The sequence below is a fragment of the Pseudophryne corroboree genome, chromosome 4 (assembly GCF_028390025.1).
Source record: "Pseudophryne corroboree isolate aPseCor3 chromosome 4, aPseCor3.hap2, whole genome shotgun sequence".
Classification (NCBI taxonomy): domain Eukaryota; kingdom Metazoa; phylum Chordata; class Amphibia; order Anura; family Myobatrachidae; genus Pseudophryne; species Pseudophryne corroboree.
The window spans coordinates 63,407,525-63,479,252 of NC_086447.1; the positions used below are offsets into that span (position 1 = coordinate 63,407,525).

The window sequence follows — 71,728 nt, forward strand, 5'->3', positions numbered from 1 at the left end:
CCTCGGCTCTTCTTGCAGTAGATTCAGAAGGTCCGCGTACCAAGCCCTTCTTGGCCAGTCTGAGGCAATGAAAATCTTGTTCTCCTTATGAGCTTTAGGATTCTTGGGATCAGTGGGAGAGGTGGAAACACGTACACTGACTGGAACACCCACGGAGACACCAGGGCATCCACTGCCACTGCCTGTGGGTCCCAAGACCTGGAACAATAACGCCAAAGCTTCTTGCTGAGACGAGAGGCCATCATGTCTATTTGGGGTAGGCCCCAAAGATCTGTTACCTCCTTGAACACCTCCGGATGAAGACCCCACTCTCCTGGATGGAGATCGTGTCTGCTGAGGAAGTCTGCTTCCCAGTTGTCTACTCCCGGAATGAAGATGGCTGACAGTGCCAGCGCGTGCCTTTCCATCCAGAGGAGTATTCTTGTGACCTCTGACAATACCGCTCTGCTCCTTGTTCCGCCCTATTGGTTTATGTAAGCCACAGTTGTTACGTTGTTATCCGACTGCACTTGAATGGCCCGTTTTTTTAGAAGATGGGCCGCCTGAAGAAGACCGTTGTAGACGGCTCTTAGTTCCAGCATGTTGATGGGCAGGCCGGCTTCCAGGCTTGACCTCCGTCCTTGGAAGGTCACCCCTTGAGTGACTGCTCCCCAGCCCCGGAGGCTCGCATCCGTTGTTAGCAGGACCCAGTCCTGAATCCCAAACCTGCGGCCTTCCAGGAGGTGAGGCAATTGGAGCCACCAGAGGAGTGAAATCCTTGCCCTTGGTGACAGACGAATTCTCTGATGCATGTGGAGGTGAGATCCCGACCACTTGTCCAGGAGGTCCAGTTGGAAGGTCCGAGCATAAAACCTCCCGTACTGGAGAGCCTCGTAAGAGGCCACCATCTTTCCCAATAGGCGAATGCATTGATGTACCGATACCCAGACTGGCTTCAAGACATCCCGGACCATGGATTGAATCACCAATGCCTTGTTCCGCGGAAGAAACACTCGCTGTACTTCCGTATCCAGGATCATTCCCAGAAATGACAATCTACGGATTGGTTTCAAATTTGTGAGAACAATGGACTGCCGCAGCTTCTCCCTGGACGATGCCTTTATCAGGAGATCGTCCACATAAGGAATGATGTTCACACCCTGCTTGCAGAGTAGCATCATCATTTCCGCCATCACCTTGGTAAACACCCTCCGTGCTGCTGAGAGGCCGAATGGCAGGGCCTGGAACAGAGAATGACAGTCCAGCAATGCGAAGCGGAGATAAGCCTGATGTGGCAGCCAGATCGGAATGTGAAGGTACGCATCCTTGATATCCAGTGATACCAGGAATTCCCCCTCTTCCAGACCTGATATCACCGCCCTGAGAGACTCCATCTTGAACTTGAACGCCTTTAGAAAGGGGTTCAATGATTTTAGGTTCAGAATGGGCCTGACCGAACCATCCGGTTTTGGTACCACGAAAAGGTTCGAATAATAACCCTTTGTCAGCATGTGCGGTGGTACCGGCACAATGACTTGTGCCTCCACCAGCTTTTGGACAGCGTCTTGAAGCACTGTGCTGTCCTCCAACAGAGGCGGTAAGCCCGACTTGAAAAAACGATGAGGAGGAAGACTTTGAAATTCCAGCCTGTATCCCTGAGATACAATATCAACCACCAAGGGATCCAGGCCAGACGATACCCAGACATGACTGAACTGTCTAAGTCTCGCTCCCACAGGCCCCACCTCCGGGCCCTCCTGTCCACCGTCATGCGGAGGACTTTGGGCTACCTGAAGCAGGCTTCTGTTCTTTGGAACCTGTGGCGGCAGGCTTCTTGGATTTAACCTTACCTCCCCTGAAGAAGGTACTTGATGATTTGGCCTTTATGGACTTGTTGGGCCGAAAGGACTGCTGCGTTGCTGAGGAGAAGGATCTCTTCGGAGCAGGTGCTGCTGAGGGAAGATACGGAGACTTACCCGCTGTAGCGGTAGATATCCACGCATCTAGGGCTTCCCCAAACAGTCCCCAACGAGCTGAAACAGACATGGAAGAAATTCCCGCAACCATGGAACCCAAGTCTTTCATGGATTCTACCATAAAACCTGCAGAATCATGAATGTTGCGCAAATACAGTGCAACGTCATCCCTATCCATCGTATCCAAATCCTCCATTAAGGTAGCCGACCACTTCACTATTGCCTTTGCAATCCATGCACTAGCAATAGTGGGACGCAATATGGCCCCTGAAGCAGTGTACACTGATTTCAGAGTATTATCAATTTTCCTATCTGCCAGCTCCTTTAAAGCGGTAGATCCCAGTACCGGTAAAACCACCTTCTTTGAGAGTCTGGATACAGATGCGTCAACAATCGGCGGGTTTTCCCACTTTTTCCTATCCTCCTCAGGGAAAGGAAAAGCCACCAGAATCCTCTTAGGGATCTGAAATTTATTTTCAGGATTCAACCAGGCCTTCTCAAATATAGCATTCAGCTCCTTTGACGCAGGGAAGGTTAGCAAGGCTTTCTTGTTTTCAGTGAAGAAAGCCTTCTCAACCTGCTCAGGTGTGGCATCATTAACATTTAACATATCCCTGATAGCCTCTATCAACCACTGCACCCCCCTTGCAAGAGATGCGGACCCCTGTAATACATCCCCATCACCATCTGTAGTGTCAGAATCGGTATATGTGATGTCTTTTGTTACCTGCACAAGCGCACGTTGGTGGGGGTATATAGAGGGGTGACCTGAGGTACCTGACAAAGGCCACACAGCCATAGAGGACTGCAATACCTGGGTTGCAGATTCATTACTGGCAACCCTGTCAAAAATCTAAGAAATCCAAGCCTTGATAGAGGAAAACCACTCTGGTTCCCTTGCTGGAATCTGTGCTAAACCAGTGCTAACCTGATTGCATGGAATGGGTTCATCCTGGGAGGATAAATCCTCTGCAGCATATGACACTGTATCCCTGGACATTGCTGCAGGTGACCACCAAACACACCACACACACACAGGATGGGGTAAGACAGAGTTTCCCCCCCAAGAATGGCAAGAGAGAGACAGAGATTGGAGCCAACCCACACCAGCGCTTTTGTACAATGAGAAACCCCTTATCTGCGCTGAGTTGTGCTCCTTAATAGGACACACAGTCAATATATCAGCCTCCCCTCCCTTCTACAACCCCCTGGTACCGTAATACAGTAATCTGGAGCTGCTGTGGAGGGACCAGAATCTTTCTTCAGCTACAGCAAGCAGGAAAATGGCACTGGAACGCTGCAGGTTCCGCTCTGAGTAGAAGCTCCGCCCCCTTCATGGCGCTGTCTTCCCGCTCTTCAGAAGTTTAAACTGGCCTGAGGATTGTGCTGGCTGGAATCCCTTGACCCCGACAGGCTTGCCAACCAGTGTGAGGGGTAGGCGCTTGCCCAGGGTGCCCCTCACAGCGCCGCACCGTGTGCCTCTGGTACCGTCCAGGAGCGCGGTTAATACCGCGCTCCATCCCCTGTTGCCGCCATCTTCACACCATCCCCCCGCTTGCTATGGGGGTCGGTGACTAACTCACCACATGCTTCAGCTCTGTAAGGGGTCGGCGGCATGCTGCTGGGGCGAGCGTTCCCCTGTGGCGGAGACCGATCTCAGTGTCCAGTCAGCGGAGATAGGGGCTCAGACCCCGCAGGGCGAACACTGCTCCCCCCCTTAGTCCCACGCTGCAGGGAGGCTGTTGCCAGCAGCCTCCCTGTAAAATAAAAAACTCTAAACTAAACTTCTTTAGGAAAGCTCAGGAGAGCTCCCCTAGCTGTGACCGGCTCCTCCGGGCACATTTTCTAAACTGAGTCTGGTAGGAGGGGCATAGAGGGAGGAGCCAGCCAACACTCTCAAACTCTTAAAGTGCCAATGGCTCCTGGTGGACCCGACTATACCCCACGGTACTAATGTGGACCCCAGCATCCTCTAGGACGTAAGAGAAATATAAATTACAGCATCTGTCTTGTTAAATGTTTGTACTGATTTCTGTTTGCCATTGCAATTTTTATGTTGTTGGGGTTTTTTGTGTAACAATCCTCTCTATGGGGGTCATTCCGAGTTGTTCGCTCGCAAGCTGCTTTTAGCAGCTTTGCACACGCTAAGCCGCCGCCTACTGGGAGTGAATCTTAGCTTATCAAAATTGCGAACAAAAGATTAGCAGAATTGCGAATAGACACTTCTTAGCAGTTTCTGAGTAGCTCCAGACTTACTCGGCATCTGCGATCAGTTCAGTCAGTGTCGTTCCTGGTTTGACGTCACAAACACACCCAGCGTTCGCCCAGACACTCCTCCGTTTCTCCAGCCACTCCCGCGTTTTTCCCAGAAACGGTAGCGTTTTTTCACACACACCCATAAAACGGCCTGTTTCCGCCCAGAAACACCCACTTCCTGTCAATCACATTACGATCACCAGAACGAAGAAAAAACCTTGTAATGCCGTGAGTAAAATACCTAACTGCATAGCAAATTTACTTGGCGCAGTCGCACTGCGGACATTGCGCATGCGCATTAGCGACTAATCGCTCCGTTGCGAGAAAAAAATAACGAGCGACCAACTCGGAATGACCCCCTATGGCTACTACCTTGATACAGAGATTTAAAAATAAAAATAGTGATAGGGATTTGGGGCGCCTGAAGCCAGGGTAAGCAATACACACTTCATGTGGTTAAAATTGTTTTAATTGTGACTGAGGACATTACACAAGAGGGAGTATGAGCTGCAGTTCTTTCACTTTAAGAAACAAAAACTGCAGGGACTGAGATGTGCCCCCCTCCTCAGCTGGAGCAGTCCCCTTCTCTGACCCACTGTCCTGCCCTCTCCGAACTGCAAATGGTTTATTCCGGGCCCGGGAACGCCTGCACTTACATAGAGTACACAGGTCAGTATGTCCTCCCCTGTATATTACAAATGGAATAGTCCTTCTCATGTAAAACGTTCAGAGAGGAGGCCAAGTGCTGAGTTGTATGGGGGTGTCCGGAGTTCTGACTTTCTGCACAAGAAGACATACACAGTGAGTTAGGATCTAATCTGTGTGGGGGAGGGAGGGCGTGTGTGTGTTATATAGAGGGACCTGTGTGTGTGTGGGGGGGTGTTATATGGAGGGACCTGTGTGTGTATGTTATATAGAGGGACCTGTGTCTGTGCAGGGGTGTGTGTGTTATATAGAGGGACCTGTGTGCAGGGGCTGTGTGTTATATAGAGGGACCTGTCTGTGTGTGTGTGTGTGTGTGTGTGTGTGTGTGTGTGTGTTATATAGAGGGACCTGTGTGTGTGTGTTACATAGAGGGACGTGTGTGTGTTATGCAAAGGGACCTGTGTGTGTTATATAGAGGGACCTGTGTGTGTGTGTGTGTGTGTGTGTGTGTGTGTGTGTGTTATATAGAGGGACGTGTGTGTGTTATATAGAGGGACCTGTGTGTGTGTGTGTGTGTGTGTGTGTGTGTGTTATATAGAGGGACGTGTTATATAGAGGGACGTGTGTGTGTTACATAGAGGGACGTGTGTGTGTTATGCAAAGGGACCTGTCTGTGTGTGTTATATAGAGGGACCTGTGTGTGTGTGTTTTACATAGAGGGACGTGTGTGTTATGCAAAGGGACCTGTCTGTGTGTGTGTTATATAGAGGGACCTGTCTCTCTGTCTGTGTGTGTGTGTGTGTGTGTGTGTGTGTGTGTTATATAGAGGGACGTGTTTATATAGAGGGACCTGTGTGTGTGTGTTATATAGAGGGAAGTGTGTGTGTGTGTGTGTGTGTGTGTGTGTGTGTGTGTGTGTGGGGAGTGTGTATTATATAGAGGGACTTGTCTGTGTGTTTATACAAAGTGACCTGTCTGTATGTGTGTAGGGGGGGGTGGTCTTCAGGTTGCCGACTGACGGGATCCCGGATCCCAGTATACCGGCGCTGGCATACCGTCCGATTTTCTCCCTCGTGGGGGTCCACGACCTCCCTGGAGGGAGAATAAATAGCGTGGCGCAAGGGGCTCATTTGCGCTTGCCACGCTGTCGGTATGCCGGCGGTCAGGCTCCCAGCGCCAGTATGCTGGTCGCTGGGAGCCCGGCTGCCGGCATACCATACTACACCCTGTAGGGGTTGTGTGTTCTATAGAGGGACCAGTCTCTGTGGGTGTTAGGGGTTGTGTGTTCTATAGAGGGACCAGTCTCTGTGGGTGGTAGGGGTTGTGTGTTCTATAGAGGGACCAGTCTCTGTGGGTGGTAGGGGTTGTGTGTTCTATAGAGGGACCAGTCTCTGTGGGTGGTAGGGGTTGTGTGTTCTATAGAGGGACCAGTCTCTGTGGGTGGTAGGGGTTGTGTGTTCTATAGAGGGACCAGTCTCTGTGGGTGGTAGGGGTTGTGTGCTCTATAGAGGGACCAGTCTCTGTGGGTGTTCTATAGAGGGACCAGTCTCTGTGGGTGGTAGGGGTTGTGTGCTCTATAGAGGGACCAGTCTCTGTGGGTGTTGGGGGTTGTGTGCTCTATAGAGGGACCAGTCTCTGTGGGTGTTGGGGGTTGTGTGCTCTATAGAGGGACCAGTCTCTGTGGGTGTTGGGGGTTGTGTGCTCTATAGAGGGACCAGTCTCTGTGGGTGTTGGGGGTTGTGTGCTCTATAGAGGGACCAGTCTCTGTGGGTGTTGGGGGTTGTGTGCTCTATAGAGGGACCAGTCTCTGTGGGTGTTGGGGGTTGTGTGCTCTATAGAGGGACCAGTCTCTGTGGGTGTTGGGGGTTGTGTGCTCTATAGAGGGACCAGTCTCTGTGGGTGTTCTATAGAGGGACCAGTCTCTGTGGGTGTTCTATAGAGGGACCAGTCTCTGTGGGTGTTAGGGGTTGTGTGTTCTATAGAGGGACCAGTCTCTGTGGGTGTTGGGGGTTGTGTGTTCTATAGAGGGACCAGTCTCTGTGGGTGTTAGGGGTTGTGTGTTCTATAGAGGGACCAGTCTCTGTGGGGGTTGTGTGTTCTATAGAGGGACCAGTCTCTGTGGGTGTTAGGGGTTGTGTGTTCTATAGAGGGACCAGTCTCTGTGGGTGTTAGGGGTTGTGTGTTCTATAGAGGGACCAGTCTCTGTGGGTGTTAGGGGTTGTGTGTTCTATAGAGGGACCAGTCTCTGTGGGTGTTAGGGGTTGTGTGTTCTATAGAGGGACCAGTCTCTGTGGGTGTTCTATAGAGGGACCAGTCTCTGTGGGTGTTAGGGGTTGTGTGTTCTATAGAAGGACCAGTCTCTGTGGGTGTTGGGGGTTGTGTGTTCTATAGAGGGACCAGTCTCTGTGGGTGTTCTATAGAGGGACCAGTCTCTGTGGGTGTTGGGGGTTGTGTGCTCTATAGAGGGACCAGTCTCTGTGGGTGTTGGGGGTTGTGTGCTCTATAGAGGGACCAGTCTCTGTGGGTGTTGGGGGTTGTGTGCTCTATAGAGGGACCAGTCTCTGTGGGTGTTGGGGGTTGTGTGTTCTATAGAGGGACCAGTCTCTGTGGGTGTTAGGGGTTGTGTGTTCTATAGAGGGACCAGTCTCTGTGGGTGTTAGGGGTTGTGTGTTCTATAGAGGGACCAGTCTCTGTGGGTGTTCTATAGAGGGACCAGTCTCTGTGGGTGTTAGGGGTTGTGTGTTCTATAGAAGGACCAGTCTCTGTGGGTGTTAGGGGTTGTGTGTTCTATAGAGGGACCAGTCTCTGTGGGTGTTCTATAGAGGGACCAGTCTCTCTGGGTGGTAGGGGTTGTGTGCTCTATAGAGGGACCAGTCTCTGTGGGTGTTAGGGGTTGTGTGTTCTATAGAGGGACCAGTCTCTGTGGGTGTTCTATAGAGGGACCAGTCTCTGTGGGTGTTAGGGGTTGTGTGTTCTATAGAAGGACCAGTCTCTGTGGGTGTTAGGGGTTGTGTGTTCTATAGAGGGACCAGTCTCTGTGGGTGTTCTATAGAGGGACCAGTCTCTGTGGGTGGTAGGGGTTGTGTGCTCTATAGAGGGACCAGTCTCTGTGGGTGTTAGGGGTTGTGTGTTCTATAGAGGGACCAGTCTCTGTGGGTGTTCTATAGAGGGACCAGTCTCTGTGGGTGGTAGGGGTTGTGTGCTCTATAGAGGGACCAGTCTCTGTGGGTGTTAGGGGTTGTGTGTTCTATAGAGGGACCAGTCTCTGTGGGTGTTCTATAGAGGGACCAGTCTCTGTGGGTGTTAGGGGTTGTGTGTTCTATAGAAGGACCAGTCTCTGGGTGTTAGGGGTTGTGTGTTCTATAGAGGGACCAGTCTCTGTGGGTGTTCTATAGAGGGACCAGTCTCTGTGGGTGGTAGGGGTTGTGTGCTCTATAGAGGGACCAGTCTCTGTGGGTGTTAGGGGTTGTGTGTTCTATAGAGGGACCAGTCTCTGTGGGTGTTCTATAGAGGGACCAGTCTCTGTGGGTGTTAGGGGTTGTGTGTTCTATAGAAGGACCAGTCTCTGTGGGTGTTAGGGCTTGTGTGTTCTATAGAGGGACCAGTCTCTGTGGGTGTTCTATAGAGGGACCAGTCTCTGTGGGTGGTAGGGGTTGTGTGCTCTATAGAGGGACCAGTCTCTGTGGGTGTTAGGGGTTGTGTGTTCTATAGAGGGACCAGTCTCTGTGGGTGTTCTATAGAGGGACCAGTCTCTGTGGGTGGTAGGGGTTGTGTGTTCTATAGAGGGACCAGTCTCTGTGGGTGGTAGGGGTTGTGTGCTCTATAGAGGGACCAGTCTCTGTGGGTGGTAGGGGTTGTGTGCTCTATAGAGGGACCAGTCTCTGTGGGTGTTGGGGGTTGTGTGTTCTATAGAGGGACCAGTCTCTGTGGGTGTTGGGGGTTGTGTGCTCTATAGAGGGACCAGTCTCTGTGGGTGTTGGGGGTTGTGTGCTCTATAGAGGGACCAGTCTCTGTGGGTGTTGGGGGTTGTGTGCTCTATAGAGGGACCAGTCTCTGTGGGTGTTGGGGGTTGTGTGTTCTATAGAAGGACCAGTCTCTGTGGGTGTTAGGGGTTGTGTGTTCTATAGAGGGACCAGTCTCTGTGGGTGTTCTATAGAGGGACCAGTCTCTGTGGGTGTTAGGGGTTGTGTGCTCTATAGAGGGACCAGTCTCTGTGGGTGTTAGGGGTTGTGTGCTCTATAGAGGGACCAGTCTCTGTGGGTGTTCTATAGAGGGACCAGTCTCTGTGGGTGTTAGGGGTTGTGTGCTCTATAGAGGGACCAGTCTCTGTGGGTGTTAGGGGTTGTGTGCTCTATAGAGGGACCAGTCTCTGTGGGTGTTAGGGGTTGTGTGCTCTATAGAGGGACCAGTCTCTGTGGGTGTTCTATAGAAGGACCAGTCTCTGTGGGTGTTAGGGGTTGTGTGTTCTATAGAGGGACCAGTCTCTGTGGGTGTTCTATAGAGGGACCAGTCTCTGTGGGTGTTAGGGGTTGTGTGTTCTATAGAGGGACCAGTCTCTGTGGGTGTTCTATAGAGGGACCAGTCTCTGTGGGTGTTAGGGGTTGTGTGTTCTATAGAGGGACCAGTCTCTGTGGGTGTTAGGGGTTGTGTGTTCTATAGAGGGACCAGTCTCTGTGGGTGTTCTATAGAGGGACCAGTCTCTGTGGGTGTTAGGGGTTGTGTGTTCTATAGAGGGACCAGTCTCTGTGGGTGTTAGGGGTTGTGTGTTCTATAGAGGGACCAGTCTCTGTGGGTGTTGGGGGTTGTGTGTTCTATAGAGGGACCAGTCTCTGTGGGTGTTAGGGGTTGTGTGTTCTATAGAGGGACCAGTCTCTGTGGGTGTTAGGGGTTGTGTGTTCTATAGAGGGACCAGTCTCTGTGGGTGTTAGGGGTTGTGTGTTCTACAGAGGGACCAGTCTCTGTGGGTGTTAGGGGTTGTGTGTTCTATAGAGGGACCAGTCTCTGTGGGTGTTATAGAACAGGAACTACATGTATGTGTAGGTGGTTTTTGTTCCATTCATGCAATGGGATACTCCCGGCTATAGAGAGACATCCCAGGAGAGCAGGTGATTCTCCCGCAGGGATGTTACCTGCCTGCAATGTGCTGGATGTCTCTTATCTGATTCCTGTTGTACTGCCCCAATGCTGATGTTAACGGACATTGGTGGTCATTCCGAGTTGATCGCTCGCTAGCAGTTTTTAGCAGCCGTGCAAACTCATTTCCCCCGCCCACTGGGGAGTGTATTTTCGCTTTGCAGAAGTGTGAACGCCTGTGCAGCAGAGCGCCTGCAAACACATTTTGTGCAAAACAGACCAGCCCTGGACTTACTCTTCGTGTGTGTTGATTCTAACATTAGAGGGTTGGCTTTTTGACGTCATACACTCCCTGAAAACAGTCAGTTGACACGCAGAAACGCCCCTTTCCTGTCAATTTTCTTGCGGCTGCCAGTGCGAATGAAAACGTCGCTAGAACCTGAGCACAACCACAAAAGCCTTTGTACCCGTATGTCGCGCGTGCGCATTGCGGTGTATACGCAGAAATTACGATTTTTAGCCTGACCGCTACGAACAACGGCAGCTAGCGATCAACTCGGAATGACCCCATTATTACACGGGCATGGACCTGCTCAGAAACATTCAGTGTTTAACTCTACACATTATTATAGAGTTAAGGGCCCCATAAAACTACAGCGACATGTCGGACCCTCGTGTCGCCTACGATTTCCCTTGACCCGCCCGGCAGCTTCCCGGGCGGAAGGATCGCATACGATACATCGTATGTGGTCCTTTTACATACGATGTATCATATGCGATCCCAGCCATGCCTGCGGGATCCGACATATCACGAGTGCAGCACTAACGACCTAGGGGCTCCGATCCGATGCTCAGGGGACCGCGCATCGGATTGGATCGGATGTAAAACACATCCGATTTGCCACTTTTCACCCGATTTATCGGATGAAATTGGGCATTATCATTCTAGTGTATGCGGCCCTTAATATTGGGAAAGATATTATGTCAGTGGTTCACCCTAGAGTATAATAATTTCTCTAGCATCCATAAGGGATACTGGGGTCTTAGTATGATGGGGTATAGATGGTGTCCAAAGGAGACGGTGCACTTTAAATTTCTTCAAGTGGGTGTGCCGGCTCCTCCCCTCCCACAGCCAGTTCCGAAAAATGTGCTTTCAGGAGGGGATGCACACTCTGGAGTTCCAGAGGATTTTTCTTCAGTTTATTTATTTTTTGGTATGCTGTTTGGGCAACATATACCTGCACCGTGAGTGTTGGGGGGGCGGTCACCGGCCTCTGTAAGGTGTCTTAGCGCACACACCCGCAGCACACCGCACACCCCTAACATAAGCCTGAAGATGAGAAGAGTGGTGAGTACAAACCAGGGTCCCCGCTAGGGGGGTCCCCCAGTTCTTGGTGCAGCGTGATCGCAGGGGCGGCATGTGGCCCATCCCCGTGAGGGTATCCCATAGCCCCCCTGCGTAGACTAGCCAGCGGTTTGGTGGAAACAGGTACTCATACTATGACACCACAGGAGACATTTGCCAGTATAAATAAGATGCATAGCTCCGGCGCCACTACAGGGGGCGGAGCTAACTCAAAGCGGGTCCAGCGGCTTCCTGGCGCCTTCCTCTGCTTCCAGCAGCAGCATGGCACACAGCTCCTCCAGGGACACTCCAGATACACAGGAAACTGGTACAGGGGTGTTAGTAAGGGGGAGAGCCGCTATTCTACATTATAATAGAGTCCTGAAAAGGACAAAACTCCGGTGTTACACCGAACTCACAGTGTAAAATACAGCCTGCAGTCTTACTGAGTCTGGTAGGCTTGGTGTGCTGGTCCTTTATCTCTGGGTCTCCTACTCGCATACCAGTCTGGGCAGGCTTGCTTGTACCGTGTCTCTGTGTTTGTGTGTGAGTGTTTTGTCTCCTATAAACGTGGTAAAACACCAATGATGCATGGTATGTAATACCAGATTCTCCCCCTCGGTGTCTGGTTCCCTCTCATGTAAACAGTGTAGCCAGTCCTCCCAGACTAGTGAGGCAGCTGGGAGGAGGGAGGCTCGAGCCATCCTGGTTAGTGGCTATAAAATAAATGATGACGGACATGTCCTCTCAGCTCTCTGCAAATAGAAGACACGGCAGCTGTAGCAGACCTGACTGCAAAGGCAGATGACACAGACCCCTCTCCCTAGCTCAGGGCCACATAAATGTGGGCTGCCTGACTTACTCTTGGATTCTGATGAAGAGGGACAGGAGGAGGGGGAGGAGCTGGAACCTATGACAGAGGATTCATCTCCGGCGCAGGGGATTGAACCCCTCATTCTTGCTATCAGGGATGTGTTCAAAATGCCAGCGGAAGGCGCTGCAGTACAGCAGTCGTTCTTCTCCTCACAGAAAAGGGTTAGCGTCACCTTCCCTGATTCTAAGGAACTAGATGAGATGTTTAAGTTAGCCTGGAAAAATCCTGATAAAAAGTTCCAGGTGACGAGACGCTTTCTAAGCACTTTCCCATTTACCCCAGATGGCAGGAAAAATTGGGAAGATCCCCCTGCTGTGGACGTATCAGTCTCACGCCTATCTCAAAAGGTGGTATTACCAGTCCCTGGCACCTCTGTCCTAAAGGATCCTGAGGACAGGAAAATAGAGACTACATTAAAGTCTCTTTACACAGCAGCTGGTGTATCACAAAGACCTGTGATAGGCGTTGCTGGATGACACATGCCATTCACACCTGGGCAGGCCAGATTCAAGAGGGCCTTGCGGGGGATATGTCTCTGGTGAATATGGTGACACTGATAAAAACACGTTCAGGATACTGCACGAGTCTTGTGTAATTTTATCAAGGAGATAGGTGCTATTAATGCAAGGTTTTCTGCCATGGCAGTGTCTGTGCGCAGCGCTTTGTGGCTGCGTCAGTGGATAGCGGACGCAGATTCTAAGCGCAGCGTGGAGTCTCTTCCTTTCTCAGGAGAGTGGCTATTCGGGGTTGAGTTGGATACGTGGATTTCGAAAGCTACAGCGGGGAAATCTACGTTTCTCCGCTCTGGGGCCCCACCAGCCAGACGCTCCTACCTGGGGCCGTCTTTACAGTCCTTTCGGACCGCTAGGTTTAGGTCAAGAGCCAGAGGCGCCTCAAATGCTGCAAGAGGCACCAGAGGCAAGACCAGAAAACCAGCTGCTGCAGGTTCTCAGGAACAAAGCACCAGCTCTGCTTCCACCAAGACCTTGGCATGATGGTCCCCCCCCCCCCCCACCCCGAGAGAATCTCAAGGTGGGAGCTCGGTTGCATCACTTCAGCAATATCTGGGAAAGCTCCTGCCAGGATGCCTGGGTAAAGGAGCTAATTTCTCAGGGCTACATGCTGCGTTTGACAGACACCAATTTTTCAAATCAAGCTTACTAGTTTTGGAGGATATGCGAGTTACACTGCAACAGGCCATCCTGAAGTTGGTCCAGTCCCAAGTCATTGTCCCAGTACCACTGCAAAAACAGGGAGAGGGTTATTACTGCAACCTGTTTGTGGTACCAAAACGGATGGTCTGGTAAGGCCCATTTTGAATCTAAAATCCTTGAACCCTTACCTAAAGGTCTTCAAGTTCAAGATGGAATCCTTGCGAGCAGGGATTTTGGGTCTGGAAGAACAGGAGTTCTTGGTTTCGCTGGATATAAAGGATGCTTATCTCCATATCCCGATTTGGCCACCTCACCAGGCTTACCTGCGGTTTGCCCTATTGAACTACCAGTTCCAGGCACTGCCCTTCGGCCTGTCCACGGCTCAGAGGGTCTTCACGAAGGTGATGGTGGAAATTATGTTTCAGCTCCGAGTCCAGGTGATCAACATCGTCCCTTACCTAGATGATCTCTTGATAAAGGCGAGATCCAGGGAGCTTCTATTGCTCAATATCAACCGCACTATTCAGCTTCTGTCACATCATGGGTGGATTCTAAATTTGCAGAAGTCTCACCAGGTGCCTACTCTACGGCTCCTGTTCCTGGGAATGATTCTGGGTACAGTGGCTCAGAAGGTATTCCTCCCAGAGGACAAGGCAAGGATGCTCCAAGAGGTGGTCCGAGCGGTTCTAAGGCAGAATCAGATATCCATCCATCTTTGCATACGATTTGTTGGGAAAGATGGTAGCCTCATACAAGGCAATCCAGTATGGAAGGTTCCATGCGAGGATATTTCAATTGGATCTCCTGAACAAGTGGTCCGGATCACCTTTTCAGATGCATCGGTTCATAAGTCTCTCACCTCGGGCCTGGATTTCCCTCCTGTGGTGGCTACAGTCCTTAAACCTGCTGGAAGGTCGAAGTTTTGGGATTCAGGATTGGATCCTCCTCACACCGGACGCTAGTCTGAGGGGCTCAGTTCCAGGGCAGGTGGTCAGCCCTCGAAGCCCTACTTCCGATCAACATTCTGGAACTTCAGGCGGTCTACAACGCTCTGCTTCAGGCCTCTTCTCTGCTCTGGGATCAGGCCATTCTAGTCTGACGCCGGTATTGTTTGAGAACCAGGGACCCTCAGGCGATAGCAGTGGATACACTGACAACGCCGTGGACTTACCGGTTGGTCTACTTGTTTCCTCCGATTCCGTTACTCCCGAGAGTGCTAAAGAGAATCAGGCATCAGAGTCCAGGCAATTCTGATTGCCCCATACTGACCTCGGATGGCATGGTACGCAGATCTTCTGGACATGTCCGTTGAAGAACCTTGGCCTCTGCCAATGAGAAAAGATCTTCAACAAGGACCGTTCACCTAACTGGACTTATGGAGGCTTCATTTGACGGCATGGCGGTTGAGCGGAACATCCTAGCTCGCAAAGGCCTTTCCAAAAAGGTTATTGCAAACATGGTTCAGGCCAGGAAACCTGTGACATCAAAGCACTACTATCATATCTGGAGGAGATATGTCTCTTGGTGTGAGGAGCGCAAGTATCCTCTGTGGATTTTCACTTGGGACGTTTCTTACGTTTCCTGCAGGCTGGAGTGGATATGGGCTTACGTCTGGGCTCTCTTAAGGTCCAGATTTCAGTCCTCTCTAATTTCTTCCAGAAGAAGTTGGCAGTGTTGCCAGGAGTTCAGACCTTCTTGCAAGGGATACTTTGCATACAGCCTCCCTTTGTACCACCAACGGCACCCTGGGATCTGAATGTGGTATTGGAATTTCTGCAGTCCTCCTGGTTTGAACCATTAATGACGGTAGAAGACAAGTACCTTACGTGGAAGACAGTAATGTTATTGGCCCTGGCTTCTGCTAGGCGTGTCTCAGAATGGGGGCCATACTTGGTCTTTTACGAAGATAGAGCAGAGCTCAGGACTAGGCAGCAGTTCCTGCCGAAGGCTGTCTCTGCATTCCACTTGAATCAACCTATTGTGGTTCCGTCAAGTTCTGGCACTTCTGCTCCTCCGGAGGCATTGGATACTGTGCGAGCCTTGAAGATCTATATCAAGAGGATGGCTCGAATCAGAAAGATGGATACCCTGTTTGTGCTCTGTGATGCGCAGAAAAAGGGTTGCCCTGCTTCTAAGCAGTCCATTGCTCATTGGCTTAGGCTTACTATCCAAAGGTCTATGTGTCTGCAGCCTTACCGGTTCCACAGTCTCTGAAGGCCCACTCTACTAGATCGGTGGGGTCTTCCTGGGCGGCTGTCCGTGGAGTCTCGGACTTGCAACTATGCCGAGCAGCTACCTGGTCAGGGAAGAACACCTTTGTGAAGTTCTACAGGTTTGATACCCTGGCCAAAGAGGATACCTAGTTTGGGCAGGCGGTGCTGCAGACGTCTCCGCACATTCCCGCCCGATCTGGAAGCTTTGGGACGTCCCCATCGTACTAATACCCCAGTATCCCTTATGGATGCTAGAGAAAATAGGACTTGAATTACCTACCGGTAAATCCTTTTCTCGTCCATAAGGGATACTGGGCGCCCCTTCAGTGCGTTGACTTTTCTGCAGGTTTTCTTATAAAACAGTTTACCTGTCAGTTGTTGTTGTTGTTGTTGTTACCAGCCGTTGCTGGTCGGTTTCTGTTGTGGTGTGCTGGTGTGTGAATCTGATCACTCGTTGTTTGTGTTCCTTCTCTCAAGTATGTCCATTTTCCTTCGGGCAGAATTTTTACCTAAATTTGAAAAAAGAGGCGATCTCCCAGCGATGCTATGTATACGTTCCAAATGGGTAGGACTCTTGTTCCTCAAACAAAAAACATATTATACAGCATGTTTGTTAGTTGTTCTAGATATGTCCACCAATGATATCCAAGGTCGTTACCCCCGGCAACTGACCTGTGTTAAATGCGATGCGTTCACATAAAGGTTTCTTTAGTACTTTAAACAATCCTCTAATCCACGACTTATCTACACCAGGCTTACCTTGAATATAAGCCCTATGTGCAATGAAAGGTATCTTTCTCCACTTCTGTTATGGGTCTACGGCCATTCCGTTCTCTCCACACAAAAAGTTTCCAATGACAGCAGATATGGTGCAAAAAAATGTCTTTTTTTATTCAAAAAGTTATCTCCCCAAACAATGGGGATAAAAACAGTTCTAAAAATGATAAAACAACAACAAAAGGGGTACCCTGTTTAAAAGAACAAAAGGCCACTTCCAATGGTACCGGTAGGATGGATAAGGTCACTTTCACCAATTCGGAAAAATTCCTAAGGGAAAAATTACCCACAAAGCAATGCCTACCACCATGGAAGATAGCTGTCCAGGGTCCCCCTTCCAATAAACCAACGCGTTTCGGATTTAAAATCCTTCCTCAGGGTATGCAGTGGAAGTGACCCCTTGGTCCTTTTATACCTGTCTGACTAAAACACATATTCACTACAGCCAATCAGGTTCCACTATTCCTAAAAACAATTATATTTTCCACATTTGGTTCTATAAATGGTATAAAATGTTTACATGTTTATATATCACCATATTCAGCTGTCTACTGTTCTTAAATACCTAACACAAATCCATTAAAAAAACGTTATTTCTTATAATTGGTTAAAAGGAAAATCTGATACAGATAACTGCAAACCTCTTTCATTATGGGGAAACAACCCTCTTCCCGGGTGAAAACAACCACAATTTCCAGAGAGTCTATGTGTCACATGACACCACGTGTGTCCGGCCGGAGACCCGTCTCCGTCTTATGTATGTTGGTTTCCTTGGCAACCACACGTCCCTTGTTCACGTCATCTGCAGCGGCCGGAAACCCTTCTCCGCCTTGTATGTGTTGGTTTCCTTAGAGACCGCACGTCCCATACTCCCGTCATCTGCAGCAACTATCAGCCGGAAGTGTCTCTCTCTCGTAGCGTCATACTTCCGGTTAATGGACCGCAAATGCGGAAATCCAGTGCTCTCCATTGAACCGCATAACCACGTCCATGTATAATAAAAACAAAGGCAAATATTAATATTATATATAGAGCCTCTTGTCTTATGTATCCAAACGAAATACATTATACCATACCGGAATTTAATAGGTATAATAAAATAAAATATAACCCCATATTCCTATTTCTACTAGTCATGTGCTTATTTATTTTTCCTATATGGGTATTACAATGATTTACCATAGGTGTCTTAATAGGATTTATTTTTATTATAAAAAATGATGATACTTTTTCAATTAATTATAGTAGTAGAGGTTAGTAATGTATTACAGATACTAGGACATTTTTTCAGACCCTAGAAAGATCTACAGAAACCATTTGGTCTCAAAATCTAAATTGAGACCCTTTGGATATAATGTTTTAAGTTCGTAGATCTTCCTCATTTCTGCTTTCGCTAGTCTTTCCTCATCGTCATTCTTGCGCCAATTGGAATGAATGCTCATAATGGCGCAGAAATTTGTAAGATGACTGATGTTGCAATTATGTACATTTTTAAAGTGTTGAGACACACTGTGCGTCTCAAGGCCTTTTTTAATATTGCGGACGTGCTCAGCCATCCTAACCTTTAACGCCCTGGTCGTACGTCCTACATACTGTGTGCCACAAACACACTCCAAAAGGTATACACAATTCTTAGTAGAACAAGTAAGGAATTGTCTAATGGGATAAGTCAAATTGGTCTGTGTGGACCTGTATTCCGTTATATTGACTTATCCCATTAGACAATTCCTTACTTGTTCTACTAAGAATTGTGTATACCTTTTGGAGTGTGTTTGTGGCACACAGTATGTAGGACGTACGACCAGGGCGTTAAAGGTTAGGATGGCTGAGCACGTCCGCAATATTAAAAAAGGCCTTGAGACGCACAGTGTGTCTCAACACTTTAAAAATGTACATAATTGCAACATCAGTCATCTTACAAATTTCTGCGCCATTATGAGCATTCATTCCAATTGGCGCAAGAATGACGATGAGGAAAGACTAGCGAAAGCAGAAATGAGGAAGATCTACGAACTTAAAACATTATATCCAAAGGGTCTCAATTTAGATTTTGAGACCAAATGGTTTCTGTAGATCTTTCTAGGGTCTGAAAAAATGTCCTAGTATCTGTAATACATTACTAACCTCTACTACTATAATTAATTGAAAAAGTATCATCATTTTTTATAATAAAAATAAATCCTATTAAGACACCTATGGTAAATCATTGTAATACCCATATAGGAAAAATAAATAAGCACATGACTAGTAGAAATAGGAATATGGGGTTATATTTTATTTTATTATACCTATTAAATTCCGGTATGGTATAATGTATTTCGTTTGGATACATAAGACAAGAGGCTCTATATATAATATTAATATTTGCCTTTGTTTTTATTATACATGGACGTGGTTATGCGGTTCAATGGAGAGCACTGGATTTCCGCATTTGCGGTCCATTAACCGGAAGTATGACGCTACGAGAGAGAGACACTTCCGGCTGATAGTTGCTGCAGATGACGGGAGTATGGGACGTGCGGTCTCTAAGGAAACCAACACATACAAGGCGGAGAAGGGTTTCCGGCCGCTGCAGATGACGTGAACAAGGGACGTGTGGTTGCCAAGGAAACCAACATACATAAGACGGAGACGGGTCTCCGGCCGGACACACGTGGTGTCATGTGACACATAGACTCTCTGGAAATTGTGGTTGTTTTCACCCGGGAAGAGGGTTGTTTCCCCATAATGAAAGATGTTTGCAGTTATCTGTATCAGATTTTCCTTTTAACCAATTATAAGAAATAACGTTTTTTAATGGATTTGTTAGGTATTTAAGAACAGTAGACAGCGGAATATGGTGATATATAAACATGTAAACATTTTATACCATTTATAGAACCAAATGTGGAAAATATAATTGTTTTTAGGAATAGTGGAACCTGATTGGCTGTAGTGAATATGTGTTTTAGTCAGACAGGTATAAAAGGACCAAGGGGTCACTTCCACTGCATACCCTGAGGAAGGATTTTAAATCCGAAACGCGTTGGTTTATTGGAAGGAGGACCCTGGACAGCTATCTTCCATGGTGGTAGGCATTGCTTTGTGGGTAATTTTTCCCTTAGGAATTTTTCCGAATTGGTGAAAGTGACCTTATCCATCCTACCGGTACCATTGGAAGTGGCCTTTTGTTCTTTTAAACAGGGTACCCCTTTTGTTGTTTTATCATTTTTAGAACTGTTTTTATCCCCATTGTTTGGGGAGATAACTTTTTGAATAAAAAAAGACATTTTTTTGCACCATATCTGCTGTCATTGGAAACTTTTTGTGTGGAGAGAACGGAATGGCCGTAGACCCATAACAGAAGTGGAGAAAGATACCTTTCATTGCACATAGGGCTTATATTCAAGGTAAGCCTGGTGTAGATAAGTCGTGGATTAGAGGATTGTTTAAAGTACTAAAGAAACCTTTATGTGAACGCATCGCATTTAACACAGGTCAGTTGCCGGGGGTAACGACCTTGGATATCATTGGTGGACATATCTAGAACAACTAACAAACATGCTGTATAATATGTTTTTTGTTTGAGGAACAAGAGTCCTACCCATTTGGAACGTATACATAGCATCGCTGGGAGATCGCCTCTTTTTTCAAATTTGTGTTTATTAAGGAGTTGTGTTCCTTTTTGGAGATCTGCCGAGTTGAAGCTAGGGCGCAAGTTACTTTTTATCTATTTAGAATTTTTACCTAGACTGGCTGTAGGAGGGGGCATAGAGGGGAGGAGCCAGCACACCCAGTTGAAGCAATTTAAAGTGCGCCAGCTCCTTTGGACTCCATCTATACCCCATTGTACTAAGTTCCCCAATATCCCTTATGGACTACGAGAAAAGGATTTACCGGTAGGTAATTAAAATCCTTTTTTTTTTTTTTTCTCTCTCGTGAACCCTAGGCTAGACTCTTCTTCTTCTCCTCCTTTTCTACTGACCTAAAAAATCCAGATTTTTGCACATGAACGCACATCAACCCGGGATATTTGTAAGTGGAAAAGAAACGACCCTGCTCTTTACCCGGGTCGGGCTGAGACCCGGTAATTTGCCAGGTAACAGACACACAATTTCCCGGGTCCTCTGTGGAAAAGGGTATTATTGAGAAATTCTGAAAAAACATTAAATTAAGAGAATTGTTTGTCCGCATATTGTATGATTGTAAACCAGAAGGACTGATTTGCCTATTACATTGACTGGAAATAATTTGAGTTGGTCCTGGACCACAACCCGAGGCACCCCAGCAAGTGCCCCAAGGCATCCCAGTTTGGTAACCGCTGTCTTATGTGATATATTTCTATTCCCAGTGTTCAGAGATGCCGGAAGGTCCCACTGTGAGGAGGTTCTGCTCTCTGGTCTCCCCATTTGTGGGCCAGGTGGTGGTGAAAGCCGGCGGCAGCACCAGGCAGATCACTCTTCAGGATCTGAAGGGACAAATGTTGCAGGACTGTCAGGTAACTGGGATCTGCGTAGGGGTGTTGTCCTTATCACCGAAAACATCAGCACTGGGTTCCACAGCGTCATGAACAACTAGAGCAGAAGCATTACGTTGCTGATCTGTAGAACCGTCCGTGCACACATTTTTGGATTATCTATAATAGGGGGAGCTAGTTATCTAAACATCGGGATACATTTCCGAGGTCGCAGTAAGTGGGGATGATTCAGAGCGGAACGCATGTCCGATATGCAGAGGATCTTGCATTATCTTTAACACTACCTGAAAGGATTCCTCCTCTTTCCTTTAACCCTCGATGTGATAGTCCCTTAGACGTCCGTGAGTGTAAACCTTATGCTACAGGTATCATGCAAAACACAAGCAGTAAAGATTCACACTGTTTATTGTTTGTTTAACAAAAGTATATAAAAGAAAGGATTTAGGGCGTGTATATCCCAAGTCAATAACTAATTGGACAGAACACAAAGGGGGCTAACATAACATGATTGGCTAGGAACTGCCGCAGTGGAAGGATATGCATATATGGGCAAGTTGGTACTCAAATAGGAAGGTTATTCACACGGTATGAAAAGATAACGGACAAGGGCAGTAGCAAAGAATGTGCTGGAACAAACAGTTCTGTAACACAAACAATTCTATGACATGTGAAGCAGAGACGAGCTTTAACCCTTTCATTCCCCTCTTAGAATCATTATTGTTATACTATATGATTCTTGCAAAGCTTACGTCTTTCTGCACGCCAATGGCGCAATTTTTAGCCTGAGCGGGAGTTGCAGTAATTGTTGGGCATTTTAAGAAGGGTTAATCGTTGAGTTAATGATGTTCCGTGTTTATCCTTTTCATCTAAGGCTTCAGCGGGCTTATAGCCCCATGGGGTACCTGTGTTCCAGGCAGCCGCGGACCATGAGCTGCAATCATTTCCCCAGTTATGGCCTGTAACGCAAATATAAGGTACCTCGGGGCTTAGGTTGTCTGTGGTGTCAGCGCGGATCTGGTAGTCAACAGACTTTTGGACAGCAGCTAGTTGGGGGAATTGGAAATAATCTAGTATGTAGGTTGCGGTGTATGTGGTGGAAGAGTTATACCATAGTGTCAGTTTCCCTTATTCTGAGTTATATCAACCTCAGTCATTGAGAGGGGAAAATGGGCCAGTAGGGCTATCAAGATAGTCCCCAGGGTAAAGATAGGGGGCATTTTCTTCATCCTCCTCTGGTCTTCTGTCTTCGCTAGGTGGGAGGTCAGGGCTGTCCGCCCCTGTTCGTACCTCACTGGAATCACCTGTTTCCTCCTAGGTCTGGTCTAGGAATTTTCTTTACTCGGGAAGCATGGATCCAGGTGGGACTCTCTTCTGTCAGGACTGCGGTTCGGGTTACAGCAACGACTTCCGCCTCTGGGCCATAGGTGAAGTCTCCTGGGCTCTTGCTGCGGGGGAGGATCTTCACCACTACTCTGTCTCCGACCTTAAAAGGGTGTGTTGGTTCCTGTGGATTCAGAGGGTTTTTTACAAGCGACATCATGTTCAATCTCATCAAGTTTGGTTATGAGGGCCCTGACATACTCTTCCCTTATAAGTTCTAGATCTCCTTCCTGTATCATCAACGGTTTCTTAGCCCAGGGTGTGGGGAAGGGTCTACCCATTAGTATTTCAAAGGGTGAGTATCCTAGAGTTTTCTGTGGGGTCATTCTGATTTCTGCTAGGATAATGGGAAGGACCTGCTTCCATTTGTGGAAGGTACCTCCTGTGGCCTTCCTTAGTTTGTCTTTGAGGGTCCTAGACCCCTGAACTCTGCAGGTGGTACGGGATGTGAAACTTCCACTCCACCTGCAGAGCTTTTACTAAGGCCTGTGTGATTTTGGCTGTAAAGGCTGAGCCTTTATCACTATTTATTTGCAGGGGGCACCCCCATCTAGGGATGATTTTCTGTGTTAGGATTCTTGCTACTATCTTGGCATCCTCTGACTTAGTTAGGAATACTTCTGGCCAGCGAGAGAACATATCTACAATGACCAGGGCATATTCTTGTTTACCTGTACCAGGGATATGGGTAAAATCAATTTGTAAGTGTGTAAAAGGGGTGGTGGGGTATTCAAGATGCTGGTGTTTCGCTTTATTAGGGTTGTTAGGGTTGTTCCTGAGGCAGGTGATGCATCTGCTAACATATTGGTTCACAAGTGTTTTGGCCTCAGTAACATAAAAATCATTGGTTAGTAGGAGGAGTGTTGTGGCTTTACTATGGTGACCAACACCATGGTAATGGGCAATGAGCAAAGGGGCACTGGACTGGGGTATACAGGGTTTCCCCTCTTTGCAGATTAATCCTGATTTAGGATTTTTCTGCAGAATTGGGTAAGTCCAGTCGGAGAGATCAGTATTAGTCGCAGCAGCTTGAATTTGAGTGAGCAGATGGACGTTGTCAAGGGAGGGACATGCTCTAGTGAGTGCAATGAGTTCTGCAGCTTGCGCGGACTGATAAGGTATTGGTAGGGTTTCCAACACAGTGTCAGGGAGGGTGACAATGGCATAGCCAGCCTGGTATGTATTGTCATTGGGCCTACTACAGGAGCCGTCAACAAAAACTATGTCTGCGCCTGGTATGGGAACGGGAGACATGTCAAGTCTGGGAGAAGTTTCAGCTTCAATGGAAGCAGCACAGCCATGTAGGTCGGGTGGTTCATCCTCGGGACCTTTCAAGCCTAAAAGGGCATTGAGAATGGGTGCAGGGCCAGAAGAACTAGCAGTGTACTTGATGGTAAGGGTAGGGTTACTCAAAAGGAGTACTTCATATCCACTAAGGCGTTGTGCTGACATGTGCTGTGTGTGTGTAAGCCTTTAAGTATTGCTAGGACATCATGTGTGGTGTGGAGTACTGTGGTGTGGCCTAAAGTGAGGGTAGTGGCCATTTCTGCAACCATTGCACAGGCTGCCAAAACCCTGAGGCAGGCAGGCATACCTTGCACAGACACTGGCATGACTTTGGAAAAAAAATGCCACGGGGCGCAACTTCCCTCCATGAAACTGTGTGAGCACCCCCGCCATGGTTTTACAATTGTCCCTTGCATATAGATGGAAAGGTAGTACATAATTGGGGAGGCCAAGTGCCGGACTTTTCATCAACATACATTTTAAACTTTCATATGCAGTTAACATTTCTTGTGACCATTGTACAGTTTTAGGTTTGTCCTTCAGTGTGGCTTGTCTCAAAATGTTATCATAATAAGAGCAATCAGAAATCCACTGTCTGCAGTAATTTACCATACCCAGGAAGGACAGTAGTTCCTTCTGGGTAGTTGGGGTGACCAGGCCCAATACAGACTGTATGCGTTGTGGACTGATTTTCCTCTCTCCCTGAGTGAGCACAAAACCTAAGTAATCAACATGCTTTTTACACCATTGCATTTTTGTTTTGGACACCTTGTGTCCACATTCACAAAGCCAGTTTAGTAATGAAACACCATCCTCTCGGCAGGCCTCCTCAGTTTGACTACAGAGCAGCAGATCATCTGCATACTGTAGCAGGACTGAACCATGGTGAGGTTGCCAGGGCCCCAATGTGGCCTGGAGACAACAGGTGCGTCAATAATCTGCACCAGGTAAGTTGTTTACCCTCAAAAGAAAAGGCAAAAAGTAATTGTGTCTGTGAATCTACAGGTATGCTGAAAAAGGCATTCTTCAAATCAATTACAGAGAAGAACGCAGCATCTGCAGGGATTGCAGAAATGAGTGAGTTTACATCTGGAACAATTGGTGCAATTGGGACAATTAACTGATCGCTCTGAGATCCTGTACAAATCTTATACTGCCATCAGCTTTGGCAACAGGGTTCACAGGAGTACAGTATGGTGATACAATATGTCTGAGAATACCCTGTTGTAAGAATTGCTGTATCATGGGGCGGAGACCTTCTATCTTTTCTGGTGAGAGGGGATACTGCTTTTGATAAACAGGTTGTGAGTCGGGTTTGAGATTGGCCTTATATGGTGTGCATGAGATTAGGCCAGTGTCATATGGACCTTCCAACCAAAGAGCGGGGTTTACTTGAGCTAAGTCAGGCATTGGTGGGTATCCCATTGACTCCCATTGAAGGAGCAGTCTTTTCCAAATCACCATCATATAGGTCAGAACACAAAACACTGGTTGTTGCACCGCTGTCCACAAAAAAGGGAACTTTACTTCCATTTATAATAAGTGGCAGCAGAGGTGAATCTTTCCCTGACTGCGGGGTTGGTTCTGTCTGTCAAAGCGTCTGGAGTTCTGATAGTTATGAGTGAGTGCAGGTTTCTTTACATCAAAACACCCTGCAGCCTCTTTCTCATACCGATGTTTCTCTAACGTCCTAGTGGATGCTGGGGACTCCGTCGGGACCATGGGGAATAGCGGGCTCCGCAGGAGACAGGGCACATCTAAAAAAGCTTTTAGGTCACATGGTGCGTACTGGCTCCTCCCCCTATGACCCTCCTCCAAGCCTCAGTTAGGTTTTTGTGCCCGTCCGAGAGGGTGCAATCTAGGTGGCTCTCTTAAAGAGCTAGTTAGAAAAGTTTTTTTTTAGGTTTCTAATCAGTGTCTCCTGCTGGCGACAGGAGCACTGCAACGAGGGACTTAGGGGAGAGACTTGCAACTCACCTGCCTGCAGGAGGATTGAAGTCTTAGGCTACTGGACACTGAGCTCCAGAGGGAGTCGGAACACAGGTCAGCCTGGGGTTCGTCCCGGAGCCGCGCCGCCGATCCCCCTTACAGACGCTGAAGAACGGCAGAACGGAGGTCCGGAAACAGGCGGCAGAAGACTTCAGTCTTCATAGAGGTAGCGCACAGCACTGCAGCTGTGCGCCATTGTTGCTACACAGCTCACGGATCTCGGTCACGGAGGGTGCAGGGCGCTGCTGGGGGCGCCCTGGGCAACAATATAGAGTACCTTAGAGGCAAATAAATACATCACATATAGCCATTAAGGCTATATGTATGTATTTAACCCAGGCCAGTTTATTAGAAAAACCGGGAGAAAAGCCCGCCGGAAAAGGGGCGGAGCTTATTCTCCTCAGCACTCGGCGCCATTTTCCTGCACGGCTCCGCTGGTGAGGAAGGCTCCCACGACACTCCCCTGCACTGCACTACAGAAACAGGGTAACAAAGAGAGGGGGGGCATAAATTGGCGATATAAATATATATTGAGAGCGCATATATAAAAACAACACCTTCTAGGGTTGTTATATACTGTATAGCGCTTTTGGTGTGTGCTGGCAAACTCTCCCTCTGTCGCCCCAAAGGGCTAGGAGGGTCCTGTCTTCAATAGAGCATTCACTGTGTGGCTGCTGTGTGTGTCGGTACGTGTGTGTCGACATGTATGAGGACGAAGTTGGTGTGGAGGCAGAGCAATTGCCGATGATGGTAATGTCACCCCCTAGGGAGTCGACACCGGAATGGATGGCTTTGGTTATGGAATTACGTGATAATGTCAGCACATTACAAAAGTCAGTTGACGAAATGAGACGCCCGGCAAACCAGTTAGTACCGGTTCAGGCATCTCAGACACCGTCAGGGGCTGTAAAACGTCCCTTACCTCAGTCAGTCGACACGGGTACCGACACAGATGAATCTAGTGTCGACGGTGAGGAAGTAAACGTATTTTCCAATAGGGCCACACGTTATATGATCACGGCAATGAAGGAGGCTTTGCAGCTCTCTGATACTACTGGTACCTCAAAAAGGGGTATTATGTGGGGGGTGAAAAAACTACCTGTATTTTTCCCAGAATCAGAGGAATTGAATGATGTGTGTGATGAAGCGTGGGTTACCCCCGATAGAAAAATGCTAATTTCAAAGAAGTTGTTGGCATTATACCCTTTCCCACCAGAGGTTAGGGCGCGCTGGGAATCACCCCCTAAGGTGGATAAGGCGCTCACACGTTTATCAAAGCAAGTGGCGTTGCCGTCTCCTGATACGGCCGCCCTCAAGGATCCAGCAGATAGGAGGCTGGAAACTACACTGAAGAGTATATACACACATACGGGTGTTATACTGCGACCGGCAATAGCCTCAGCCTGGATGTGCAGTGCTGGGGTAGTGTGGTTGGATTCTCTGACTGAAAATATTGAGACCCTGGATAGGGACAGTATTTTATTGACTCTAGAGCAATTAAAGGATGCTTTTCTTTATATGCGAGATGCTCAGAGGGATGTTTGTACTCTAGCATCAAGAGTAAGCGCGATGTCCATATCTGCTAGAAGAAGTTTATGGACGCGACAGTGGTCAGGTGATGCGGATTCCAAGAGGCATATGGAAGTATTGCCATATAAAGGAGAGGAATTGTTTGGGGTCGGTCTTTCGGACCTGGTGACCACGGCAACTGCCGGCAAATCCACCTTTTTACCTCAGACCCCTTCACAACAGAAAAAGACACCGTCTTTTCAGCCGCAGTCCTTTCGCTCCTATAAAAAGCGACCAAAAGGACAGTCTTATCTGCCGAGAGGCAGAGGAAAGGGTAAGAAAGGGCAGCACGCAGCCCCTGCCCAGGAACAGAAGCCCGCCCCGGCTTCTACAAAGCCATCAGCATGACGCTGGGGCTTTACAAGCGGACCCAGGAACGGTGGGGGGTCGACTCAAGATTTTCAGCAATCAATGGGCTCACTCACAAGTGGACCCGTGGGTCCTGCAGATAATATCTCAGGGTTACATGCTGGAGTTCGAAAGGTTTCCACCTCGCCGGTTCCTAAAGTCTGCTTTACCAACGTCTCCCTCAGAAAGGACGTCGGTTTTGGAAGCCATTCACAAGCTGTATTCTCAGCAGGTGATAGTCAAGGTACCCCTCCTACAACAGGGAAAGGGGTATTATTCCACACTATTTGTGGTACCGAAGCCGGACGGTTCGGTAAGACCTATTCTAAATCTGAAATCCTTGAACCTGTACATACAGAAATTCAAGTTCAAAATGGAGTCACTCAGAGCAGTGATAGCGAATCTGGAAGACGGGGACTTCATGGTGTCCCTGGACATAAAGGATGCTTATCTGCATGTCCCAATTTACCCCTCACACCAAGGGTATCTCAGGTTCGTGATACAAGACTGTCATTATCAGTTTCAAACGATGCCGTTTGGTTTGTCTACGGCCCCTCGGGTCTTTACCAAGGTAATGACCGAAATGATGGTTCTTCTACGAAGAAAAGGCGTATTAATTATCCCTTACTTGGACGATCTCCTGATAAGGGCAAAGTCCAGAGAACAGCTGGAAGTCGGTGTAGCACTAACCCAGGTAGTGCTCCAGCAACACGGGTGGATTCTGAATCTTCCAAAATCTCAATTGACCCCGACAACTCGTCTGCTGTTCCTGGGAATGATTCTGGACACGGTTCAGAAAAAGGTGTTTCTCCCGGAGGAAAAAGCAAGGGAGTTATCCGAACTTGTCAGGAACCTCCTAAAACCAGGAACGGTGTCAGTACATCAATGCACAAGAGTCCTGGGAAAGATGGTGGCTTCGTACGAAGCGATTCCATTCGGCAGATTCCATGCACGGACATTTCAGTGGGATCTGCTGGACAAATGGTCCGGATCGCATCTGCACATGCATCAGCGGATAGCACTGTCACCAAGAACAAGGTTGTCTCTCCTGTGGTGGCTGCAGACTGCCCATCTGTTAGTGGGCCGCAGATTCGGCATACAGGACTGGGTCCTGGTGACTACGGATGCCAGCCTACGAGGTTGGGGAGCAGTCACAAAGGGAAGAAACTTCCAGGGCGTGTGGTCAAGCCTGGAGACGTCTCTTCACATAAATATACTGGAGCTAAGAGCGATCTACAATGCTCTAAGTCTGGCAAAACCGCTGCTTCAGGGTCAGCCGGTGTTGATCCAGTCCGACAACATCACGGCAGTCGCCCACGTAAACCGACAAGGCGGCACGAGAAGCAGGAGTGCAATGGCAGAAGCGGCAAGGATTCTGCGCTGGGCGGAGAATCATGTCATAGCACTGTCAGCAGTGTTCATCCCGGGAGTGGACAACTGGGAAGCAGATTTCCTCAGCAGACACGACCTTCACCCGGGAGAGTGGGGACTTCATCCAGAAGTTTTCCACATGATTGTGAACCGTTGGGAAAAACCAAAGGTAGACATGATGGCGTCTCGTCTCAACAAAAAATTGGACAGGTATTGCGCCAGGTCAAGAGACCCTCAGGCAATAGCTGTGGACGCTCTGGTAACACCGTGGGTGTACCAATCAGTGTATGTGTTCCCTCCTCTGCCTCTCATACCAAAGGTGCTGAGAATTATACGGAAAAGAGGAGTAAGAACGATACTGGTGGCTCCGGACTGGCCAAGGAGAACTTGGTATCCGGAACTTCAAGAGATGCTCACGGAGGATCCGTGGCCTCTACCTCTGAGAAGGGATCTGCTTCAGCAGGGACCTTGTATGTTCCAAGACTTACCGCGTCTGCGTTTGACGGCATGGCGGTTGAACGCCGGATTCTAAAAGAAAAGGGCATTCCAGAGGAAGTTATTCCTACCTTGATTAAGGCTAGGAAGGAAGTGACTGTACAACATTATCACCGCATTTGGCGAAAATATGTTGCGTGGTGTGAGGCCAAGAAGGCTCCAACGGAAGAATTTCAATTGGGTCGATTCTTACATTTCCTGCAAGCAGGATTGTCTATGGGCCTAAAATTGGGGTCTATTAAAGTTCAAATTTCGGCCTTATCAATTTTCTTCCAGAAGGAATTGGCGTCAGTGCCTGAAGTACAAACTTTTGTCAAAGGTGTACTACATATACAACCCCCAATAGTGCCTCCAGTGGCACCGTGGGATTTGAACGTGGTTCTAAATTTTCTCAAATCTCATTGGTTTGAGCCGTTAAAATCGGTAGAATTAAAAATACCTTACATGGAAGGTAACCATGCTGTTGGCCCTGGCTTCTGCCAGGAGAGTTTCAGAGTTGGCAGCTTTGTCATACAAGAGCCCATATCTGATATTCCATTCGGACAGGGCAGAATTGAGGACGCGTCCTCAATTTCTCCCTAAGGTGGTTTCGGCATTTCACTTAAACCAGCCTATTGTGGTGCCTGCGGCTACTAGCGACTTGGAGGACTCCAAGTTACTGGACGTTGTCAGAGCATTAAAAATATATATTTCAAGGACAGCTGGAGTCAGAAAAACTGACTCGTTGTTTACATTGTATGCACCCAACAAGATGGGTGCTCCTGCGTCTAAACAGACGATTGCACGTTGGATCTGTAGCACAATCCAACTTGCACATTCTGTGGCAGGCGTGCCACAGCCTAAATCTGTAAAGGCCCACTCCACAAGGAAGGTGGGCTCATCTTGGGCGGCTGCCCGAGGAGTCTCGGCATTACAACTTTGCCGAGCAGCTACGTGGTCAGGGGAGAACACGTTTGTAAAATTTTACAAATTTGATACTCTGGCTACAGAGGACCTGGAGTTTTCTCATTCGGTGCTGCAGAGTCATCCGCACTCTCCCGCCCGTTTGGGAGCTTTGGTATAATCCCCATGGTCCTGACGGAGTCCCCAGCATCCACTAGGACGTTAGAGAAAATAAGAATTTACTTACCGATAATTCTATTTCTCATAATCCGTAGTGGATGCTGGGCGCCCATCCCAAGTGCGGATTGTCTGCAATACTTGTACATAGTTATTGTTACAAAAATCGGGTTATTATTGTTGTGAGCCATCTTTTTAGAGGCTACTTCGTTTTGTTATCATACTGTTAACTGGGTTCAGATCACAAGTTGTATGGTGTGATTGGTGTGGCTGGTATGAGTCTTACCCGGGATTCAAGATCCTTCCTTATTGTGTACGCTCGTCCGGGCACAGTACCTAACTGAGGCTTGGAGGAGGGTCATAGGGGGAGGAGCCAGTACGCACCATGTGACCTAAAAGCTTTTTTAGATGTGCCCTGTCTCCTGCGGAGCCCGCTATTCCCCATGGTCCTGACGGAGTCCCCAGCATCCACTACGGACTATGAGAAATAGAATTATCGGTAAGTAAATTCTTATTTTTTTTTAAAATCTATCGTACTATCAGAAGTCCAGGAAGAGACGCTTTGCTTAACAGAAACTATGACAGAAGGTAGAAGGTTGTTAATGAAGGTGGAAATGAGTAAGCTTTCTGAGTTAAGCAAAGGTAAGCCAGCGTCATCTGTCCAGCAGTCCTTAAACCTTTTCCAAAACTCAGTAACAGACTATGAAGGTTTCTGTTTACAAGCTACAGCGACAGGCAAAGAAGCACAGGCAAAGAAGCACGGGTTTTAAAGACTTCCTTCATATGTGTATAGCTGCGTCCTTTGCAAGCTTTGCGCAAATAAGATATACAGCCATCGGGGGTAATGGTGGGCTTGGGACAGTGTTTTACTATTATCTAAACTCTGGGTTACTGGTGCGTTAGGGATAGAGCTAGTGGACGCATTTTCTAGCAGTGGAGTTGGAGGCGATCCCATCTGGTGTGAAAGGGTTACTGCTGCTAAGAGATCTGTGTCTTTAAGCGCAGGATATATTGGAATGTAAGGGGGAGGCGAGAGGGTTTTCAAAGATTTACAGTTTCTCACTTCCTTTTTTCTGTGCTGTTGGGAACTGATATTTTTAATCCTCCATATAGAAAGGGTAATTACTGCCTTCCCGTGGGAATGGGTCCTGTCCTGCTTTCTCTGTCTACCCTGCTAAATTATCCACCCAGGGATCAATCAAATAATCAGAGGTAGAACTACGGGCCACGTATTCTTTACATGTGTCGGAGGGGGGTATACAGTTTTCTTACGCTGACCAGAGCCCATAGTAAAAACACAATTTCCAACAACTTTCTATGCATGCATCAGCTAACCAGTTAATTAGTTATTGACAATATCACAATATCATCTGCATAGTACTTTAACAAAACAATTGATAGTAATAATCTGTACGTTTACTCACCACTCGTACAGGGACTTGGAAATGCAGCGTATTGTGATAGGAAGCAAGAAAGTTATAAGGGTATTCAACAGACGTGCACTTACCACCCGTCAAGCTGAATACATGAAACTTATACTCTAATATCTGTTATGGCCATAACATAATAAGTAGACAATCAAATCGAGGTATAATCTACGTTATGTATAGACTCCCAGGTCTATTTTAAGTATCCCAGATACTAACGTCTTTGGAGAATTGCGCTTGGACCCCCGGTCCCTTCTCAGACGTATCTTTAAGTCCCAGACATTAAAGATGTTTGGTCACGTGTTCCCAGAACACTGACACGGATTCAGCTTCAGTGTATGACCGCAATCCCGTACGGCAAAGACAGACAATAAATTCTCTATCTTACCGTCCGGGGACGACCAACTGAATCACGGACGGAGCCCCCACTTGAAAGGATTCCTCCTCTTTCCTTTAACCCTCGATGTGATAGTCCCTTAGACGTCCGTGAGTGTAAACCTTATGCTACAGGTATCATGCAAAACACAAGCAGTAAAGATTCACACTGTTTATTGTTTGTTTAACAAAAGTATATAAAAGAGAGGATTTAGGGCGTGTATATCCCAAGTCAATAACTAATTGGACAGAACACAAAGGGGGCTAACATAACATGATTGGCTAGGAACTGCCGCAGTGGAAGGATATGCATATATGGGCAAGTTGGTACTCAAATAGGAAGGTTATTCACACGGTATGAAAAGATAACGGACAAGGGCAGTAGCAAAGAATGTGCTGGAACAAACAGTTCTGTAACACAAACAATTCTATGACATGTGAAGCAGAGACGAGCTTTAACCCTTTCACTACCCATGCTCCGTAGCTGAGCGCACGCATCTCCGGTCTATAAGAATAACCGCATTCATCGAGAGGCGGTACAGCCGCAATGATGCATGCGGATTAATAGCCCCATTCAGTTCAGTTCTGTGCATGCAGTGCTGGAATAAATATGGCTGGCTTGCATGCACCTCTGAATCTGCCGCTTTGTGCATAAGAGGGCCGGCGTCATGCACAAGTGCGTACGTGTGTGTAACATATATGTTCCTTATATAATGCACTTCAAAGAGCGTTCTAAGATATTGTTACTAACCTGCCCTTATTTTAATATTTAAAACCACACAAAAGCACACAGCTCCCATTACACATTAGGGGTGACGTGGTGTCTGGACAGAAGAGAACCAGTAAGTATAATGGTACAGGAAGGCTGTAGGGGTTCAGATGACCCGGCCAATGTCTTATTCATAATTATATCCTATCTCTATCTATAGATCTATGATGGCACATACTGAACTATACCATAATACCACATTGTAATATGAATTATACTATCTTCTTACAATCTGTTTATTGTAGAAGGTATGTAAATGTGACTCCAGTTTTAGACAGAGTAGTTTGCAGAAGAGCTGAACATCCGATTTGGGCTGAAGACGAACATCCGACTTGGTGGACATCCCCCTTCTCCACTCTCAGACTAGCTCCTATCCTGTTCTGCAGCAACCGCCTACAGCAAATGATGTGATTGATTGAGGGTCGCCACAGGAATTTGTAGCTGCCCTTACGGGGCTTTAATATTATCAGAACGTGCTTGATGTGAAATCTTATGTGACCTATGCCATATGAGGTCCATCTTTGCCCTCTAATGAGGGTCAGTGATGATTTTCTCCTTCATCCACTAGGGGCCACTGGAGCGCAGTTACAATGGGGAAATAGTAGGCAGTAATTGGGAGGGCATGCGCCTTCTCTTTATTCTCTCTTCTTCTTTTGGGAGCTGGCACTTTAAAATTCTAACACTGGCTAGCTCCTCCCCTACTATGTCCCCCCTCCAAGCCAGTCTTTAATTTGTGCCCAAGGGAGCTGGTTCACTTGGGTCTTCTATGAAGAATTTTTTTTCTTTTCTTTTTTTTCTTTTACTTACATCCACAGACTGGCAGCTCTGCCACTGCCAGTCTACACCACGGGAGGCTGCCGGCGGGGTCCCATCGCAGCTGCGTGCGGCTCGGGATGGGCCCCGGCTAAAGGAGACACTGAGCTCTTTGGAGCCGGCCAGACACCGCTGCGTGCGGCGCGTGTCGGGGCCGCTCCGTCGGCTGAAGATTCCGGCAGCGGTAAGTATACGTGGCCGGACACCGCGGCGTGTGTCAGGGCCACTCCATCACACACTGCACCTAATGCAACTGACTTACAAACAGTCTCCCTGGGTTTGAGTTCCGCTCAATCCCCAACTAATCAATAGCGGTGAGTAAGTAAGTGCTTCTACTGCCCCCCCCCCCCCGGCTCTCTACAGCTTTTAGTTAAAGGGTGGCAGGGGGGCTTGAGAGTAGCTCTGGTTAGTTTCTTTAAACATTTATTTATTTATTTATTTATTTATTTAAAACATCGGTCCGGCTTGTCGCCCGCCCGCCCCGCTCGGATCCCCGCTCAGCGCGGCTCACAGAGCCGCTACGGGGATCCTGCAAAAGGCGCAAAGAAAGTTCAAATTTGGCGCCTTTGCGGAGGGGGCGGAGCTTAGTCCCGCTCTGCGCCGCCGCAATCCGCTCGCGCTGGCGGCCATTTCCTTTGCTGCAGCGCGGGACGGAGGAGCGCCACGGACACAGTGAGACAGTTTCAGTGGGGACAGTGGGCACTGGGGGGGCACCTATATCTTCCTTACAGCCTGTCACTGCACAGTATCGTGCAGGATAGCTCGGGCTGCTGTGGCTGCATTTTTCCCTACTCTTCCCCCCTCCCTCCCCTTCTGCCTATTGCTGTTTTCCTGTGGGGGAGGGTCACAGTTGTTAGGTGCTGCCATGGCCAGTAAAGGCTCCAAGGCAACACAAAAACAGGGTCATGTTTTATGTGAGGAGTCAGAGCCATCTGCTCAGCCCTCCTCAGAACCCCAGAGCGCCCCTGCATGGACGACACAACTCACAAAGGTTATGTCTCTGCTAACTGGGGAACTGAAGGCCTCTCTGGAAGATAGAGAGGCGGCCCGGTTCCGACAGCTTGTCCCGGTACCGGAGCCGTAACCTGCATGGGCTGTCTCATTGGCAAAGTCAGTAGAAGGGCTCTCTAGGGCTGTAATCCCTTCCCAGACCCCGTCCTTTAGCCCCCCTCAACAGGCTTCTAAAAAGAGATTGCTAGCATCTGTGTTGCATGACTTTGACGATGATATGCCTCAATTAGATGAGGCGGGGTTAGATGTACAGGAGGATGTAAATATACAGGATACTGATGACGATCAGGTGTACGGGGACTCTGAACCAGTAGCTCAGGGTATAGAGGCTCTTATTACTGCTATTCGCTCAGTATTACAGGTGGAGGAGACGGAGCAGGACGCCTTACGCCAGGGGTGGCCAACCAGTCAGAAATAAAGAGCCAAAAAATCTGGTTAGGCACGTCAAAGAGCCGACATCAAGCCACAGGCGCACATGCAAAAATGGGGTGTGGCCTTGTGCCTGCTAGGCCACACTTCTGGTATAAAATACATTTAAAATGCCAGATCCACATAAAATTAATTTTTAAAGCCAGATCCAACATAAAATACATTTAAAAAGCTACTTCCACATACCCTACTGTGTCACTTCAGCCAGCTACCTCATGTGTCACTCCTGCTAGCACACTCTTACAGTATGTCACTACAGCCAGCTCCCCCATGAGTGACTCCGGCAGCACTTTCCTGAGTCACTCCTGCCGTGACCCTCATGTGTCACTACAGCCCCCCTTATGTGTCCTCTGTTTGCCAGTGGGTGTCTCACCTCTAGTATCTGGCTCTCTCAGTTCTCAGTCTCCGTAGTGCTGCTGGATCTGTTGTGGTCAAGTGACTTCGAGTGTCGGGAGCCACATTTGAATAAGGAAAGAGCCACATGAGGCTCAAGAGCCACAGGTTGGCCACCGCTGCCTTACGCCCTTCAAGGTTTGGCACCAACCAATGCTTGCCGGTGACCTTTCCAGTTTCGGAGGAGCTGGATGCGCTCATAACGGCAGCCTGGAAACATCCAGACGCAAAATTTTAGGTATCAAGAAAACTGTCTTTCTATCCTTTTCCCGCAGATAGCAGGAAACGTTATGAGACCTCTCCGATTGTGGATCCTTCGGTGTCTCATCTGTCCAAAAAGACGGTCCTACCGGTTCCGGGAGCGACTTCGCTTTAGGAGGCATCGGATAGGAAGTTGGAATCCACCTTGAAGACTATTTACTCGGCGGCGGGGGTATTACATCGCCCGGCGCAGGTAGGTTGTTGGGTCAACAAGGCGATCGAAGCTTGTGCGGAGCACTTGTCCTCTGGAATTTGTGACGAATTGCCGGCGGATCAATTGATACAGTTGGCGGAACACATCTGTGAATCAGCCCTTTATCTTTGCGAAGCGTCCAAGGACATATGTATTCTCGGAGCTAGAAATTCCGCTTTAGCAATTGCGGCCCGCAGAGCTCTCTGGCTCCGGCAGTGGCAAGCGGATACGGAATCCAAAAGGGCAGCAGAAGTGTTGCCCTTTACGGGTGAGGTTCTGTTTGGTAAGGATCTGGAAGCCTGGATCTCTCAGGCCACCGGTGGTAAGTCGACTTATCTTCCTTCTGCTGCTCCAGCCACTTGCATGCCATATAGGGGTCCCTCTTTTCGATCCTTTCGTGTCCCTTCCAGGTTTCGAGGCCAGGGGAGGAGCTTCTACCTTCCGTGGCCATAGAGGTAGAGGCAGGGGTAGAGGTGCCTCAGCCCAGTCAGAGGTTAAGTCCTCTACCACTACCACCGCATGACGGGCTTCCCTCCCACCTGGGAGATCACAGGGTGGGAGCTCGTCTATGGGATTTCAAGAAGGTCTGGGTACAGTCCTGTCCAGACGCTTGGGTCCGGGATCTAATCACTTGCGGTTACAAGCTCGATTTTCAGGAACAACCGCCCCAGCGTTTTTTTACCACGAGTTTGCCGTACAGGCAGCGGTCCAGAAGCTTCTATCCGCAAGGGTGGTGATCCCTGTTCCCTGTCATCATCGGAAACGGGGCTATTACTCAAGCCTGTTTCTCGTACCGAAGCCGGACGGCTCGGTCAGGCCAATTCTGAACTTGAAGGATCTCAATCCGTTTTTGAGGGTATTCAAGTTCAAGATGGAGTCTCTTCAGTCTGTTATTGCGGGGTTGGAAAAAGAAGAGTTTCTGGCGTCCTTAGACATCAAGGATGCATACTTACATGTTCCCATTTGGCCTCCTCATCAGGCTTTTCTCCGGTTCGCGATACAGGATGCTCCTTTCCAGTTCCAGGCCCTTCCTTTCGGTCTCTCTTCTGCTCCCAGAGTGTTCACAAAGGTCATGGCGGTCATGATGGCCCTACTTCGGAAGCAGGGTGTGACGATTATTCCCTATCTGGACGATCTGCTAATAAAAGCAAGCTCGGCAGAACTGTTGCTTCAGAATATCCGGATGACGCAGGACCTTCTGATTCGACACGGGTGGATCCTGAATTTCCCGAAGTCTCACTTATGCCCCTCACAACGGCTGTTGTTTCTCGGGATGATTCTCGACACGGTCCGTCAGAAGGTTTTCCTTCCTCAGGACAAGATCCTGTCTCTGCAGACACTGGTAAGGTCAGTTCTTCGACACCGTCGGGTGTCCGTGTATCTGTGCATTCGCCTTCTGGGAAAGATGGTAGCAGCGTTCGAAGCTCTTCCGTACGGTCGCTTCCACTCCCGACCTTTTCAGCTGTGTCTTCTACATCAGTGGTCAGGATCTCATCTGTTCCTTCATCAAAGGGTGACGCTATCTCCAAAGGCACGGTCGTCGCTTCTCTGGTGGCTCCAGTCGACACATCTGTTGGAAGGAAGGCGGTTCGGTGTATGGGATTGGACACTCCTCACCACGGACGCCAGTCTGCGAGGCTGGGGGGCAGTGACCCTGGAACATCGGTTTCAGGGGCGCTGGTCAATCCACGAATCCGCTCTCCCCATAAACATTCTCGAACTAAGGGAGGTGTACAATGCTCTGCTTCAGGCACATCACCTACTACGCGGTCAAAGTTCAGTTCGACAACGCCACGACTGTGGCGTACATCAACCGTCAGGGCGGCACTCGCAGCGATGAGGGAGGTCACCAACATCCTTCTCTGGGCGGAGAAGTATGCTCTGTCCTTCTCGGCGATATTCATTCCGGGAGTGGACAATTGGGAAACCGATTATCTAAGCCGACAGGACATGCACCCGGGAGAGTGGTCACTATATCCCCAGGTGTTTTGGCAACTGGTCTGCTGGTGGGGAAAACCACAGATGGACCTCATGGCGTCCCGCCTGAACCATCAGTTGCCTCTTTATTACTCTCGGACGAGGGACCCGGCGGCGGCGGGCGTGGATGCCCTCACGGCTCCTTGGAATTTCCGGTTCGTTTACCTCTTTCCTCCTTTCCCGCTGTTGCCGCGGGTTCTGCAGCGCATCAAGAGAGAAAACGCTCTGGTCCTCCTGGTGGCTCCGGATTGGCCACACAGGATTTGGTACTCCACCCTACACCTGTTGTCAGTAGCCGAGCCTTGGCCCCTGCCACTACGAGCCGATCTTCTACAACAGGGTCCTTTTCTTTATCCATACTTACGCAGGCTACGTTTGACGGCGTGGCTGTTGAGAAAGCCATCTTGAAAAGGAAGGGGATTCCTCATACGGTTATACCTACTATGCTTCGGGCTAGAAAGTCGGTCACATCTTCTCACTACTACCGCATTTGGAAGGCTTATGTAGCCTTGTGTGAACGCCGAGAATTTTCTCCCATGTTTCGCTTAGCCCGCCTTCTCCGTTTTTTGCAGGCAGGTTTTTCAGCAGGCCTAAGACTGGGTTCACTAAAGGTGCAGGTCTCTGCTCTTTCGGTTTTCTTCCAGAAAAAGTTTAGCCTTGCTGCCGGAAGTTCAGACTTTCTTTCAGGGGGTTCTTCGAATATAGCCTCCCTTCCGCCCTCCGACAGCGCCATGGGACCTCACTCTGGTCCTCTCTTTTCTGCAGTCTTCATTGTTTGAGCCCCTGGAATCAGTGGAGATAAAATATCTCACCTGGAAGTTGGTTCTTCTCCTGGCGCTGGCTTCAGCTAGACTGGTGTCGGAACTTGGGGCTCTCTCTTGTAGGTCTCCTTACCTGGTGTTTCATGCGGATAGGGCCGAGCTTCGTACTCGTATGTCTTTTCTACCTAAGGTGGTGTCTGATTTTCACATCAATCAGCCGCTTGTGGTTCCGGCACTCTCGGCGGACTCTCCGGATTCGAGATCATTGGATGTCGTCAGGGCGCTCAAGATCTATGTGGATAGGACCAGCTATTCGGAAGTCAGATTCCTTATTTGTTCTCTACGATGCTGCTCGCCGTGGTTGGCCGGCTTCTAAGCAGACTTTGTCTCGATGGATTCGACTGACCATCAGACAAGCTTATTTGGCAGCTTCTCTGGAACCTCCATCTTCAATTTCAGCGCACTCTACGCGCTCTGTGGGACCTTCGTGGGCGGCTGCCCGTGGGGTCTCCATGAATACTTTGTCGGGCGGCTACTTGGTCGGGCCGACATACGTTTGTCAAATTCTACAAGTTTGACACTTTTGCGGCCTCTGCATCGCAGTTTGGCTGAGCGGTTTTACAGGACTCGGCGTTCTCCCACCCGTTTTGGGAGCTCTGGGACATCCCCATTATAACTGCGCTCCAGTGGCCCCTAGTGGGTGAAGGAGAAATCAGGATTTTGGTACTTACCGATAAATCCCTTTCTCCGATTCCACAGGGGCCACTGGATGCCCACCCAGCGCTGTTTCCTCCTTTTTTGCTTAACTGTTTGCAGATCACTATGTGACTGCTTGTTTGGTTCAGGTTAACCTTTTTTGTTAGGTTATGTTCCAGGTTTGGTTTGTGTTAGCCTGGTTTACATGGCGGCGTTAACCTCCTCTACCTTTAAGTTTGTTTATTCCAGCTCTCCTCGGGCACAGTTTTACGTAGACTGGCTTGGAGGGGCGACATAGTAGGGGAGGAGCTAGCCACAGTGTTAGAATTTTAAAGTGCCAGCTCCCAATTACTGCCTACTATTTCCCCATTGTACCTGCACTCCAGTGGCCCCTGTGGAATCGGAGAAAGGGATTTATCGGTAAGTACCAAAATCCTGATTTCTAATCTTACTTGTTTGAGTTCTAAAGTCCCAGAACATCTATCTGCAGGTTCACGGGAAGAATGTGTACCTAGCATTTGGATGTGGTCTGCTGGAGAAAGCTACTCCTGATGATGCACGTGAATTGGAGGATGGGGAGCCGCACAGTCCTCAAGAAGACAAGAGATTGAAGGATGACGCCCCCAGTGAAGACACTGCTGCTGTCTCCAGTGATCAGGGCAGTTTAGGAGCCAGCAAGGAGAATCTCTTGTGCAATTGGCTGCGTTTCCACTTTGGGCTTTATGGAAGCGTCAGAGCTAATGAGTTATCTCGCGCTCGGCAAGGGAACAAGAGAGGGGATTGGAAAGACCCAACGCCCAGGTACATCTTCATTTCCTGTGTCTCAGAGTAACAGGTGGCGGGGAGATGACCGCACGGAGTGCATCACTTGGTATGTCAGGATATAAAGAGGAAAAACACAAAGTACAGCTCAGGTACGTTTCCTGTAGCAGGCCAGACAAGGTGCCTGTTTGGGCGACCTTTAAACCGCAGTCAGTATAGTTTTTCTCTTTACGCCTGGTCTGTGTATAAGTCGGTAAAATCTAGAGAACATGATGTTCTGGGTGGGCTGTTTGTGAGGTCGGCAGTAAGATTCACGTAGAGATAATCCACATTTTTGGGTAATTGGAGCCTTTTTGACGGACTACATGGGTTGTAAGGAAGGGGCCCCGTTTGACCTTAACCGATGCCAGCATGAGGTAAGTTCATCATTGCAAGGATCACACCTTAGTGTTTGTTATGTACACAGGCTAACCTACAGAACATAAGTCAGCCTGCATACTAGTACTGATGATTATTATTATTATTATTATTATTATTATTATTATTATTATTTCCACTGCTCACCGCTGCATGCGGATGGTGGAATGGTTGGCTTTCCTACCTCACAGCACTAAGGTCATGGGTTCGATTACCACCATGGCCCTAACTGTGTGGGGTTTGTATATTCTCCTCGTGCTTGCGCAGGTTTCCTCCCACAATCCAAAAATATATACTGGTAGGCTAATTGGCTCCCAACAAAAAATGAACCCTAGTGTGTGTGTGTGTGTGTGTGTGTGTGTGTGTGTGTGTGTGTGTGTGTGTTTAGGGCAGACTAGATGGGCCAGTGGGTTCTTATCTGTCGTTAGAATTCGTGGTTTCTATCCCAACTGTCACAGTAATGGGCCCTACACACTTGCGATCCGCCACCGAGCTGCCCGACGGCGGATATGGCCGACGGGCAACCCAGCTGCGGGGGGGGGCAGTGACGGGGGGGGAGTGAAGTTTCTTCACTCCCCCCGTCACCCGGCTCGTGAAGTTTCTTCACTCCCTCAGTCACCCGGCTCCATAGCAGTGCAGGCAAATATGGACAAGATCGTCCATATTGGCCTGCATGAACAAGCGACGGGGCACCAGCGATGAAAGAGCGCGGGGCCGTGCATCATTCATCGCTGGTGCCTCCACACTGAAAGATATGAACGTTACCTCGTTCATTAGTGAACAAGATTGTTCATATCTTTCAGTATTATCGCGCAGTGTGTAGGGCCCATTAGTGGATTATATTAGATTGCAAGCTTCTGACATTTTTTTTTTTGCGTCGCTCGCCTAGGTTAATTCTGCACTTTGATGCCGGGAGGTTCTTGGTCTTCTACAATTGCCGAATGACCTGGTGTTCATCCCCGTTTGTGGAGCCAACCTGTGATATCCTCTCGCCGCAGTTTGATAAGGAAAAGGCCCTGCATGCACTGTCACGCCCGAGAGCCGTCTGTCTCACCCTGATGGACCAAAGACACTTCTCCGGAGTAGGTAAGGAATGAAGTGTGTGTTTGTTTATTGGTTTTAATATTTACCACTCATCACTTTCACATGATTTATATTAATACGTCCCTATCAGAAATACCTGCACATTCTTGGTATAACCAAAGCTGCATGAAGGGAGGGTCCCGCTCTGTGTTTACGTGGACAGGTAATACTTAATATAAGATGCTGTACGGGCAAGTGGAACTCTGGCATTCACTTCCATTTCTTCATTTAAAACCAACAGAAAATAAAGTGAAACTCTTATTATATTGGGCAATGCCTGGTTACCTAAATATGGAATACTATAGGAGACAGGAGTCTGTGTTTTTGCACCCAATACTTACCGTACATTTAGTAAAGGAAGGCGCTGTAAGTTTTGTCTCCAGTATCTGCTGTGGTTCCTCAATTTGCTATCACCACAGCAGTCCCATAAGAAGTCTTTGGGTAGAGTGATATGGGCCAATGCATCAAGCTCTAAAAGTAGCTTAGATCTTTATAGTTTGACTCCCAGTAACTAAGGGCCTAATTCAGACCTGATCGCAAAAGCAACATTTTTCTCTAATGGGCAAAACCATGTGCACTGCAGGTGGGGCAGATGTAACATGTGCAGAGAGAGTTAGATTTGGGTGGTGTGTGTCCAAACTGAAATCTAAGCTGCAGTGTAAAAATTAAAGCAGCCAGTATTTACCCTGCACAGAAACAATATAACCCACCCAAATCTAACTCTCTCTTCACATGTTACATCTGCCCCACCTGCAGTGCACATGGTTTTGCCCATTAGAGAAAAATTTAGCTGCTGCGATCAGGTCTGAATTAGGCCCTATATACTGTACGTACCGGATATGGGGAGAACTGCATTGTGAAGTCGGTGGGATGATGTTGTTTTGGACGGGTGGTAGGCAACATGTGGCGATCCGGCTCCCCTGGTACTACACATCCCAACATGCCCAGCCACCGTTTTGCTGTGCAGGAGATTTTAGCATTGTGGCAGGGCATGCTGGAATGTGTAGTACCACAGCAGCTGGCGTACCCCCTGGGCTACAATATCAAAACATTTTTGCTCAAACCTCTGTAATTTTAGCCACTGTGGGAAAAATATAGCTTTACATTTTATTACTGTGGGCTGAGAAGCTTGTGTCTGCCAAATTGGCCTGAAAACAATTTAACATAATTTAATTCTGTATTTTTTCCCTCACAAGACTTCGTGAAGTGCAGGGGTGTAGCCAGAACTTTGTGGGCCCCATAGCAACATTTTGAAGGGGCCCCTGTCCAAATGCTTCTAGAAAGACACCTCTCCACAGTAGGTGTTAATTGTATGCCCATAGTAGTGCCTCAGTTAATTTTATGCCCCACAGTAGTGTCCTAGTTTATTTTGAGCCATAGTAGTGCCCCAATTCACATTATGCCATATTGTAGTGCTGCCAGTACACATTATGTCACACAGTACCCCCAATTCACATTATGCCATATTGTAGTGCTGCCAGTACACATTATGTCACACAGTACCCCCAATTCACATTATGCCATATTGTAGTGCTGCCAGTACACATTATGTCACACAGTACCCCCAATTCACATTATGACATACAGTGTCCCCAGTTCATATTTTGCCACAATATAGTGCTCTCCAGCTCCTTTTAAACCACATTACAAAGAGAGGGTCCAGGGGCAAAAAGTAGATATTTGTAAGCCCAAAGGCAAATATTTGTGCCACTATGCACCTCCAATGGTGGAAAATATTTGATGGGCCCCACTCAGCTCTGGGCCCCATAGCAGCTGCACTGCCCGCACCTATGGTAGCTACGCCCTTGGTGAAGTGTGATGTCATTGTTTGAAGTGTATATGGATGTGGTTTGCTTTCCACTCTGCATTTCACCATTTGTACAGTAGCTTGTACAGTATGTTGCATAATTTCCATCACATATAATTGGTTCATCTCATTAAAATTGTCTGTCCAGGGAACATCATTAAGAATGAAATTCTCTTCTTGGCACAAACCCATCCGCTCTCCCTGGGCTCCCACCTACCCGCAGAGACCTTGGTCGCCCTGATAGACCATGCCGTAAGTTTCACAGCGGAGTGGCTGAGACACAAGATGCAGAACAGAGGGCTGCGCTACCACATCTACATGAAGGAATACTGCGAGAGGGGGCATAAAGTAGTCAAAGAATCCATCGGCCCGCCGTCTGGGCTCAAAAGACTCACTTGGTATTGCCCCACGTGTCAGAAGCTCGTAAACGCAGGAGAAGCGGGACAACCCACTGTACAGTAAATCGCCCCGGGCGAGGGCAGCTTCCTGTTGAGGTCAGGAAGTCCTGATTTTTACAGGCTGCAATCGGCAATCTGTCATTCTCGGGCTCTGCCAGAAGCACTTGTGGGACTTGTAGTTCCACAGCTGCTCAAGAGCCTCGGCTGCCCACTCTGCTTTGCAAATTACTGTCAGTGCGATTGTTACCCTTTTGTTTATTGTGTAAATGTATTGCACTGATACAATGCACTAATGTTTAGTGTGTGCAACAATAAGAATACTGTCATATATGGGTATTTAGGGAGAAGGTATGACTTGTGCACTAAGTGTATATGTAAGACGGTACAGCCATATAGGAGTTAGATATTTCATCAGGTCCCGATGCTGAGCAGTCATTACCTACCTCTGGCAGATAGGTACCTCTGGATATAGGCCCCTAATACAGAATTGGCATGGCATTTCTCCATGTGGCCTTTTATATGTGTATTGGTGCCTTTTAGTCTTTCCTCTCTCATACTCACCGCTAGGAATAATTTACTTTCCTATTATATTTTTATTTTTTGGACTTGGGACCAGAACTTTGTACATTTGCCACACTGAGCAATGATAAAGTGTCTAATGTGTAGATACAAATACTATGAGAGAAAATAGTATTGATCATTTATTGATGCAGAGGGCGAGTAACACCCCTGTGATTGGGGCAACCTGTGTTTCTTTTAGTTATAAATACAATAAAGTAGAATTGTATCTAAAGGGATTTTTTTATTTTTTTTGCTGTGAACTCTTTTGAGAGGTCCTCTCCTGAGCTTAGCCTAAACAGGTGTTTCTCAACCTCTGTCCTCAACTCAAGTACACCCAGCAGTTCATGTTTTCCAGGTCTCCTCACAGGATTGCAAGTGAAATAATTTGCTCCACCTGTGGGTCTTTTATAATGTGTCAGCGAGTAATGAATACACCTGTTCAACTGCTAGGTGACCTGGAAAACATGAATTGTTGGGGGTACTTTCAGCACAGAGGTTGGGAAACACTGGCCTAAACCAGTGTTTCCCAACCTCGGTCTTCAAGGCACACTTACACTCCAGGTTTTATGGCGATCCATGCTTGAGCAGAGATGGTGCAATCAAAATAACTAAGGTACGAATTAAGACACCTGTGCTGAAGTATGGATATCCTTTAAAACATGGACTGTTATGGGCCCTACACACATACCGAGCTGCCTGATGGGCGACCCGTCGGCGGGGGGGGAGGTGATGGGGGGGGGGGGAGAAGAGGGGGGGAGAAGAGGGGGAGAGAGAGAGAAGTTTCTTCACTCCTCCCGGCGCCATAGCACTGCACGCTAATATGGCCAATCTTGTCCATATTGGCATGCATAAGCGACGGAGCACCAACTATTAACGAGCACGGGGCCGTGCATCGTTAATCGCTGGTGCCTACACGCAGAACGATGTGAACGAGTTCTCGTTCATTTATGAACGAGAGTGTTCATATCGTTCTGTTTTTATCTGCCAGTGTGTAGGGCCTGTTAGGGTGGTATTCAATTCTTTTCACCCCCACCTGTTCTGTTTCTGCTGACAGGTGTGGTATCGAGGCGCCCAACCCTTTATGGAGCTGAACCTTATTACTATGGGCGGAATATGCGCGATAACGGGGATCACTTAAGAAAGGAGATTGGGCGAGATATATCAATTGAATACCACCTTTAAGCACTTATTTATCAATGAGTGATACATTTCACCAGCCAATCTGCTCCTAACTGTCATTTTTCAAACACAGTCTGTGACATGGCAGCTAGGAGCTGATTGGCTGGTGCAATATATCACTCACCGTGAAATGTATCACTCATTGACAAATATGGGCATTAGTGTACCTTGGACTGTGGTTGGGAACCCCTGTCGGCAAGGGGCGGGGGAGAACACAGAGAATGCAGTTACATGATTGTGACAGACATCACTGTGGTCAGTCAGCATAGCCGACATGTCCATCCCCGGCCCAAGTTCTGTAGTTTGTTTTATTTTTGAGTGATTTTTTTTTTTTTTTGCCAAAGTGCAATAGAAGATATTTATTTTGTTCTAAAAGGAGAACTATAGTACAGTATTTGCCCAAGGGTAAACCTGGAGGGGCCGGACACAGCGGGGATGTTTTCTGCATCCAGAATAATAAGACACTTGGGTTTCTTCGTTTATAAATTAATCTGGTCAGCGACAACTCCTCTGTCTTGAACCCGCGCTGCATAAGATAAGCAGAACCTTTTTCAAAATGACATTTCTATACACCATACAATCCTAATGGTTTGTTTGCAGCATAACCACCATGGAAGGTTTGCAGAATGCAGGGGGCTTAGCGGATCTGCAGTGTGGGGTCTGTAGAGCGGACTCTTCTGGAGCATTTGTACAGTTTCACATTTGTAACTAGAATATATTTTTACCCTCGGTATCTTCTACATTTGATTACTGTGCTAAGAAAAGTTTGTGTAAATAAAGATCCAAAATTTGTTTTTAGTCCTTTTGCCTTTTTTTTTGTTTTGTTTAATAACATACAGTATAGATGTTTGCTTTTTTATGTGCCCACCTCTCTGAGCTATGGGCCTAGGGGGGAATTCAGACCTGATCGCTAGGTTGCGTTTTTGTACAGCGGGCGATCGGGTTCAAACTGCGCATGTGTGTGCACCGCAATGCGCAGGCACGTTGCACTGGTACAAAGCAGATCGATGCTCAGCAATGGGTTTGTGCGACTGATCTGTTCACACGGACGATCTTAAGGAGATTGACAGGAAGAGGGCGTTTGTGGGTGTCAACTGACCGTTTTCAGGGAGTGTCTGGAAAAACGCAGGCGTGTCCAAGCGTTTGCAGGGAGGGTTCCTGACGTCAATTCCGGTCCCGGACAGACTGAAGTGATCGCACTGGAAGATTTTGTACAGCTCAGCTACACACGAGATCGCACACTTGCACAGCTAAAATACACTCCCCCCTGTAGGTGGCGACTATCTGATCGCAGCAGTGCAAAATTCACTTGCTAGTGATCAGGTCTGAATTAGGCCCTGATGGCAGCAGCAACATTGTTCTCTGATGGGCAAAACCAGGGGCCTAATTCAGACCTGATCGTAGCCGTGCAAAATTTTGCACGGCTACGATCAGCCACACTGACATGCGGGGGGGATGCCCGGCACAGGTCTAGTCCCCCTGCATGTCTAGCCCTCCCCCCACCGCGCAGGTACAAAAGCATCGCACGGCGGCGATGCTTTTGTACCTGAAGATTAGCTCCCTACCAGCGCAGCACCTGCGCGCTGGCCAGGGAGCTACCTGTCACTCTCCGAGTCGCAGCGGCTGCATGTGACTTCGCAGCCCACTGCCCCCATATTTTGGGCACGCGTGCTTTGCCCAGACAGCGCCCCCAAAATGGCGGCCCGATGCCGATGGCCTCCCTGCCCAGCGGCCGCCTCTGCCTGTCAATCATACAGAGGCGATCACTGGGCAGGGATGCCGATCGCATCTCTGGCGCATGTGCAGTTCAGACCTGATCACCCGCTGTGTGAAAACGCACTGCTGCGATCAGGTCTGAATTAGGCCCCGTGTGCACTGCAGGAAGGGGGGGGGGGCTGCACATCCCAGTGGGTACATTCCAGAAAGTCTGCAGCACAGACAATGGCAGTGCATCTACAGCTGGTAGAGAAGACAGAGGGGTATATTCAATTGAAGTCGAAAGCTGCCGTCTGTTGAAAAGAGGTTCCAACCTATTCAATCTTGTTGAAAAGCACATGGATCGGCAGAATAGCTGCCGATCCGCGTGCTTGTGTCGACAATGGTTTTGGCCCCCTTTTCGCCCATTTCAATTCGACTTTAAAAAAAAGTCGAAGTGAGATGCGGGAGCAGAGACCGGGAGAGTCGCGGGCACAGTGGTGTAACTACGGGTCCGCAGCCACTGCGAGCGCTTGGAGGCGCGCAGGGCTGCGGGGCACCCTAGCCGCCGCCACTGATTCTGTTTTGGGAAGGAGGAACACGGAGGGCACAGCACACGCCTCTCCTGTGTGTCCCTCCTGGGTCTCCGGTGCCAGCGGCGTGTCTGTTAAATGAAGTGCCCGTCCGTGAGCTCTGATTGGCTCACGAACCGGCACTTCATTTGATAGGCCCGCCGGAGACGCAGGAAGGATACACAGGAGAGGCACACGCTGTGCCCTCCTTCACAGCACGGCAGCGGGGGAGCCGGGGGGGAGGGTGTACCTGGCACTCGGGGAGCATATTTGGCACCGGGGGAACATATTTGGCACTTTGGAGGGGGAGGGTGGGCATGTTTGGCCCTGGTTACAAGCACAACACCCAGCTCATGAAATCCCTGGCAACAAGCATTACCCCCTAGCAACGAGCATGACACCCAGTGCATGAAACCCCTGGCAACGAATATTACCACCTGGCAACAAGCTTGAAACCCAGCACATGATACCTCTGTCAACAAGCATAACACCTACCGCATGAAATCCCTGGCAAACAGCACAACACCCTGAGCATGAAAACCCCTGGCACAGTGCATGGAACCAAGAGCATGAAACCCCTGGCAACGAGCAGGTAATTTAAAAGTAATTAGAATGTTTATTTACCCTGTACTTGTCCTATACTGTTGTCAACTGTAAGTTGCTGTATTCCTGTTTTGATTATTTATGTACTCTGTAATTGGGCGCTGCGGAACCCCTGTGGCGCCATATAAATAAAGGATAATAATAATATAACATGTGCAGAGGGGTGTGGTTCGTTTTATCGACCGTGTCTAGGTCGACAATGTTTAGGTCGACCACTATAGGTCGACAGTCACTAGGTCGACATGGATGGAAGGTCGACAGGGTTTCTAGGTCGACATGTGCTAGGTCTAAAGGTCGACATGAGGATTTTTTTTTTTTTGTGTTGTTTTCTTCGTAAAGTGACCGGGATTCCAAATTAGTGCACCGCGTCCCCTCGCATGGTGCCTTTGCTTCGCTCGGCACACTTTACCGTTCCAATCGTAGTCCACGTGGATCGTTAAGTATGAAAAAATCCCCCAAAAATTTTTTTGAAAAACCCATGTCGACATTTAGACATGTCGACCTAGCACATGTCGACCTAGAAACCCTGTCGACCTTCCATCCATGTCGACCTAGTGACTGTCGACCTAAACATTGTCGACCTAGACACTGTCGATCTTCAGACCGGATCCCGTGCAGAGAGTTAGATTTGGGTGGGTTATTTTGTTTCTGTGCAGGGTAAATACTGGCTGCTTTATTTTTACACTGCAATTTAGATTTCAGATTGAACACACCCCACCCCAATCTAACTCTCTCTGCACATGTTACATCTGCCCCCCACCCCTGCAGTGCACATGCTTTTGCCCATTAGAGAACAATTTTGCTGCTGCGATCAACCCTGAATTAGGCCCTATATACTGTACGTACCGGATATGGGGATTACTGCATTGTGAAGTCTGTGAGATGATGTTGTTTTGGACGGGTGGTCTTCAGTTTGCCGGCGGCCGGGCTCCCGACGACCAGCATACCGGCGCCGGAATCCCGACCGCCGGCATACCGACAGCTTTTCTCCCTCTTGGGGGTCCACGACCCGCCTGGAGGGAGAATAGATAGCGTGGCCCCACAAGGGGCTCATTTGCGCTCACCCAGCTGTCGGTATGCCGGCGCTGGTATGCTGGCTGCCGGGAGCCCGACCACCGGCATAACATACTACACCCGTTTTGGACTGTAGAGGGAGATGTATCAAACTGTGGAGAGAAATACAGTAGGGAAGTTGCCCATAGCAACCAATAAGGTTTGATACATTTCCCCCTAACTATGGGGGTTATTCCGAGTTGATCGCTAGCTGCTTTTGGGCGCAGCGATCATGAAATAAATCGGCACTTCTGCGCTTGCGTATGATGCGCAGTGCGCACGCGCAATGTACTTTCACAAAAGCCGATGCAGTTTCACACAAGGTCTAGCGACGCTTTTCAGTCGCACTGCTGATCGTTGAGTGATTGACAGGAAGTGGGTGTTTCTGGGTGGTAACTGACCGTTTTTGGGGAGTGTGTGGAAAAAACGCAGGCGTGCCAGATAAAAACGCTGGAGTGGCTGGGGAAACAGGGGAGTGGCTGGCCGAACGCAGGGCGTGTTTGTGACGTCAAAACAGGGACTAAATAGTCTGAAGTGATCGCTAGCTAGGAGTAAGTATCGAGCTACTCAGAAACTGCACAATCTTTTTTTGTAGCCGCGCTGCGATCCTTTCGTTCGCACTTCTGCTAAGCTAAGATACACTCCCAGAGGGCGGCGGCCTAGCGTTTGCACTGCTGCTAAAAGCAGCTAGCGAGCGATCAACTTGAATGAGGGCCAATATTAGCCAAACTTCATTCATTCATAATACACATTTTGCTCTTTTATTGATTCGATCAATAATTGTATTTTATTTAAGGAGAGCTCTATTCAAAACTGAGCGTTGGCAGCACATTAACCCACCAAAGAAGGAATAGTAAATATTGGTGCTGCAAATGATCACTCTCTTTTACATACTGTATTGCCATAAGGGTTTTGCAGTACCTTACAAAGTACATAAACAGAGACACTACAAACAGAAGAAGAGAAAAACATGTTAAGACTTGAGGCTTACACATCAGCTGCCACATTTCCCAGACCTGCCAACTTGCAGGCAGCAATGATCGGTGATCCATCAGGAATCGGGGAAATTAAACATGTTTAAAAATGCCCAATTCCCCCAACCTGGCCTATAGGGGGGGATCAGGACATCGCCCCAATACATAGCTGATTGATGGGGGTCTTTATAAGTACAAAACCTTGCAGAACATGGGATAAAAGCTACATAATGATGTATATGCAGTGCCAGTACCCGCAGAGGTACTGATACTACATGATGTGTGCAATGCCATGTAACGATACATTGCACACACTGCGCGATCCTGTGTATGACGGCGCACTCTATCGTTACAGTATGCATGTCACTGCATGCCGTCATTCTTTATATCGTCCCACCTGACGTCCAGCACATAAAATGGGAAGATTGAATGAACAACCACATCACTGTGCGTTAAGTACAAAGAGGCCAATTCAGACCTGATCGCTGCTGTGCATTTTCGCACAGCAGCGATCAGGTCTGAACTGCGCATGCCAGACAGCCGACAGCTTTCTTAGCCCTGCAATCGCCTCTGCCTGATTGATAGGCAGAGGCGTTCGCTGGGCGGGCTGGCGGTGTTTGGCCACCATTTAGGAGCACGGTCCGGGCAACACAGGCATGCCAGGACCATTGGGGGCGGACTGAAGCGGCTGCGACCCGGGCAGCGACTAGTAGCTCCCTGCCAGCGCGCAGGAGCTGCACTGGTAGGGAGCCACTCTTCCAGAACAAAAGCATCGTCGCTGTGCGATGCTTTTGTACTTTGGGGGGGGGGGGGGGGGGGCGGCAAGACATGCGGGGCATGTCTGAAGACTGATCATAGATGTGCTAAATTTAGTACATCTACGATCAGGTCTGAATTAAGCCCAATGATTGTATACATCGTATACGGTGTACCCATCGTTCCGATTAGCTTCAAAATTAAATATCATTCGATGTCTTATAGAGTGCACCCGGCGTAAAGGTTTGGTGCAGGTGGGCAGCGAGGAATGATGATGGTATAAGTGAGGGAGGGAAAAGGGTCCTGTTTATGAGATTGGACTTACCTGTCATTTATTAATCACAGGAGCACCACAGTGCCGGCACATATTTGATCTGCATTTAAGCTGAACATCCAAATCTGTATTTTTAGGTTGCATACCCATCATCAAGCGTCAGGCAGACGCTGGGGCTAATTCAGAACGCGTAGCAATTGCTAAGGGAAGCACAAAAGGAGATTTATGGTAAGACTTACCATTGTTATATCTCTTTCTGCGAGGTACACTGGGTTCCACAGGGAATAACATCGGGGTGTAGAGTTGGATCTTGATCCGAGGCACCAACAGGCTGAAGCTTTGACTGTTCACAAGATGCACTGCATCGCCTCCTCTATATCTCCGCCTCCAGGCACAGGAGCTCAGTTTTGTTAACCAGTCCAATGCAGTAGCAGGTAAAAGACGACAACCGTTAGCAGCCACATACACCACATTCTCACGACAGGAGAAGGTGTCAGCAGCTAATGCCATACCAACCCAAAGAAGCTAAGTGCGTCAGGGTGGACGCCCTGTGGAATCCAGTGTAACTCACAGAAATAAATTTAATAACGGTAAGTTTTTACCATAAATCTCCTTTTCTGCGGCGGGGTACACTGGTATTCCACAGGGAATAACATCAGGGATGTCCTAAAGCAGTTCCTCATGGGAGGGGACGCACTGTAGCGGGCACAAGAACCCAGCGTCCAAAGGAAGCATCCTGGGAGGCGGAAGTATCAAAAGTGTAGAACCTGATGAACGTGTTCACTGAGGACCACGTAGCCGCCTTGCACAATTGTTCTAGGGACGCAGGTCCAACAGACCGAGTACAATGGGCCTTGATAGTAGCGGGAGCTGGAAGTCCAGCCTGTACATAAGCTTGTGCAATCACCATTCTAATCCATCTGGCCAAGGTCTGCTTATTTGCAGGCCAGCCCCGTTTGTGAAAACAAAAAAGGACAAAGAGAGAATCAGATCTCCTAAGAGAGGCGGTTCTGTTCACACATATACAGAGAGCCCGTACCACATCCAAACACCGTTCTTTGGAAGACAAACCAGGAGAGATAAAGGGCCGGAACCACAATCACATGGTTAAGGTGGAAAGACGACACCACCTTAGGCAGATAACCAGGGTGAGTTCTAAGAACCGCACAGTCACAGTGAAAAATCAGTAAGGGAGACCGACAGGATAAGGCACCCAAGTCTGAAACCCTTCTAGCAGAGGCAATAGCCAGCAAAAATAAAACCTTAAGCGTAAGCCATTTAAGGTCCACAGACTCAAGAGGTTCAAACGGAGACTCTTGTAAGGCATCCAGAACAACCGACAAATCCCAAGGAGCCATATGAGGAACATAGGGAGGTTGAATCCATAAAGTATGAAAGTGAAAGTATGAACGTCAGGCAAAGTCGCAATTTTTCTCTGAAACCATACTGACAAGGCTGAAATATGAACCTTGAGGAAGGCCACACGAAGGCCTAAGTCCAGGCCCTGTTGCAGAAAAGCCAAAAGTTTGGCAGTACTGAACTTGTATGCATCATAATTCTTAGCCACACACCAAGTGAAGTAAAAATTCCAGACCCTATAATAAATCCGAGCCGAAGCCGGTTTGTGGGCCTTCAACATAGTTTGAATGACTGCCTCAGAAAAACCTTTGGCCTTCAGAACTGAAGCTTCAAGAGCCACGCCGTCAAAGCCAGTCGGGCCAGATCCTGGTAGACACAAGGTCCCTGAACGAGGAGGTCTGGGCGTTGCGGAAGTAGAAGGGGACGCTCTATCGAGAGACACTGCAGGTCTGAGAACCAATGCCGTCTGGGCCACGCTGGAGCGGTTAGAAGTAGCAATCCTCCTTGCTTGAACTTCCTTATTACCCTGGGAGCCGAAAGTTCCATGGAATTGCCAGTGCGTCCGCGAACGCTGCCTGAGGATCCCTTGTCCTTGCTCCAAAGACCGGAACCTTGTCAAAATGCCATCAGGTCTACATCTGGTAGGCCCCACTTGTCCACTAGGAAATACTTGAAATACTTACGGATGAAGGCTCCACTCTCCGGCATGTACGTCCTGACGACTGAGGAAGTCCGCTTCCCAGTTGAGGACCCCCGGAATGAACACTGCTGATATGGCTTACAGATGGCGTTCCGCCTATAGAAGAATCTTTGACACTTCGATCATTGCCATGTGGCTTTGAGTGCCGCCTTGATGATTTTGTGTCCGCCACCGTGGTGGCGATGTCCGACTGTACTTGAACAGGCCTGTTCTGTTCCAAAGGCAGGGCCTGTTTCGGAGAATTGAACACTGCCCGCAACTCGAGAATGTTTATCAGAAGGAGAGATTCCTCCCTGGAACACCGACCCTGAAGAGAGTTGCTCCATCACCGTGCCCCAAACCCACAGACTAGCATCTGTCATTAGGAGGACCCAGTTGGAGATCCAGAAGGGACGACCCCCTGCTTAATCGTTGGTCCTGGAGCCACCAGCTCAGAGACGGGAGAACTTCCGGAGTCAAGGAAATCATGTGAGACCTGATCCGGTGAGGCAGGCCGTCCTACTTGGAAAGGATTAACCTCTGCAGAGGGCGAGAATGAAATTGAGCGTACTCTGCCATGTCGAAAGCCGACACCATGAGGCCTAGTACTTGCATCGCTGAGTGTATCGATACACAAGGGTGAGAGAGGAAGCATCGTATCCTGTCCTTAAGTTTCAAGACCTTCTCCGGAGACAAGAACAACCGTTGGTTGTGTGTGTCCAGTAACGCCCCCAGGTGTACCATGCTCTGAGCAGGAACCAGCGAGGATTTCTTCCAGCAGATGAGCCACCAGTGGGCTTGCAGGAATTGGACCGTCAGTTCCAGATGACGGAGGAGAACCTCTGGGGAGTTCGCCAGGATCAACAAGTCATCCAGACACGGCAGGATCCTGATACCCTGATGGGGTAGAAGGGCCGTCATAACCGCCATGACCTTGGTGAAGATTCGTTGAACCGTGGTCAGTCCAAAAGGCAAGACCTGGAATTGATAATGTAGGTTGCCAATAGCAAACCCAGATATTGCTGATGCGACATGGCAATAGGTATATGGAGGTAAGCATCCTGTATGTCCAGGGATACCATAAAGTCCTTCTGCTCCAAGGGCAGAACAATAGAGCGAAGAGTTTCCATACAGAATTTGGAAACCTTCACAAATTTGTTCAAAGACTTAAGGTTGAGAATGGGCCATGAGGTTCCATTCGGTTTCGGTACTAGGAACAGCATTGAATAGTACCCCCTGCCTCTCTGAGCCAGAGGCACCGGCACTATCACTCATGTTTCCAGGAGGGATTGTACCACCAAATGTAGAGTTTTTGCTTTTAAGAGATCCAAAGGGATATTTGTCGAGCAAAACTGGCGAGTGGGACGTTTCTTGAAAGAGATGGCGTATCCGTGAGTGACTACTTCCCTCACCCAGGCATCTGAAGTGGTCTGTAACCATACCTGGGCGCAACGCAGAAGTCGGCCTCCCACCCTGGGGTCCCCCAGGGGGAGGCCCGCCCCGTCATGCAGCAGGCTTGTCTGGTTTGGACGCAGGCTGAAGGGCAGCCCAGGAACGTTTAGGTTTGGGCTTAGAGGTTTTGGAAGTGTGAGCCTGTTTCGGATACGCCTGACCCTTTGCTTTACTTGGAGGTCGAAAGGAATGAAAAGTGGTACTCTTAGCCTTCGGAGCCGAAGGATTAGTACTCGGCAGACATGCAGTTTTAGCAGACGCTAAGTCAGCAACAATCTTGTTCAGATCTTCCCCAAGTAGGATGTTTCCCTTAAAAGGGATCACCTCCAAGGTCTTTTTAGAGTCCAGATACACAGACCAGAACCGCAACCACATAATCCGGCGAGTCAGAATGGACGTAGTAGACGTTTTGGCTGCCAGCACACCGGCATCAGAGGCCACCTCCTGTATGTAATGAGGAGAGGCTGTGGTAATATATGAAAGACACTGTCTGGCATTATCAGAAAAATTAGAAGGTAGCTCGGCTTCAACTTCTTTAACCCAGGCTTCAATAGCTTTTGCACCCCAAGAAGCCGCTATGGTAGCAGTGGCGTGCGGTGAGGTCAGTGGCTGGTGAGGCACTACAGCCATAATGTATGCCGCATCCTGCCGATGACCCCTACCGCCTCCGAGCCAATGCCCGCTGCCACCGCCAATGGCTTACAGACTCGCCCACGATCAACTGACCCAGCCCTCCGCCACTAATTTGCATCTCAGTCCGATGCCGCCAATGCCCGCTGCCTGCCTGCTCATCATACTTGTTGTATATTGTACATTTTTATAGAAAAAATAAATAAATAGTGTTTGGGACTGGGGAGGGAGTAGGAGGGCATGAATGCAATTTTTTTGTCTAGGGCTTCCATTAACTTAATGGAGAAGGGTCTGAATGGGTTAAAAAAATGTAAAAAAAAAAATGCGTGAGGTTCCCCCTCTTAAGTATATCCAGCCTCGGGCTCTTTGAGCCGGTCCTGGTTGTTTAAATACTGGGGGGGAAATTGGACAGGGGTTCCCCGTATTTAGACAACCAGCACCGGGCTCTTAGACCGGTCCTGATTCCAAAAATACGGGGAACAAAAGATGTAGAGGTCCCCCGTATTTTTAAAACCAGCACCGGGCTCCACTAGCCAGGGACATAATGCCACAGCCGGGGGACACATTTATGTAGGTCCCTGCGGCCGTGGCATTACCCCCCCAACTAGTCACCCTTGGCCGGGGTTCCCCGGAGGAGTGGGAACCCCTTAAATCAAGGGGTCACCCCCCCTCCAGACACCCAAGGGCCAGGGGTGAAGCCCGAGGCTGTCCCCAGCACCCCAGGGCGGTGGGTGCCGGGCTGATAGTCATGTGTGTAAAAAAAAGAATACGGTTTTTTGTTGTGGAACTACAAGGCCCAGCAAGCCTCCCCCGCTTGCTGGTACTTGGAGAACCTCAAGTACCAGCATGCGGGGAAATAACGGGCCCGCTGGTACCTGTAGTTCTACAACAACAAAAATACCCAAATAAAAACACAACTCACACACCGTGAAAGTAAAAATTTATTAAAACACACTTACACACTCACACATACTTACCTACATCCCACGCCGGTCACGTCCACTTGTCCAGTAGAATCCAATAGGGGTACCTGTAAAAATGAGAGACAGATTACTTACCTACATCCCACGCCGATCACGTCCACTTGTCCAGTAGAATCCAATAGGGTTGGGGTACCTGTAAAAATGAGAGAGAGAGAGAGAGAGAGAGTGAGGGTGGGTGGACTAAGCAGTAGTATAGCTGTAAAACCTGTTATGGGCCCGATGTCTTTTCCCCGTATGTTCTATTAATCCTCAGCCTTCTGCGCTGTCAGTTGCTTCTGCATCTCCTGTTACACGTGACTTCTTCGGCACGGTACCTGCTGTCATAGGTAGCCTATTGTTCCACTACGGGCACCGTATGTACGAACGTACAGGACCTGTCACCTCCAGGCATATGTGCCATCGTTTAATGATCGGAGAGGATGGGTCCCGTACGTTCGTATGTACGGTGCCCGCGGTGGACCAATAGGCTACCTATGAGAGCAGGTATCATGCAGAAGTCACGTGTAACAGGTGCAAGTGACAGCGTGGCAGGCTGGGGGTTAATTAAATACGGTGAAAAGATATTGAGCTGGTAGGACACCCCCCCTCCCCCCCCCCTACCTGCTGCAGGGGAGAGCCGCACGAGACCGCCACACACACACACACACACACACACACACACGCACACACAGCTACCTGCTGCTGCACACACACACACACACACACACCCCTACCTGCTGCTGCACACACACACACCCCTACCTGCTGCTGCACACACACACACCCCTACCTGCTGCTGCACACCCTCCCCTCCCCCCTACCTGCTGCTGGACACACACACACACACAAACACTACCGCTGCTGCTGGACACTCCCCCCCTCCACACACACACACACCTGCTGCTGCTGCTGCTGGACACACACACACACACACACTACACTACCTTTGCTGCTGCTGCTGCTGAACGACCCACCACCCCCCCTACCTGATGTTGGACACACACACACAACACACACAAACACTACCTCTACTGCTGCTGGACACCCCTCCTCCCCCCCCCCACACACACACACACTACCTCTGCTGCTGGACGACCCCCCCATACCTGCTGCTGGACACACACACACACACACACACAACACACACAAACACTACCGCTGCTGCTGGACACCCCCCCCCCCACACACACCTGCTGCTGCTGGACACACACACACACACACACACACACTACACTACCTTTGCTGCTGCTGCTGGACGACCCCCCCCCCCCCCCTCTCTACCTGGTGTTGGACACACACACACAACACACACATCACACACACACACATCACACACAAACACTACCTCTGCTGCTGCTGGGGAGAGCCGCTCCGGTCAGCGGGAGGGTGGAGGAGGGGATAGCCGCACACCACGGCGCTTTGGTCAACAGGACGACGGAGGAGGTCGGGGAGAGCCGCACTCCCGCCTACCTCTCCAGCGACACTCACCGCCGGGACCCGCCGCCTCCAGCGCCGCATGTGTGTGATTGGATGGCGGATCCAGCACTGGATCCGCTGTCCAATCACAGGTGCCTCGCTGACATGGGGGTGGTGTCCCTGTCAGCGAGGCACTTGTTTCAGTGCCGCTTTGCATATCTTTTTGAATGGGCTTTTACATGGGCTTTGCCCCGCCCCCCCAGCTCAGTCCCGTTTCCATTATGTTTGGGAGGCATTGTTATCTTTGCCTCCCAAACACATTTAAACCAGGGAAATGATTAGAATTACATAAAGAATATACTTGTGACACAGAATATGTGTCATAAGTATCTTCTTTATATTATTTTAATAATTAATCACAGGGGGCACTGCCTCCCCTGCCTGCACGTCCCTGTATGGTAGGTCTATGCACAGCACCCGCAAGAGTGTAAATAGACTCCAAGCAACCCTCCACACGCTTATCCATCGGTTCCTTCAGAGAGGTGACGGTAGTGACAGGCAGAGTAGAAGACACCATTAAACGTGCAATACGTGAGTCCACCGGAGGCGGTGTTTCCCAATTTTTACTTAACTCTGCAGCGAGGGGATAACGAGCTAGCATCTTTTTAGACAGGGAGAATTTCTTTCCTGGAGACTCCCAGGATTCCGGACGTATATGTCAACTAAATGGTCAGAATTGGCAAAACTAATTTAGTAACCTTCTGACATTTGAACTTATCAGGTTTCTTAGATGTATCTGGGGGTTCAGTTTCATCATCGATCTGAAGAATCAGTTTGATAGCCTCCAAGAGGTCAGGAACATCCACCTGTGGATTGTGAGGAAGAAATGGCCCACTTAGATGGCCCTTTGGTCCTAGGGGGGGCGAGGGTCAGGCTTTTGTTTAACCAAGGACTGATTTAACTGCTGTATCTGAGTCAACAGAGAATCCACCCATGGTGGATTTACAACAGGGACAATATGTGAATGTACAGGCACAGGAGGTCCCACAGGGGGCGCAAGTCTCGTTACTAGCGTAGTCAGTAAATTAGAAAAAGCAGCCCAAGGTGGGTCTTGGTGTGCCACCGGTGCTGCAGGCTGACTAAGGGGTACAGAACCCCCAATACCTGGACCCTCAGCTGGAATATTTTCCCGATAAATCCGCGGCGTCAGCACTGCAGGATCAGCCACGGATCTCCCACCCTGTGACGCAGACATTATTGGAGAATGTAGCTCTAGGGCGTAACAGTACAATATAGCCAGACACAGTACCTGACAAAAAAAACCTGTGGAGTGTGATTGCAATACAGATCACAAACAGAGGATTTAAGAGGTATATGGTGACTGAAATACACAGAGATCCTGTGAAACACTATATATATATATATATATATATATATATATCTTACGTCCTGGAGGATGCTGGGGACTTTGACTATGGGTGTGCACTGGCTCCTCCCTCTATGCCCCTCCTCCAGACCTCAGTTAGATTCTGTGCCCAGAGGAGAAAGGGTACACTACAGAGAGCTCTCCAGAGTTTTCTGTTTTAAAAGAATTTTGTTAGGTTTTTTATTTTCAGGGAGCAACAGGCTCCCTGCATCGTGGGACTGAGGAGAGAGAAGCAGAGCTGGCTTTACGGTTGGGCTCTGTTTCTAGGCTACTGGACACCATTAGCTCCAGAGGGAGTTGGAACACAGGTCTCACCTGGGGTTCGTCCCGGAGCCGCGCCGCCGTCCTCCTCACAGATGCCGAAGATAGAAGCCGGGTGAGAAGGCAGAATACATCAGGCGGCAGAAGACATCAGATCTTCATGAGGTAAGGCGCGCAGCGGTAAGCTGCGCGCCATTGCTCCCATTATACACACACAGAGCAGCACTGAAGGGTGCAGGGCGCTGGGGGGGGGACGCCCTGGGCAGCAATATTCCTCACTTCTGGGCATGTTAAGATGGATTAGGCTGCGGAGGCAGTAAATCCAAGAATCCCCCGCCATTTTAATAAAAAAAGCACTGGGACCGAAGCCCGCCGTCGGGTGGGCGGGGCTTGATCCTCGGCACTAACCAGCGCCATTTTCTCCACAGAGGCTGCATGCTGAACGTTGGCTCCCTGGTCTCTCCCCTACTGAACTTCACAGGCTGGAAAAAAGAGGAGGGGGGCACATTGGCGACGCTGTGAGTGGGAATTGGAATATTATTATATAAAAAAGCGCTATCTGGTCATATTTTTCCACAGTGTTATTAAACGCTGGGTGTGTCCTGGCATACTCTCTCTCTGTCTCTCCTAAGGGCCTGGTTGGGGTTTTGTCCCCTTGAGGTCAATCCCTGTGTGTGTGGGGTGTCGGTACGTGGTGTCGACATGTCTGAAGCGGAAGGCTTCTCCGAGGAGGAGGTGGAGCAAATGAGTGGTGTGTCCCCGTCGGTTGTGCCGACTCCGGAATGGATGGACATGTGGCATATGTTGAATGCAAGTGTGGCATCTTTACATAAAAGGCTTAATAAGGCTGACTTAGGGGGGACATCAGGGGGTCAATTCTCGGATTGGACCGACTCACAGTACTCGTCGGGGTCTCAAAAGCGTCCCTTAACACAAGACACTACTACCGACACGGATTCTGATTCCAGTGTCGACTATGACGAAGTAAAATTGCACCCTAGGGTGACTAATACCATTCAGTGTATGATTGTGGCAATAAGGGATGTGTTGCATATTGAGGATGAACCCTCGGTCCCCGACACAAGGGTACACATGTTTAAGGAAAAGAAACAGATTATTAATTTTCCCACATCTCATGAATTAAATGATTTCTTTGGCAAAGCTTGGGAGACTCCGGAAAAGAGACCGCAGATCCCCAAAAGAATTTATATGGCAGGACAGGGAGATTTGGGAATCACCCCCCACTGTGGACAAGGCCCTGACGCGCTTGTCCAAGAAAGTGGCGCTACCGTCTCCTGACACAGCGGCCCTTAAGGACCCTGCAGATCGCAGGCAAGAAACTACCTTAAAGTGTATTTATTCTCATACGGGTGCGGTGCTAAGACCGACAATTACGTCGGCATGGGTGTGTAGCGCAATTGCAGCTTGGACAGATGAGCTGACAGATCAATTTGATAATATGGATAAGGATACTATATTCTTAACTCTAGCCCATATTAAAGACGCAGTCTTATTTATAGGGATGCTCAAAGGGAGATTGGACTGCTAGCTTCTAAAGAAAATCTAAAGGACATTTCTCTCTCCTTATTCTCCTTGATCTCTCTGCTGCTTTTGACACTGTTGACCACTCTCTTCTCATACAAACACTACAATCCCTAGGTATTCAGGACACAGCCCTTTCTTGGTTCTCATCCTACCTATCTAATCGCTCCTTCAGTGTTCGTTTCTCTGATTCCACCTCTACTTCGCTACCTCTCTCAGTTGGAGTACCGCAAGGCTCAGTCCTAGGTCCTCTGCTTTTCTCTATCTATACCACATCTCTTGGCAAACTAATCAACTCTTTCGGATTTCAGTACCATCTGTATGCGGATGATACTCAAATCTACCTATCCTCTCCTGATTTGTCACCATCTGTATTGGGCTGTGTCACTGAATGCCTTTCTGCCATTTCATCTTGGATGACATCACGCCACCTCAAACTTAATATTTCCAAAACAGAATTAATTATATTTCCACCGGCCAATAGTAGTTTCCAACCTGATATCTCTATCACTGTTGAGAACTCTGCAATCACCCCTACCCCACAAGCTCGCTGCCTAGGTGTCATTCTTGACTCTGAACTGTCCTTTGTTACCCACATTCAATCTGTCTTAAGATCATGTTACATACATCTAAGAAACATATCCAAAATACGCCCTTATCTTAGACAAGACACAGCAAAAACTCTAATCCATGCTCTCATTATCTCCCGCATTGATTATTGTAATAGTCTCCTGACCGGTCTTCCCAAACATAGGCTCTCACCACTACAATCCATTTTGAATGCAGCTGCGAGGCTAATCTTCCTTGCCAGACGTTCATCGTCTGCAGATCCGCTCTGTCAGTCCCTCCATTGGTTACCGGTATTCTACCGTATTAAATATAAAATACTTTTACTCACATACAAGGCTATTAACCAAACTGCACCAACATACATCTCTTCACTCATCTCAAAATATCTCCCTACCCGACCTCTCCGCTCTGCACAAGATCTACGTCTCTCATCCACACGCATTACTTGTTCACACTCAAAATTACAGGACTTTATCCGGGCTTCACCCACTCTGTGGAATGCCCTCCCACGCACAGTAAGACTCGCCTCTAGTCTCCAAACCTTTAAATGTTCCCTGAAAACTCACCTCTTCAGACAAGCCTACCAAATTCCAGACCCACCCACATAACCTTCAGTGCTTCCCTATCTAATTACATCCTCTGTAGAGTATTCATAACATCACATATCTTGTCTTTCTTTAGTCTCACACCCTCCTGACACTTGGATAACTTTGTGGGGTATCATCATACAACCCATTAAGAACCTAGCAATCTGGTGCACCATTATGCAATAGGTAGCATCTATCCTTGTGTATCTATGCCTATTTCCCTATAGATTGTAAGCTTGCGAGCAGGGCCTTCCTACCTCTATGTCTGTCTGTTTTTACCCAGTTTTGTTCTATTACTGTTGTTCTAATTCTAAAGCGCAACGGAATATGCTGCGCTATATAAGAAACTGTTAATAATAAATAAATAAATAGCTTCTAGGGCCAATGCCATGTCTATCTCGGCGAGAAGATCCTTATGGACTCGCCAATGGACGGGTGATGCGGATTCCAAAAAACATATGGAAGTACTACCCTATAAGGGTGAGGTATTGTTTGGGGATGGGCTGACGGACCTGGTTTCCACAGCTACAGCAGGTAAATCAAATTTTTTACCATCTATTCCCCAACAGCAAAAGAAAGTAGCACCTTATCAGATGCAGTCCTTTCGGTCGCACAAGTCCAGAAGAGGTCGGGGATCCTCTTTCCTCGCCAGAGGTAAGGGCAGAGGCAAAAGAGCACCTGCTTCGGCAGGTGCCCAGGACCAAAAGTCCTCCCGGCTGCTCCAAAACCCACAGCATGACGCTGGGGCTCCCCTGAGGGAGTCCGCACCAGTGGGGGCACGTCTTCGACTTTTCAGTCAGACCTGGGTCAGATCAGACCTGAATCCCTGGGTGTTGGAAATAGTTTCCCAGGGCTACAAACTGGAATTCGAGGAGGTGCCCCCGCGCCGATTTTTGAAATCGGCCCTACCAGCTTCCACATCGGAAAGGGATGTAGAGTTAGCTGCAATTCAAATGCTGTCTATACAGCAAGTGATAATCAAGGTTCCCCTGCACCAGCAGGGAAGAGGTTACTACTCAACCCTATTTGTGGTCCCGAAACCGGACGGTTCGGTCAGACCTCTTTTGAATCTGAAATCCCTAAACCTGTACATAAAAATATTCAAATTCAAAATAGAATCACTCAGAGCGATAATAGCCAACATGGAGGAGGGGGAGTTTATGGTGTCTCTGGACATAAAGGATGCGTACCTGGATGTCCCCATATATGCCCCCCATCAGGAATACCTGAGATTCGCTGTACAGGATTGTCATTACCAATTTCAGACGTTGCCGTTTGGACTTTCCACGGCCCCGAGGATTATCACCAAGATAATGGCGGAAATGATGGTGGTCCTGCGCAAGCATGGAGTCACAATTATCCCATACTTGGACGATCTCCTGATAAAAGCGAGATCACGGGAGAAATTGCTGAGCAGTGTGGCGCTCTCTCTGAGAGTGCTCCAGCAACACGGTTGAATTTTAAATCTACCGAAGTCACAGTTGATTCCGACCACTCGACTACCGTTCCTAGGTATGATACTGGATACGGAACAAATGAAGGTCTTCCTCCCAATAGAGAAAGCCCAGGACATCCAGAACATGGTCAGAGACCTGCTAAAACCGAAAAGGGTGTCAGTTCACCAATGCACTCAAGTTCTGGGAAAAATGGTGGCGGCCTACGAGGCCATTCCCTTCGGAAGGTTCCATGCAAGGACTTTTCAATGGGACCTTCTGGACAAGTGGTCCGGGTCCCATCTGCACTAACATCGGAAAATAACTCTGTCCCAGGGGCCATAGTGTCTCCTGTGGTGGTTGCAAAGTGCTCACCTGCTGGAGGGTCGCCGGTTCGGAATTCAGGACTGGATCCTGGTAACCACGGACGCGAGCCTCCGAGGATGGGGAGCAGTCACCCAAGGAAGGAATTTTCAGGGACTATGGTCAGACCAGGAGTCCTGTCTACACATCAATGTGCTGGAACTCAGGGCCATTTACAACGGCCTTCGAAAAGCGGAGAGTCTTCTTCGAAACCTACCGGTTCTGATTCAATCAGACAATGTCACAGCAGTGGCTCATGTGAACCGCCAAGGCGGGACAAGAAGCAGAGTCGCGATCGCGGAAGCCACCAGGATTCTTCGCTGGGCGGAAAATCATGTAAGCGCTCTGTCGGCTGTCTTCATTCCGGGAGTGGACAACTGGGAAGCAGACTTCCTCAGCAGACACGATCTCCATCCAGTAGAGTGGGGACTTCATCAAGAAGTCTATGCAGACATAACACGTCTTTGGGGAACTCCTCAACTAGACATGATGGCGTCACGCCTCAACAAAAAGCTTCGGAGGTATTGTGCCAGGTCTCGGGACCCTCAGGCAGTGGCAGTAGACGCTCTGATAACACCGTGGGTGTTCAAATCGGTCTACGTGTTTCCTCCTCTTCCTCTTATCACAAAGGTGTTGAGGATCATAATACAAAGAAGAGTACAGACGATACTCGTTGTCCCAGACTGACCTCGAAGGGCCTGGTACTCAGATCTACAAGAGATGCTCACAGGAGATCCCTGGCCTCTTCCTCTGAGGGAAGACCTGTTGCAACAGGGGCCCTGTGTATTTCAGGACTTACCGCGGTTACGTTTGACGGCATGCCGGTTGAACGCCGAATCCTAGCGAAAAAGGGGATTCCGGAAGAGGTCATCCCTACGTTAATAAAGGCTAGGAAGGAGGTGACGGTTCAGCATTATCACCGTATCTGGCGAAAGTATGTGTCTTGGTGTGAGATCAAGAATGCACCTACGGAAGATTTTCATCTGGGTCGTTTTCTCCACTTCCTACAGACGGGAGTGGATATGGGCCTGAAATTAGGCTCTGTTAAGGTTCAGATTTCGGCCCTCTCGATTTTCTTTCAGAAGGAATTGGCTTCTCTTCCAGAAGTCCAGACGTTTGTAAAGGGAGTGCTACACATCCAGCCTCCTTTTGTGCCTCCAGTGGCACCGTGGGACCTCAACGTGGTGTTGCAGTTCCTAAAATCACACTGGTTTGAACCCCTTAACAAGATTGAGTTGAAATTTCTTACTTGGAAGGTGGTCATGTTGTTGGCCTTGCCATCAGCAAGGCGAGTATCAGAATTGGCGGCTTTGTCACACAAAAGCCCCTACTTAATTTTTCATGTGGATCGAGCTGAATTGAGGACACGTCCGCAATTTTTGCCTAAGGTGGTTTCTTCATTCCATGTGAATCAACCTATTGTAGTGCCTGTGGCTACAAGTGACCGGGAGGATTCCAGATCCCTGGACGTAGTCAGGGCCTTAAAGATTTATGTAGCCAGGACGGCTAGAATTAGGAAAACAGAGGCTCTGTTTGTCCTGTATGCGGCCAATAAGATTGGCGCACCTGCTTCGAAGCAGACTATTGCTCGCTGGATCTGTAATACGATTCACTCACTCTACGGCTGGATTGCCGGTACCAAATTCGGTTAAGGCCTATTCCACTAGGAAGGTGGGCTCTTCTTGGGCGGCTGCCCGAGGCGTCTCGGCATTACAACTTTACCGAGCGGCGACTTGGTCGGGATCAAACACTTTTGCTAAATTCTACAAGTTTGATACCCTGGCTGATGAGGACCTAGCATTTGCTCAGTCGGTGCTGCAGAGTCATACGCACTCTCCCGCCCGATTGGATGCTTTGGTATAAACCCCATGGTCCTTACGTAGTCCCCAGCATCCTCTAGGACGTAAGAGAAAATAAGATTTTAAACCTACCGGTAAATCTATTTCTCCTAGTCCGTAGAGAATGCTGGGCGCCCGTCCCAGTGCGGAAACTCTGCAAGACTTGTATATAGTTGTTGATTACATAAGGGTTATGTTACAGATGAAATCGGTCTTGAACCGTTACTGTTGTTGTTCATACGGTTAACTGGTTTTGTATGATCCAGGTTACGTGGTATGCTTGGTGTGGGCTGGTATGAATCTTGCCCTTGGATTTCTAAATCCTGCCTTGTATTGTCCATCTCCTCTGGGCACAGTTCTCTAACTGAGGTCTGGAGGAGGGGCATAGAGGGAGGAGCCAGTGCACACCCATAGTCAAAGTTCTTTTTAGGTGCCCTATCTCCTGCGGAGCCCGTCTATACCCCATGGTCCTTACGGAGTCCCCAGCATCCTCTACGGACTAGGAGAAATAGATTTACCAGTAGGTTTAAAATCTTTATATATATATATATATATATATATATATATATATATATATATATATATATATATATATATATATATATATATATATATATATAAAATAAGACCCTGATGCACTTAGCCCCGTCAGGGTACAGAATATAGGGATAGCAATATGTGTGAGATACACGGAATAGGAACCACACAGCAGCTATTGGCACACACAGTCATATATACAATGCAGAAATTATTACAAACAACAATAAAACTGCACTGGACTAGCAATACTAAGTAAAGCTATCTATGTATACAGATATAACAATGCACAGTAAATACTGGATGTATATCAGATACTTGTACTAAATATCCCTGTAGTTATGCACTTGTTCTTAACTAACACTGTCTAAACGACATGTAGAATACTTAAGTGTCCTGTAAATGCACAGCGCTGATGATGCAGGCGGCTTTACAGAGGAGACATCACCCAGCAGTCCCAGAATCACTGCAGCTGTGTGAAATGGCGCCCAAATGCTGACAGGGAGTGAGGGAGAGAGAGAGATGCAGGGCAGGAAAATCTGCTGTAGATGGCACCTGGGGCTGGGGGAGGGGCTACAGGTCAGCGCCTTATCCCCTCTGCTGGACTTCACCACCGGGTACTGCGGGGCCTATACTAAACGGATTTTAGTAAATCCGACCTGTGCCCCTTGCCCTGGTGGATATAGTAGGGTCCCTGCATGGCCACAGTGTCCAAGCCAGCGGTGCTGTCGGTCTCCGGAGACCGCGACCAGATCGCGATTTCGGCGGGTCCCGTCTGAGGAACCCTCCTCCCTGAACGTGTGGCCACACGCTATTCTGGAGAGCAGCGGCAGAGTGTGTGCCCGATGAAGCCAGAGTGCCTCCGCCAGTGTACCCCGCTGCAGAAAGTCCCAATTATCTGTGCCTGTGCAGGACCTGTTGTGCGCGAATGGGTCCTGTGACATAGGATGTAGAGTGGGGGATCTGGTCTCTAGGTAGACAGTAACTAGGTTGACAGTGGTTTGGTTGACAGCAAGTAGGTTGACAGGGATGCTAGGTCGACATGGTCTAGATCGACAGGTCAAATGGTCGACATGAGTTTTTCACATTTGTTTTCCTTTTTTGAACTTTTCATACTTAACGATCCACATGGACTACGATTGGGAATAGTAACCTGAGCCGAGCGCAGCGGTAGCGGAGCGAGGCACCTTGCCTGAAACATGGCCAGCGGACACGGTGCACTAATTGAGGTTCCTGGTCACTGTACGGAGAAAACTACACCAAAAAAACATTAAAAACTCATGTCGACCTTTTGACCCGTCGACCCAGACCATGTCGACCTACTTACTGTCGACCAATAGTGGTCGACCTAACCATTGTCGATCTACTTACCATTGACCTTACATAACACACCCGTAGAGCGGCAACGGACTGTCAGCGGCTTTATATACAGTATGTATTAATGGTAGGCGAAACGGTAGGGTTGTTTATATACATTTATAGCGCTTTTGGTGTGTGCTGGCAAACTCTCCCTCTGTCTCCCCAAAGGGCTAGTGGGTCCTGTCCTCTATCAGAGCATTCCCTATGTGTGTGCTGTATGTCGGTACGTGTGTGTCGACATGTATGAGGAAAATATTGGTGAGGAGGCGGAGCAAATTGCCTGTAATGGTGATGTCACTCTCTAGGGAGTCGACACCGGAATGGATGGCTTATTTATGGAAATTATGTGACAATGTCAACACGCTGCAAGCCGGTTGACGACATGAGAGGGCCGGCGAACAAATTAGTATCTGTCCAGGCGTCTCAAACACCGTCAGGGGCTGTAAAATGCCCATTTACCTCAGTCGGTCGACACAGACCCAGACACGGACACTGATTTCAGTGTCGACGGTGAAGAAACAAACGTATTTTCTTTTAGGGCCACACGTTAAGGGCAATGAAGGAGGTGTTACATATTTCTGATACTCCAAGTACCACAAAAAAGGGTATTATGTGTGAGGTGAAAAAACTACCTGTAGTTTTTCCTGAATCAGATAAATTAAATGAAGTGTGTGATGATGCGTGGGTTTCCCCCGATAGAAAATTATTGGCGGTATACCCTTTCCCGCCAGAAGTTAAGGCGCGGTGGGAAACACCCCTCAGGGTGGATAAGGCGCTCACACGCTTATCAGAACAAGTGGCGGTACCATCTACGGATAGGGCCGTACTTAAGGAGCCAGCTGATAGGAGGCTGAAAAATATCCTAAAAAGTATACACACACATGCTGGTGTTATACTGCGACCAGCGATCGCCTCAGCCTGGATGTGCAGAGCTGAGGTGGCTTGGTCGGATTCCCTGACTAAAAATATTGATACCTTTGACAGGGACAGTATTTTATTGACTATAGAGCATTTAAAGGATGCATTTCTATATATGCGAGATGCGCAGAGGGATATTTGCACTCTGGCATCAAGAGTAAATGCGATGTCCATATCTGCAAGAAGATGTTTATGGACACGACAGTGGTCAGGTGATGCAGATTCCAAACGGCACAAAGATGTATTGCCGTATAAAGGGGAGGAGTTATTTGGGGTCGGTCCATGGGACCTGGTGGCCAGGGCAACAGCTGGAAAATCCACCGTTTTTTACCCTAAGTCACATCTCTGCAGAAAAAGACACCGTCTTTTCAGCCTCAGTCCTTTCGTCCCTATAAGAGTCATATCTGCCCAGGGATAGAGGAAAGGGAAGAAGACTGCAGCAGGCAGCCCATTCCCAGGAACAGAAGCCCTCCACCGCTTCTACCAAGTTCTCAGCATGACGCTGGGACCGTACAGGACCCCTGGATCCTACAAGTAGTATCCAAGGGGTACAGATTGGAATGTCGAGAGGTTTCCCCCCTCGCAGGTTCCTGTAGTCTGCTGTACCAATGTCTCCCTCCGACAGGGAGGCAGTATTGAAAACAATTCACAAGCTGTATTCCCAGCAGGTGATAATAAAATTACCCCTCCGACAACAAGGAAAGGGGTATTACTCCACACTATATGGTGGTACTGAAGGCTAGGTGAGACCTATTCTAAATCTGAAAAATTTGAACACTTACAAGGGTTCAAATCCAGATAGAGTCACTCAGAGCAGTGATAGCAAAGAACAAGGGGACTATATGGTGTCCCGGGACATCAGGGATGCTTACCTCCATGTCCCAAAATTTGCCTTTTCTCACCAAGGGTACCTCAAGTTCGTGGTACAGAACTGTCACTATCAGTTTCAAGACGATGCCGTTGGATTGTCCAAGGCACCCCGGGGTCCTTACCAAGGTAATGACCGAAAGGAGGATTCGTCTTCAAAGAAAATGGACGACCTCCTGATAAGAACAAGGTCCAGAGAACAGTTGGAGGTCGGAGTAGCACTATCTCAAGTAGTTCTACGACAGCACGGGTGGATTCTAAATATTCCAAAACCGCAGTTGTTCCGACGACACGTCTGCTGGTCCTAGGGATGATTTTGGACACAGTCCAGGAAAAGGTGTTTCTCCCAGAGGAGAAAGCCAGGGAGTTATCCGAGCTAATCGGGATCCTCCTAAAACCAGGAAAAGTGTCAGTGCATCATTGCACAAGAGTCCTGGTAAAAAATGGTGGCTTATTACGAAGCGCTTCCATTCGGCAGATTTCACGCAAGAACTCTTCAGTGGGATCTGCTGGACAAATGGTCCGGATCGCATCTTCAGATGCATCAGCGGATAACCCTATATCCAAGGACAAGGGTGTCTCTCCTGTGGTGATTACAGAGTGCTCACCTTCTAGAGGGCCGCAGATTCGGCATTCAGGATTGGATGCTCGTGACCACGGAGGCCAGCCTGAGAGGCTGGGGAGCAGTCACACAGGGAAAAAATTTCCAGGGAGTGTGATCAAGTCTGGAGAATTCTCTCCACATAAATATACTGGAGCTAAGAGCAAATTTGTAATGCTATAAGCTTAGCAAGGCCTCTGCTTCAAGGTCAGCCGGTATTGATCCAGTGGGATAACATCACGGCAGTCGCCCACGTCAACAGATAGGGCGGCATAAGAAGCAGGAGGGCAGTGGTCAAAACTGCAAGGATTTTTCGCTAGACGGAAAATCATGTGATAGCACTGTCAGCAGTGTTCATTCCGGGAGTGGACGACTGGGAAGCAGACTTCCTCAGCAGGCACGACCTCCACCCGGGAGAGTGGGAACTTCATCGGGAAGTTTTCCGCATGATTGTGAACCGTTGGGAAAGACCAAAGGTGGAAATGATGGCGTCCCGCCCGAACAAAAAACGGGACAGGTATTGCGCCAGGTCACGAGACCTTCAGGCGATAGCTGTGGACGTCCTGGTAACACCGTGGGTGTAACAGTCGGTGTATGTGTTCCCTCTTCTGCTTCTCATAACCAAGGTATTGAGAATTATAAGACGTAGAGGAGTAAGAACTATACTCGTGGCTCCGGATTGGCCAAGAGGGACTTGGTACCCGGAACTTCAAGAGATGCTCACAGAGGACTAATGGCCTCGGGAGCTAAGATGGGATTTGCTTTCAGCAAGAACCATGTCTGTTCCAAGAGGAACCGTGGCATCTGCCTCTAAGAAAGGACCTGCTCCAGCAGGGACCTTGTCTGTTCCAAGACTTACCGCGACTGCGTTTGACGGCATGGCGGTTGAACGCCGGATCCTAAGGGAAAAGGCATTCCGGAAGAGGTCATACCTACCCTGGTCAAAGCCAGGAAGGAGGTGACCGCACAACGTTATCACCACATGTGGTGAAAATATGTTGCGTGGGTGAGGCCAGGAAGGCCCCACGAAAAAAAATTTTCAACTAGGTCGATTTCTGCACTTCCTGAAAACAGGAGTGTCTATGAGCCTCAAATTGGGGTCCATTAAGGTTCAAGTTTCGGCCCTGTAGATTTTCTTCCAGAAAAAAATTGGCTTCAATTCCTGAAGTCCAGACGTTTGTCAAGGGAGTATTGCATATACAGCCCCTTGTGTGCCTCCAGTGGCACCGTGGGATCTCAACGTAGTGTTGGGATTCCTCAAATCATATTGGTTTGAACTGATCAAATCTGTGGATTTGAAATATCTCACATGGAAAGGGACCATGTTGTGGCCCTGGCCTCGGCCAGGCGATTGTCAGAATTGGGGGCTTTGTCTTAAAAAAAAGCTCATATTTGTTTTTCCATTCGGACAGGGCAGAACTGCGGACTCGTCCCCAGTTTCTT

The 71,728-nt window shown here is 48.6% G+C and overlaps 1 protein-coding gene across 3 annotated transcripts; it reads left to right on the forward strand.

The window, feature by feature from the left end:
• Positions 1-4,847: 4,847 nt before the first annotated feature.
• NEIL2 (nei like DNA glycosylase 2) lies at positions 4,848-44,623 on the forward strand. Of its 3 annotated transcripts, XM_063915103.1 has the most exons (6): positions 4,967-5,012; positions 20,221-20,370; positions 20,623-20,769; positions 39,842-40,152; positions 41,420-41,616; positions 43,569-44,623. In XM_063915103.1, exons 3-6 carry the CDS (start codon positions 20,632-20,634, stop codon positions 43,880-43,882), a joined length of 960 nt encoding a protein of 319 aa, XP_063771173.1. In that variant the 5' UTR covers positions 4,967-5,012; positions 20,221-20,370; positions 20,623-20,631; the 3' UTR covers positions 43,883-44,623. The 3 variants fall into 3 exon arrangements, with proteins under 3 accessions (XP_063771174.1, XP_063771172.1, XP_063771173.1); XM_063915104.1 differs by lacking the exons at positions 4,967-5,012; positions 20,221-20,370 and adding an exon at positions 4,848-4,880; XM_063915102.1 differs by lacking the exon at positions 20,221-20,370 and having other exon boundaries at positions 4,931-5,012.
• Positions 44,624-71,728: the final 27,105 nt, after the last annotated feature.

Coding starts and splice junctions, on each gene's coding strand:
- NEIL2 (XM_063915104.1), top strand. CDS start 20,632: ATGCCGGAAGGTCCCACTGTGAGGAGGTTCTGCTCTCTGGTCTCCCCA. Junction 20,770..39,841: donor AAATGTTGCAGGACTGTCAG/GTAACTGGGATC, acceptor ATCTATCTGCAG/GTTCACGGGAAGAATGTGTA. Junction 40,153..41,419: donor TGGAAAGACCCAACGCCCAG/GTACATCTTCAT, acceptor TCGCTCGCCTAG/GTTAATTCTGCACTTTGATG.